General features: G+C 47.0%; 1 protein-coding gene across 1 annotated transcript; it reads right to left on the minus strand.

The window, feature by feature from the left end:
- Window positions 1-2,474: 2,474 nt before the first annotated feature.
- Window positions 2,475-52,757, minus strand: Capn13 (calpain 13). The gene is made up of 21 exons (XM_076833787.2): window positions 52,560-52,757; window positions 43,306-43,378; window positions 42,132-42,247; window positions 36,524-36,660; window positions 30,689-30,863; window positions 29,789-29,863; window positions 25,550-25,635; window positions 21,968-22,042; window positions 20,759-20,904; window positions 18,885-19,027; window positions 17,218-17,229; window positions 14,936-15,138; window positions 13,992-14,028; window positions 13,594-13,650; window positions 10,574-10,640; window positions 10,435-10,484; window positions 8,783-8,851; window positions 6,420-6,495; window positions 4,425-4,553; window positions 3,385-3,440; window positions 2,475-2,501 (listed from the first exon to the last, which is right to left on the minus strand). Exons 1-21 carry the CDS (start codon window positions 52,755-52,757, stop codon window positions 2,475-2,477), a joined length of 2,007 nt encoding a protein of 668 aa, XP_076689902.2.
- Between the last annotated feature and the right edge of the window lie 18,843 nt (window positions 52,758-71,600).

The following is a 71,600-nucleotide window of genomic DNA, read 5'->3' on the forward strand; positions in this document are numbered from 1 at the left end:
TGAGCATAGGGATTCTGTACATGGTGACAAATTTTCTCCACAATCATATTGTGGTGATGGTTGCATGACTCTGTGACTATACTAAAAACCACTGAACTTTATAATTTGAGTGAACTGTATGGTGTATGAATTAGATCTTAATAAATCTCTTTTTTAAAAAAGGAATAGGCAACAAAAAAGAAATGTGTATTGAGTGTCATGATTGAGGAGGAATAATTTGGGAGCCCAAATGAAGGATATGGAGTTTGGTGACTAACCCTGGGCAGACAGTAAAGTCAGAAACCAGGGAAAACATGGACAAGGAAAGGAAATTGTGGTATGCAGATATGGCAGGAGCAGAAGCAGGAATAAGGTGTGGCTAGGTGGGTGGGCAGGCTTTTGGGGTCCGAGTTAATGACTCTCGGTTTGTCCTGTACAGTGATGGGAAGACATTGATGGGTTTAACCTGGGGCATGCAATGAATAAATTCTGGCTGCAGGAAATGGATATGAGGGTTATGAATGGATTAGGAACCAATGCAAAAGTCAGGGAGAGGGAGGATGCCTAAGAAATTGAAATTGAAGTGGTTTGAGGGGAAAGTGGGAGGTGAAGATGTGGAAATAATTAGTTCTTCTATGACGTTCAGTTGTAATGGGAGGAGAGAGATACAGCTGTAGCTGGAAGGGGATATGAAATGGAAGAAATTTAAAAGATAGGCATGTTTGAATGGGAACTGGAAAACCCCAGAGAAAGAGACAGGTTTAGTATTCAGAAGACAGAGGAGAAAATTCGTTCAATCAGGCCCTTGCAAAGGTAGATGGTAATGAGATACAGAACACCCTCAGAGGGACATGCCCTCTAACACAACAGGAGGAAGGGAGGAAATGGTTACTGATGAAGGTGGATTTGTGGATTTGAAAAGAGAAATCCCTCATCTGCCTGCCTCCAATTCTGTAAGCAACATACGAGCCAAGAGCGAACAGGCAAGCTTTAAGTGTGGTGAGCAGGAGTGTTAGGGTATGATGTCAGAAGCTGAGATTAATGAGGACACTGGGGAGCAGCTCAGGCTTGATGACAGGTGCTGGTGAAAGAGGCTCGAGTGCATGTTACCATCCACCTTACATTAGAGTCCCTTCTCATATTATCTTCAAAACAGGAGGGGCTAGAAAAATTAATTAAGAAGGAATTAGAACCCAGATGAAGAAAAGACAGAGAATTCAGTCATTCCAAAAGTTCAGGCATTTAGGCCCTGTGGACCAAATTAGCTTAAAGATATAATTGAATTGTGTCTTTGATATTAAAAACTCATGCAGACTGGAATAGGCACAAAAAATATTGGAAATGATCTCTTTTTAAAAAGGAGGAATGGGGGAATTCAAGAAAACACAGTTGAGTCAAATCATGATCTCTGCCGTTTGTTAATTTGTGATCATTAGGAATCACCAAATGTTCATCAGGAAATATTTATGCTAAAATATTATTTCTTTATCTATCTATCTTGTGATTAAAGGTACATTATTGGTAGATAAAATTAAGAGTATTTTAAAAAATAACAGAATTTCAGAAGGCACTGATCATCGGACTACTGCATGGAGAACTGTTCATTTTACAGGGACACAGGCATGCACAAAATGGTCAGTGGGAGATCCCAGATGAGAGACAACAGAGATAACTGCAGCAGAGAGGCTTTGGGTTAGACAACAGAGGTACCCTCCATGCTTTGAGGCCTGAGATGTAAGACATATAGAAGACATCTAGTCCAGTCTTTTTTCTCTTCCATGACCCAGAGAAAAGAGCTAGGATGAGGGTAGAAAGTTACAGAGAAGAACACTGTTCCCTCTGACACCAGGAGATGTCCAAAAATGGAGAGAGCATGAGTTTCTCAGTCTTGAAGGCTTCTAGGAGAGAGATTCTGCAGGGGCTTCTCCTACAGCAAGGTGTGGGTGTGGATTATGTAACTCTAGAGTCTGTTCCATGAAAACAAATGTAGAGAAAATGTGACGTGGGTGTTAATTCTCTGGCACACTCATGCTAGATATATAAACACTGATGCCTACAGATGTCTGCGATCTGTCCAAGCTGGTAGTTAGGCAGTGGTAGAGCTGGGGCTGGATCCAATTCTCCTCTCCCCGAGGCCTGCTGTTTCTATGGCTCTGCCACCATCCCATCTCCACCATTTCTATTGCCTTTGTCTTTGTAACATCAACCAAGAATGTTAAATCCCTCATTTGTGACTTTTAGGCCACACACTTACATGAATGTCCATTGGTCTAAATGGCCTGCGTGAAATTTTCAGCATTGGCCTTACAACTAGGGGTCCTGAACAGCTGAGCCTCAGCTCACAAAGATAAGGTTTCTGTAATTGCTGGGGGGGCTGTTCCCAGGGAATCTTATGTGTGGTTCCTGGAGGAAAAGGGGAGCTGTTTATAGGAGAGGAAAGGATTCCAGAGTTACCATGTCGTACCTGGTTCACAGGGTCTTCTATACTCCTTGCTTTAGGTGTACATGACCAGGCTCATCCACTGAGGAAAAAGCATCATCATTACCAACGATCATTTTTTTTATTGGTGCATTCTAATTGTACGTAATTATGGGATTCATGATTACATATTCATACATGCACATAATTTGATCAATCTCATTCCCTAGTACCTGTCCTGCTACACCTTGATCCACTTGCTCTGCTCTACTGATCTCCCCTTTATTATTATTTTAAATTAGTTTCTTATAATTTACACACACACACACGAGGCTTCACTGTGGTATATCTGCACATGCACATAGCATAACGGGAAGGTTACAATCTCGAGCACTAGTGGCTGTCCTCCCATCCTCCCTCCCTCTTGTTGCCCTCCTCCTCCAATGCATCACAACTAATTCTTTAAGCTTTTTTATTTAACATGGAATGGAGAAAATGCCACCCTCCTCCCTTGAAAGATCTCAGTTCTGCCTCATCACCCCTTTCCAGCTAACTCCAAGTCAAGCAGGAGGTCTCAGGCCCCTGTCACAACATATCTTCTGCTCCCCCCTGAATAGCCAGGCAGTGAGAAGTATATCTGAGGTTGACCAGCTGGCCGGTTGGGAGGCTCTAAAATTCAGTGGGAGCAAATTTAATGTACGGTGAGCTCAGCGGGTTGTTCTTTAGTTCCCTCTTGGATTTATGACTCCCACATAATCCTCTGCTTTATTAAGCTATTGGAAAAAAATAAAATCTGTCTGCCAAGATCCTAAAGCAACCTGGCAGCCTGCAATATATAAAGACAGTAATTGGAGGCAGGGGGCTGGCAGCTTGGCTGGCCTTTGAGAGACTGTTCAATACTCTCAGGAGAAGAATGCCCCCAGGGAACGGGACCAGGAGAGGCAGCCTGGGACTGTGCCTGGCCCTGGCAGGGGAAAGGACCTCACCTCCATTTCTGTCAGGTAGAGTCCTTTTCCATCCTTGGAGAGGTTGCGGAATGTCTCTAGGATAAAGAAGGAAAGGTTTTGACTGACTTAAGAGGAGGGACTCAGGGCGGGCCAGGGCCCATGTGAAGGTAAAACCCAATGAGGTTCCGGGAAGGCAGCTCACTTCCACTGTGCCTATGTCCTGTCTCTTCTCTTTTGGGTCAGGCTCTATGCTGCCAGGAGCTCCGGCCACCTCCTCAGGGTGGCTCTGTGTCTCTCTGGCCTCTCCCCTGCCCAGACTCTGCGCACCCTGCATCCTTCCCCATTCAGTTGTGTGCGGGCTTGACTTTCTTTCGGGGCATGGTCTGGGAAAGTCTTGGAGACTTCTCGGTCCATGTGAGAACTCCCTGGTGGCAAGATTTAAGCTTCAGGCTTCTCGTTTCCCCTCCCAGGTTTCTATTCTCTCAGGCCTTATAAGTCGGCCCACCCAGAGCCATAGCAGGATGGTGCCAAGAGGTGGAGGTCTTTCTAGCCTCATTCTACCTCACCCTCAACAGCTCCATTCTGAGCCACACTGTGGACGGGGATCTCACCTAACATTTCATTTAAAACAAAGTTGATGCCTCTAAAAAGCATCGCACCCTCTGGCCTGCAGGGTGGGATTTCTAAAGCTTCAGGGGAGAAACCTTGCCCCCACCTATTTGCTTATGTGTGACATTTCTCCAGCAGAGACCAACACCCTTCATGGCATGACTGAAGCAAGGTCTTAGTTGTAAGTATGAGCTGGAGAGGGATTTAAGTGAACTGTTTCTGAGAGAGGAGCTGATAGGGAGTAACCCGGGGTAGAGGAATGTTAGGGAAGGAAGGGTGTGGGAGGGAGATGGGGCATGGCTGATAATGTATCTGTGGTCTCATTTAGCACTGTCCTCTTGGAGCAAGGGTGCCTGAGGCAGGAAGCCATCCCACTGACTCCCGAAATCTGGGGCAGCCATGACTTCCTAGTCCTCTCCTGTGTTTTTGGTCACTGCAAAGTCTCCAGAATGTGCCCATGAGATACTTACTTGCCATGGCTTCCAGTCGCATCAGGAGGCAGACTAAACTAGGGAAAGTGACCCGGCCCATGCTGTCACTGTACCGAAGGGTCATAAGGTCCAGTAGCTCGCTGCTTACGAAGATCCCTGTAAGGAAGACTGGGGTGGCAGGGCGAGCTGCTGAGCAGGGAGGGGCGGGTGGCCTTCTGCAAGCTGAGAAGCCTATTCAGAGGGCCTGGGGGACTCATGCCACCTTCCCTACTCAGCCTGGCTTGGCAGCCAGTCCACCTCACCCAGAGTCTGTCTCTCAGATGCTTCTGTCTTCTCTGGCTGGGTCCCAATGACAGTTCTGGAGCTTGGCCAGAGACCACTCAGGAGCCTCAAGACAATGACTTGAGACACATGGGCCTTTGAAATGGTCAGATAATCCCCATATAGCAAGGGAGGTGCTAGGACAGCTGGGGCTGGCTTCCAGCCCTGTTTCTGCCAGGCCTCTCTCTGCTGGTGACTTTATAAAATAACTGTCACCCTGATCCTGCAACTGTTAGTGCATGGATCGTGCTAATGTGGGCAGGTGTGGTCTCCCTGGAAGAGGGAGATTCAGCTCTAAGTTGGTCATCCAAGAAAAAGGCTGGTCCTTACAGGGGAGACCAAACTAAGAAGGTTGCCTACCTGGGCAGGAGGTCAGCACCCTGCCCTCTTTGGCCATGCTGTCTTTCATGTCTAGTTATAAGCTCTAGGGAGGTACCAGCCCCATAGGGAACATGTGCAGACTGGTCAACAGTTGGTCCTGCAAACTTTGATAACAAGTGGAACCTGGCAAGCCTTTCATCAAGGGACCAGCCTGGTGGCCTGTAGACCCCATGCAGCCAGAGATACATTCGGCGAGTGTAGAGTTAACAAAATGGGAATGGGGATGCTTTCAGTTAGGGTAATCACTCTCCAGTCTGCCCCCTTCTCAAATCACCCATTTTCTTAGGGTTGACTCCAAGTGGCCCCAGAGGCTTTTCAGTTGAACTTGAACTCTTTCCATTTTGTGTCCCTTTTATTATACTGGCGTCATTAGTGAAGACTCCTTTATGATTTCATTTTTACTTGGCTCTTCAAGTGATTCTCAAGTTGTGGTCCCAGACCAGGGGCAGGAACACCCACCTGGGAGCTTGTTAGAAATGCCCCTCTCTAGCTCCAAACTGGAACCCTGATGCAGAAACTAGAGGGAGGCTCAGCCTTCAGACCTGCAAGGGACTCTGAGGAGCTCAGCTGCAGCATCACAGCTGCTGTTGTGAAGAATTAAGCCGGGGATCAAGTGGGGAGTGGGATCCTGGGGCAGAGTCTCCTTCCAGAGTTAACCTGGGGACACATGACTTCATCGTTAATATTATTAAGAAAAGTAGCCATTCCTTACATAACCTTTGTGTGACCGCTTCCTCACAGGTACAATGGGGGTAATGAATCCTGCCCTTCCCAGTTCACAGAGAGCCAGGACAATCATATGAGATGAGGTGAATAAGGACTCCTGGTGAACTATGAAGCACTTAAACACCCTAAGGTACTGTTATCAGTATCCCAGGACTGAAAGTGTTTGCCTACTTGAAACCGACAGGTGCCATTTGATTTAATTTAGCTCTAAGCCCTTTGCGGAGAGAGAGACGAGAGATCATCTGCCTGTCCGTGGGTATTTAACCTCGATTGCCCAGACACCGAGCTGGAAGCGTTTGGAAGGAGAGCTCTACTCCTGGTACAAAGTCAGTCATGTGGGGCTATTTTCTCACAATTAGAGCTGTGTCGGGAAGAAAAGGCAGCCGGGAGATTGCTGGGCAAGGAGAGCTCAGGTGGGGATGATGTCTGAGTCTGGAGCCCAGGTCGCCCATCAGTGGCAGTGTAGACCAGGAAGACAGGGGACCTGTGGCTCTCTTCTCTCCCACCTACCCAGCCTCACTGCACCAGCGTGTACACAGCAACTGGAGCATGGGCGTCGTGTACTCTGGCCCCCAACCATCACTGCTCAGAGGGCCCCTGCATTACCTGTATTCTCTATGGCCTTCCCCAAGTTCGAGCTCAGGAGGACTCCAGAGCTCATCTGAAAGTGCTGAAAGACATGCTGATGTGGGAAAAGAAGGAAGAAGCCGAGTTAGAACTGGAGGGTATGACCTGAGGGCTGGGATGTGCCAAGAAATCTGTTTCCATCCCTGGAGGTTGTGGCACTACAGCGTGGGTGCAGCCAGCACAGAGGCAGGCAGAGCAGTAGGCAGAGGACTGGGGCAGGCAGGAGTGGCCACACCCCATCTAGACCACCAGCCTGGCTGCTGCTGGGACTGGTGGGTTCCCCTCTCCCAACCTGTCCCCCTCTCTTCTTCCCACCCCTTGTTGGGGCTCTGACATGTGGGGCAGCTTGCCACCTAGGAGGGAAGCATAGGGATCTCTAAGGAGTTTGCAAAGCATAGTGGTAAAAAGAGCATAAACTTGACAAACTGCCCAGGGTTTAAGTCCCAGCTGAACTAGTCACCACCAGATGTGTAACCAATACTTAGACAAGTGATTTGATCTTTCTAAGCCTCAGTTTCCTCATCTGTAGCATAAGATTAATTACAATACCTGCCTCATAGTTTGGTTGCCAGGTATAAATGGGCAGATACTCTTCTTTGGTGGGGGAGACGGTAGATACTCTAAAAGTGCTAAGGAGCATGCCTTAGGCATTAATGAGCACTCTAGAAAATACTGAAGGCAGGTTAAAACCTCCTCTGGGTCCAAGCACAGTTGCAGGAAGTACTACCTGGAATGTGCCACTATGGCACACTCTTCTCTCATTTACCCAGGACTTTTCCACCTCTGCCTAATCCTCTCTGTAATCCTGGTTGTCATTGTTCTTCCCAGATGAGGAAACTGACACTTGGGCAGGTAGAGACCTCGCCTTGCGTGAAATGTGCGGTTTGTATAGAACTGAATGCACAACTCCCAATTTTAGTTTAAACACAGCTGCCCCACAGGTACTTTTTCAAGGCAAAATAATCCCCCACATGTGTGAGGGCATCTGTGGGAAATGAGGATTGTGCAAGGGCAGCCTGAGAGCTTTTTCTTGGCCTTATTTGGCTTGGCCTGTGTAAGACAGTCTCAAGTTCTCAACTAGGTATTCTCTTGCTCCTTCACTAATCGACTATTTTGGTCACTAATTCAGCATTTTTGAACACCACTGTTCAAAAATACACTGTAGAAAGAGGACAATAGGGATCCCCCTTCTGGAGAACCCTGTAGTGTAAAGGGGAGGGGTGGCCATGGCAACCACTGTGGTCCCTGTGAGAAACCAGATGACCCCAAGTGAGGGGTTGGGCGATGCATCCTGGCCAGCCACTTGGGAGAACCGTATTCAGACTTTAAACATGTTGCTGAGATGTTTAGTAACCTGGCTACACATTTAACATATTGGTGATTTTCATTTTCTCAAAGCAGATCACTTATTAGTGTGGGTATACATACACATAGGAAAAGTTTTTGAAAAATACTCACTAGGTTTTACTAGTTTCTCTGGTTGGCAAGATCATGTTTTCTTTTTAAAATTTATTTCTGTTCATCTGCATTTTCTAGTATGAACAAGTGTTACTTTTATAATGAGGAAAGATTCTTTTAAAGTACAAAATCATAATACAGCAGCGTGGCTTGCCCGGACAGATGTAGGCTCACATGTTAGGGGCCAGAGCCGGGAGCTAACCGGCTCCGGGGCTGGCAAGGAAGGCTCAGTGTGGAAGATGTGTCTGAGGCTGGACTCTTGAATGGGGTTGGCAATGGCTATGCCCAGCATGCATGTAAGAGGGGAGGACCTCAAAGGTATAAGGCCATGGCATTTATTGGGACTAAGTCTTATAGTTGGGGCCTAAAGAAGATTGGGATGGGTCAAATGGGCTTCTCTTGGGCCTCAAAGTTGGGGTGCAAAATGAAAGGGTCTTGTGTACCACTCTAATGAGTTTAGACTTTGTCCTGAGGGCACTGGGGAGGCCACCCGAGGCCATGGACAAACCATATCTGTGTTTTTGGCAGATCCCCTGGCAGAGGCTTCAGAGGAGAACGAGATGGACTCCCTTAGGGGATGCCACAATTAATCTGGGGAGAAATGAGGAGGACATGCCGGTGGTGACTCCTGCTGTGGTCCCTGGTGACCTCTTTCCCCTCCAACCTCCTAGAGCATTTCTCATCCTGCCACTCCATCACTGCCTAGTGCCTTGGCCTTCCGGTGCAGGAAAATCTCCCGGAACAAAATGTGAGCTCTCTTTGGTGGCTGGTATCAGGTTTCCTCTCCTTTCACGCCCCTTGACCCTGGGACAGGGTTGGGCACCCAGTAAATATTTGCTAAACTTGATGAAATAAGAGTAGTAATTGCAGAGAACAAGCCATACCTGGCAGTGGACAAGGCGCCTCCACAGCCTCCCAAACTCCTCTTGGTCAAGACGCCCGTTCACTTTCAGCTGGACGAGAAGTTAAGAGCTAACTAGTCCAGGTGCCAGGAATGGGGGAGGGGGGTGCTGGTCCTGCCAATGAAGCCAGAGTCGCCCCACCCATCACCTAGGAACTCAGTGGCTCTGGTGTCACCTAGTGTGGCTCCATTCCAGCTGGCTCCCTCGGTGTCTGAAGGTAACCTGGCTTGGGCTTGTTTTACAAAGGAAAATGGACTATTGGAAAGAGAAGGGAGCCCTGTGAGAGAGAGGCCGGTATCACTTGTACCCAGGGGAAGACAGTGAGTCCAGACATGGCCTTCACCAGTTGAGGGGTGGGTTTCCTGGCAGGGGAGGGTGGGGAGGAGCATGAAGGGGTCCTGCAGCAGTGCTAGGTGAGTGTGCCAGCCCTGGGCACTTGTGTGTGGAGGGAACACTTTCCCTGTACTGACACGAGCCCTGGCCACTCCGTGTAAGGGGCTCACTGATGACTAATGAAGGGAAAGAACTGACCCCTGAGAACTGGAAGGGAACCATGGGGGAGCAAGAGGACAGCTAGAAAAGACCTGTCTGCTTTGCTGGGGTCCTTCAATCGTGACCTCCTCCGTTGGGGTATCTGCCCTGGCCTGGGGCTGCAAGGGCATTGGATTCCTCTGTCCCTGAATGATGGTGACCACAGCCAGCAGAGACAGGTCTGATTTATGATTTCATCAAGAAGCCCTCTTGTTCTACAGTGTCGGGCTCCGCATTCCCAATCGAGCCTTGTTAACAGTGTGGGCGCCGGGCGATCTGTCTCTCTCGGGAGACAGCGCAGGGCTGGAGAGGAGCTGCCAGTCAGCAGCCAGGATGGCACAGGTGCGCAGCCTCTCCAGCCTGCAGGGAAAGGAGGTGGGAGGGGAGAAACTGCTGGGTGGAGTGTAGAAGTCAGGAAGATAGCCAGGACTGGGGTGTGACCCTGGGTCCTGCCACTTGTAGCCATGGAACTAGGTGACCCATCAAACTTCCTCCACCTAATGTCCATATCTGCAAGCAACAGGTGCAGCTGCTGTGTAGACCAAGGAGGTTTCTACACATTTTGGTGGCTATCTTTATTGAATTGGAGGCTTGTTGAGTAAAGGAACATTCTTGAGTGGTAAGGGAAGTGGGGAAGGGAAAGTAGCTCCCATCAGTGTTCTAAGGAGGGGGAGCAGGATGAAGTTAGAACATAGAGTTTGAAGGCTAAAACTCCTACTTCATATCCAGGCACAAGTCTGGCTAGCTCTGTGATCTGGGGAAATCACTTGACTCCCTTGAACCCCTATTTCTTCTATTGCACAAGGGGCTAATACCTCTTGTATCCCAGGGGTTGTTAGAAGAATTATAAGGAAAAATATATATATATACACACACACACACACACACACATATATATATATTCACCCATAACAAGTCTCAGCACACAGTAGGTGTTTGATCAACAGTAACTTTTCCATTGTTATGTGGTTGATCAGAAGAGTCAGTGAGCTGGTGGAAAATCCACAGGACCCAGGCTCTATGCTGAGCCCTAAGAGACACCCAGGGAAACCCACAGAAGATGGACTCCTAGGGCTGGGAGATGGGATGACTGCAAAGGATACATCCATCAGAGCCACAATGCTGCGACACTCGTCCAGGGAGAAAGTGTCCCCTAGAGATCCAGAAGAGAGAGAACAGGAAAGACAGATGTGGCAGCAGGAGGTGTGTCAGGCTGAGGCTGGGACCAGCAGGCCCTGGGGCTGACCGTACCTGTCAGAAGCTCCTGGTTGAGAAGGTTCTGAAGCTGGGTGGCATCTATGTCCAGCCCCTGATTCGAACAAAGGAAGGACACGGGCATCATACCATTGCCAGGACTTGAAGGGAGCACCAGCCCTACCCTGTAAAAGCTCTCCAGTCTCTAAACCTTTTCTTCCCACAACATGCCTGCCTCACCTGAAGCATGTTGCTCTGGGGATTTTAACTGGGCCGTGCTCTGGGCCATGGCCATAGCCCTCCCTGAGCAACGTCTGGTCCCCACCAGGCTCCCTTGCATCCCTCCGTCCTTGTTATTGGGCTGAAGGCTGCACTGGCCTTCTCCCCAGCATGCTTGGCACTGGGGAACTTTGGGGGGATGAGGATTGTTGTGGGGCTCAGTACAGCCTTTAGGTGCATTCTCCATCTGCTTCCAAAAAGAGACTACGAGGAAATGAGACAACTGTGTGTGTACGCATGCACGTGTGTGATGGTAGGAGTTAAAAATACCAGGAATCTAGGCTCAGAGAAGGTGCTACAGTCAAGCACATTCCTTAGCATTAGTCTTCCCAGGCACTGCGGCCAGAGGGAGATGTGGTTTTCCCTTGGATTAAAAGCAGGAAGCAATGGAGGCCAAGGGGGAGAGGAACGTGCTTGGGCCTGAACTCGGAAGGCTTAATGACCTTAGGCTTCTCAGGGGGAAGTGTACAGTGTGATGGGTGGTGTCTTTGATGACCAGTTTACAGAGATGTGGAAGTGTGCTGCTTTGGGCTCACTTTTACTTGGAGAGCTGGTACAGGAGTTTGGTTTTTCAACAGGTGACTTGGCAGAGGGACAGGGGTTCAGGAGGAAGAGGGTGCCTTCTGGGCTCTTCTGAGAACCAGCACCTCATAAGGAAAACAGACACGCTGTCCCTTCCATTTCCCAGGGGTGGCCTCATCAACCAGCACTAAAAGCAAAAGCAGCCCCACAGCCTGTGTTTCCGTGGACCTTCAGCTAGAGATACGAGCCTTCAGGATGCCCCTTGAGAACACATCCTGCCAGGTTCTCAAGTTGGTCCTTGGGTCATCCATCTAGCAGCTCCCAGTTTGGGTAGGACAGGAAAGTTCCTACAACAGAACCTGATGCCTCCCTTTAGCCAGTGACACGGTAATGAGGAACTTGATTTACACAGGACCACCCACTAGACTACAAGCAACATGGGGCACAGGCCACGTCTGCTTCCTTCTCCATATTCCTCACCCAGCACAGACTCTGATCTGAACGTCACAGTCTATAACCAAACAAAAGAGTTTGTGGAGACAGTAGGGATGGAGATGATGGCTGCTGAAACAAAGAAGCCCATGTTTGCCACCACCACCACAACTGGATTTACCCACGGGCTAACATTTTGGTGTTCCCAAAGTTCAGTGTGGGACTTAAAATGCCCCAGGTGCTTGGGAAATACTTGCTAATTGACTAAAGAATAGATGGTGGATGGATCTAGCCCAACCCAGATTCAGAGGACACCCTCCCTTCCCCACAGGCAGACTCTGGTGATGTTATAACCACCACTAACCAGGGCTAATGAAAGCAACCAGTGGTAGGGTTGGTAACAAGTCACTGTATTAGTTTAAATCTGGTGAAACCAATATAAGAGATAAGGAGAGAGGACACAGTGGAGGAATGTTTTGCTTTAAAATTTCTTTGGAGGACAGAGCGTCTGAAGGTAGTTCGGAGGTATTTTGCAGTTAGGCCCTGCTCATGGATGCCCAGCTGAGGGTCACCTTAGCACAATGCAGTGTCTATGTCTTATTCTAATTTCCACCAAGGCCCAATATGAGGTGGTAATCACTCTCCATGGGGAGGAATTTGGATGTTGTTTGGAATCTGTACCATCTTATCATATGACAAATCCTATTTTTATTTTAGAGGCACAGGTGCATAGACTATGCGTTAGAATTTTCCACCCTCCCAAGGAAGTTAGGTCTCAGGCATTCTAATCAGGCCCTGCTGACCACCGCACACAGCTAAACTTGGCTTGGGCATCTGCTCTAGGGAAGCTAATCTGTCTTTATTCAATTTGACAGAAATGATTGAGCACCTACTCTGGGCCAAGGACAGTGATCAACATTGGGGACAAGGAATGCATATGATGTTATCCCTGCCTTCAGGAGCTCACATTCTGGGGACCACAGTCATCTTGGCTGGACTTGTCATGCATCAAGTGAAGGCCTATGGAATCAAGCTGGGGGTGGCCCTGAATCCTGGGTTAATTCTGACTTCAGGGAGACCGACAGTCAGCTGCTATTTGGAACATGTACCCCTCATTTCAGCCATGTTCTTGATTTCTCATTTTCTCCCTCTGGGCCCAGCCTGCCTCCAGGATGCCACCAGCCCATTAGTCTTCTGAATGTAGAGGAGGGCTCAACAACCTTCCTGTCCTTGGTCTCTGCCTGGCCCAAGCCGGTGTGGTATGCATAATCATTTGAATCACTTTCTGCTTTCCACACAAACACAATTATTAATGGTATACAGCCCATCAAGCGGAGCCCTTGGCAGCTCTTTTTTCCTGATAAGTCAAGGAGTTCTTTATAACAGTTTATTAAACTATTAGGAAAATCCTGTGTGCACATAGGTGACTTGGCAGGAAGAGGGCTGTTGGTGCTTTCTGAAGCTGGCCAGCTCCTGGGAGGAACCATCCCAGATCAGGGGAGGTGGAGGTCGAATCAGAGAAGGGATGATTTCAGAGTGTGCTGCCAATGGCTTGTTTAAAGATGCAAGAGGCGACATATCCCATACGCATACCCTGTAATTATTCCCTTCTTTTCTAAGCTCCACATTGTATCCCAATGTCACCCACCCAGATGGTGCCACCAATTCTCTCCAGAGCTTGGCGGCCAGATCAGTTCTGGAGATGGTCCAGAAACAAAGAGGATAAAATGATCCATCAAGTCACTTTTCCTCTCTGCCTCCCAGGAAGGGCCTGGAGAGGCCTCCCTCCCTCGAGTCCCTCCATCACCTGACTACACAGGTCCCCGGTACTGTACCTGCTGAGCATATCTGTAGAAAATGCTTTTTTGGGAGCCATTTTCTGGAAGACTTCCCTGGATCAAAGGGAAAATAGCCAGCATTAAACTTCTGGGGAGGAGGCCGCCAGTCTGGTACAGTGAGGGAACAACTCTCACCAAGATCTGAGATTGAGGCTTTGTCTGGCAGTTGGGGAAGAAACTTTTAGGGGAATTGGAAAACCAAAGCTTGTGGAAGGAAGAGGTTGGATCCAAGCTGGCCTCGGAGGCCACCCTTACTCCCACCTCTTTGAGCCACCTTTGGCCCATTATGGTACCTTTCTTTTACCAGTTAGTGGTGGGGCAAGGAGAGAGGCAGAAGCCCTAGGGACAGGGAGTGGCCAAGGAAGCTTGCCAGCCAGACCTTCCTACACACCTACCTTCAATTCTCTGAGGTCGAAATTGTTGCTCGAGTTCCTAAAAAACCAGGAGAACAGTGTGACAAGGATGACCAGGCCATTATTCATAGGAGGCTGACACTTCTGACAAGGAAGAGTGGAAAGACCTCAGCACCACGGGATGTGAAGTGGGCGGTCGTGGAGGTCAGCAAACAGAGGAGCACCATGGTTATGTGCCCAGCCTGTCGGATGAACACAGTCTGATCTTCTAACCGTTTCATCTCTCACAACCAGATGGGGGTGTACGGCAAGCCCCATTGCCAGGGTGGGGATGGGCTTTGTTTTAAGTTCCATCTTGAATTGTTAGTAATGGGCCTTGGGCCAGGGGGATGAAGTACCCAGTGGGGTGGGTACTTGTTGACACAAATGACTTGATATTCAAGACCTTCCAGGACCAGAACGGGTCACTCGGGCCCACCTTTCACAGTCCCCCTGTCTAGCCCCCATTCTGGATACATTTGAGACAAGTTGACACACATGCCACCAACCACCTTCCCGTACCCTTGACCGGCCTCATTCGTTATTCAGCAAACCTGTGCCTTTGCCTAGTCTTTTTTCTTTGGCTTGTGTGGCCTTCCTCTTTATGCCATTAAATTCTATTTTTTTTCTATTTTCCCCTAGGACCCACTCAAGTGCTGCCATTTTCTCAAAGAAGCCTCTTCCCATCCCTCTGGCCAGCAATGAGCCCTTCACTCTGTCCTCTCACGCAGCTTTACTTCCAGCAATGGCCCCATCACTTGGGGTCTAGTTATTGGTTCCCAGTCTCTCTTCCCCTTTATGGTGATCTTCTCGAGAGCAGGGCCAGTATTGTGTCTCCACTGACCGTCCATGTTATATTCAATGCACAGAGCACTGCACACAATGATGTGATGCATTTTTACAAAAATAAGTAGAATAAAACACTCAGAATCCCAAAGGCTCCGTACCTGTCACTGTCTGGCATTTTCAGGAAGATTCGGAGCAAGTATTCAGTCTTCTCTCTGGGTGCCGAGGGAACCACAACATAGTGCCCAGGGATCAGATGGAAGGACTTTGTGAAGTTGGAGTTGACTTCATACTCTATGCCTTGGATATCATGTCTGAATGGGGAGAAAAATGTGGGCGGCAACCTCTCCTGGAATTGTTGGAACTGGAAGAAAGGTGATTGTTGTGAGAAAGCATGGTCCCCAGCCACCAGGAGAGAGGTGAGCCACCTTCCAGATCCCTCTCTGTTCACCAGAACAGCAATTACAGGGCCTGGACAGGGAGACAGTGAACTCTCAAAAAACCCACTAGAGTTATAGTGATATTTTTATCTAGACTCCACACACTACAATTAATGACACACAAAACTATCCCTTTAAGCCTAGCAGCATCCTGGGTCTCTGGCTTCGTTTTGTTTTTTCTCCCCTCTACTTACACACAGAGAAGGCCTGTAACATCGTGCCAATGCTGAATTTCCTTGGGGGCCTTAAATCCCACTTTCTCCTAAACCTTTAGCAAATGCTGTGGCTGTCACTGCATTACAGAGTGGCATTCTTCTCCCTTCCTCTGTTCCCTCTCTCCAGAAGAGCCCAGAGATTCCTTCTCATTGGAAAATAATAGGCCTTGATCATTTTCCTTTTATTTCAATATTTTCTTAGAGATAAAACAATAAATATAATGCAGTTCCTATTACCAGATGTCACATACATATTACATAATAAAAACCCCTTACTAAACAAATTTTCCCCACTACAGTGGAGCATGGGGATTCCATTTAGAATGGTTATGCAGCATGAAATGATTATTTATGAGTTCTGCTGTGGGGGAGAAATGGGGGAAGGGGAGAATTTCTCTACAGGAAGCAGGAACAGAGTTGGGCTGCAGAGTGAGACAGGAGGTAGGTCACTGCCCCAGGTGTACAGCAGAGGGCTGGGTGGAAGCAGCCCCCGTGGGTCTGGGAGCCTGGTTTGCTTGGGCCCCTCGGGCAGAAGCCATGATAACTGTCTTCTTCAGAGCTATGTCCTGTGCTCTGGGCAGGAGTGTGTATGCAGAGGTGCGTGGGCAGCCTGGCTGCTACAGTCTAGGAGGCAAGGATGGCCTTGGTGTCCTGCTCTCCTCCCTCCGTTAGACCTCACAGCTCTGTCCAGGTTTCCTATTCTTTGGAAAGCACTTGCTCAGGGCAGCCAGCAGGTGGGGTGTGGGCAGTGATGAGAGGCCTTGGTCCAGCGCTCAGAGGAGCACACCTCAAATTAATACAGGGCTGGCTGGGCACAGAGCTGACTGTCACTCTAGGGAAGGGGCTTGTGCCTTTTCCTGGATCCAGTCCCTACCCTGTTCTCCAGCTCTGGGAACTAGAGTGCCATCCCATTCCTAGCCCTTGAGGGTTTCCTCAAGGCCCTTTCACTGTCCCACATCCACGGCTGGTGGGGCCAGGGGCCAGAGGCAGATCCTAACTCTCTGCTCTGTGGCTCGGCCACCACTGTGGGGCAGGTCTCCTGCTGCCAGCTTCCTGCCAGGACTTCTGAGTCTCCTCTGCTCTCAGACTCCCTGTCCTGGCCTCTGTCTGCCTATTGAGACTCCCCCGGAAGGCCTGGAGGGGCTGCAGTCACCCTCTGTTGGCTGTGGCCCACCTGCTTCCCTTCCACTTCCTGTGCCTTCCTCTGGCAGCCGAGGGCACTGCAGAGCTCACAGCCGTGGAGGGACTCACAGCCGTTGGAGGGACTGCGTGCCTGGAGGACGGGTTTCTGGATTTCATCCATCCTTCTCTATTATCCTCTAGAGTTCAAAGTCACCTGTCATCAATACTGAGCCAGGTCATCTGTTTAAGAGGGGCAGCGATTTGCTTGTCAGAGGAACTGGAGGGTATGCCTGAAGCTGCGTGTGGACAGCATACTTGGGTCTGTGATGGATTTGGGGCTGATTGATTTGGGAGTCTGAAGGTTCTTCTCGGGTCCCCTCAACAATACAGACAAACCAGCTGCACCCGCCTTCTGCATTAGGGGCCAAAAACCGAGGATGGCTTTGTGGTTGCAGCCCCTCTTGAATGTTAAACAAGAGAACCCTCTAGGGGTCCAAATTTCAGACCAGGACAACTAAATATTTTCCTGCTTTTTGACCTGTTTGGAGAGGTCAACAAAAATTTGCAGCCAGAGGACATGTGAAGGACACGGTGTTGGAAGAGGTTACACTTTACCAAGGGGCAGCACCAAGAAGCCTGCCCAGTGAGGATGGTGGTGATCAATACCTGGGAGTCCACCTGTGGGGAAGAGGAAGAAAGATGTTCAGGAGGCCTGCTATAGTTTGGAAATGTCCCCTAAGGCCCATGTGTTAAGGGTCCCAGCTCATGGTGCAGTTTTTCTCAGTTTCCCAGTCACAATGAAGTGAATAGGCCTCTCCACCACGATGGACTGAGCCACCACAGGTTCAAGGCAACAGGACTGAGTAACTGTGGACAGAAACCCCTGAAACCATGAGCCAAACATAAAACTTTCCTCCTTTTAAGTTGATTGTATCCTAGGCATTTTGTCACAGTAATGGAAATCCAACTAACATAAGCAAGACCACAACAGAAAGATAGGTGGGGTCCCCCAGCCTGGCTCAGGGACTTGTGCTCCTTCTTTTTGTGCAGTTGACCTGTTCCCTGGCACACTGGTGGTAAATGGATGATTACTCTAACTCCATGCAGGATTGTAAAAAAGGAAATCTACTCAATTGTGAACAGCAAGAAGGGCAAGGACAAAATGGCTTATCTACCCTTTTCCACTGTCTTCACCTCTGCCTGCCTGCTCATCCACCACTGCTCCCTGCTCCTGCAGCAGTTGGGGAGCACAGGTCTGCACCAGGGGGTACAATTTCAGTTGTGCCAGACATTGTTCCCACTGAGTCCCAAGTGCGCCAGAGAGCCCAGCAGCTGGCACACATAGAGCCTCTTTTCTCAGCGGCACAGCAAAAAAGAACTCAAATATCTTTTGAGCTGTCAAGGTCTAGACTCCTCTTTGGTTTTTTAACTCAATCAGGATCCTTATCCACTGAGATATCCAGACAGCCTGAGGAGATCTTGGGCAGCTGAGAAATAATGCATCTCTGGTAGGAAAGAGAGAAGTGGGCTCTGGTAGTATTTTTAAAAATGAGAATGATTACAGACCTGCTAGGGCTTCTGAAATGAAAAGACTCTGGGCAAAACAGTTAACACCAGGGTGTTGTATTGCCCAGCTCTGGGGCCCCAGGCTTGCAGACAATAACATAAGTAACCACCCCAGGAGCTGTGCACTGGGGCAGCCCCCAGACTGTCTTTGGGGCTTCTGTCTTCCATTCAAAATGGAAGAGTTGGCTGAGATGCTTTTAGTAGACTTATCTGGTGTTTGAGTCCTGGCTGGGCAGACCAGGTACCTCAACACAACTCCTGGATTTATAACTGCTGTTTTGTTTTGTTTTCCTTTAACTCTTTACAAAAGTTTGACCAATGATTCTCAAACATAATGTGTGTAATCAGCCCCTCGGGAGCTTATTAAAACACAGATTTCTTTGTTCTTGCACAATCTGATTAGGAGGTCTGTGGCAGGCCCAGGAATCTGCCTAATTACAACAGCTGAACTTAGATCAGACTACCTTTTAAGGTACAGGCATTAAGTTCTGCATCATACCAGGAAAAGCTGACAAGTGACCCAGGCAGGAGGTATGTCCCATTACAAACAATGTCAAGTCTAATTTCCCTTTAGTTTTAAGGTTTTTTTTTTTTTTTCATTTTGTTTCATTTCAAATTTCAAGTTGGACAGGTAAGTGCTTCAGACCCTTGGGCTTTATCTTAAAAGCTGTGGTGTACTCCAATCTCCCAGCCTGACCAGCCGCTCTCCCCAGCCCAAGGTATACAGGAATGTCCCAAAGGGCAAGCCCTGAGACAGGCTGCCTTACCTTGAACACCTGGAAGCGTATTGGAAAGTTCTCATCTTCTGCCTTCAAGCTTTGTGGCCTGACAGTGAAGGACACCACAACGTTGTGGCCCCTCATGAGCTCTGACACATCGAAGAAGTACTGAGTTTCCCTCCTGGGTGCTCCTGGGTGAGAAAGAGCCATTACTGGTGCTCAGTTCCACTGCTGGGACCCTCAATGAGGGTTATGTCCAGTTCAGAGAGTCCTGTGGGGTTGGCTTATACACTTTGCATTTGGAGACCTAAGACCTGGGACTCCACCCAGTTGTGGTACAAGTTTCTTTATTTCCTAAATTCCAGTCTCCTCGTCTTAAAAACAGGGAGGGAGTAAAGTCCCCACTTGCTAATGTTTTTTAAATGTAAAGTCAAGGGCTGTGTTTATAATAATAAGTGAAATTCCAGAGTCCTGAAGTTTGCACGACCTTATGCTCTGATGTAACCATGGAGCCTTGAAATGGTGTCAATGGTTCAAGCATCAAAGGAAATGGGAAAATAGGCAGAGAGGGCGATCCACACTGCTCTTCTACCCAAGCACGCTCGTGGAAGCCAGAGCGAGAAGAAAATCTCATGTGGAAACATTTCTTCAATGCATGAAAAAATAAAGGTAAGTCAGGATCAAGGTGAATAGACACATATCAGAAGATTTAGGTCACAACTGGGAAGCTCTGAGAGTGGGGGAGGGACCTGAAGACCATCGCAGTCATGGGCTTTCTATGGGGATTGAGCAAGAGAATGTATTAAAATGCACGAAGCAGCATACAGCAGGTGCTGCATCAATGGCTCCCTTCTCTCCCTCCCTGTAAGGTATTCCTAAAAATGGCCCCAATGCATAATTTTGTTTGTTTCATTGATATGCATCATATCCAGGGAAGAGGGCTTTGGCTGTATAGGCAGGCACAGCTCAGGAAGATGAATCAGAACATTTGCTGCCCAAGAATGACTGGGCAGTTCCTTGAGTCTGTCCATGGCCTCCTGGTGAGGAGGCTCTCTGAGTAGCAGAGTGATCACTAGCACCAGGAGGTTGAAAAGAGGGACACCCTGGGGCCTGGGGTCATTCAAACAGCACATTCTCAGCAGGCAGCTGCTCAGGAGAAGAAATGCATACGTACACATATGCACTTTCACACACAAATATATTGTACACAACCTCTTTTATCAAGGATATATTAGCACACTCTGATTCAACTCCACAGGAAGCAATTTCACTTATCAATGTCACAGGGAACGGGAGGTACAATAAGGGAAGGTGACTTAGAAGTAAGGACAAAGTCAACAAATTTTATCCCAGGGGGACCTGTCAATGGCTCAGAAGTGCCATCACAGCTGTCTTACAACCAACCTGGGGTAGGGACACTCTTCCTTGTGTCTGGGTGGTGCTTTGTAGGTTCAAGGAGCAGACAGGCTTACTCATTCCACCATTTACAGTTGGGGAGGCTGAGGACAAAGACATAAGCTATGTTCTCAGAGTCACAAAGTTAGTGTGCAGCAAAGACAATGGTTTAAGCAAGGTCTCAACTTTGGTCTGGGCTTCTTTTCACAGCCTTACCCACCGTCCTGGATATGTTCTAAAGAGCAGGGATTCTGTTCCACTCCCTAGAGGTAGATGGAGGTGAGAAGAAGGGTCTTGGTGGAACACAAAGGGCCAAGGGAGGCATGGTAGAGATTCTCCCACCACCTACCACCAGCTGCCGTGTTCCTTGAAGAAGCAGTAGCTTCTTTAGGCTGACTAATTCCTCTCCTTTCAGCATCAGGCTAATGGTCTATTTAGAACTAAGGGTCAGAGATGGTCAAAACCTGGGCAGCACTGGGGCTGAAGGTCTGCTGGTCTGGCAGAATGATCCCCAACATCCTACCTACCTGTGGTGTTTCCAAGAAGCTCTTGGTTCTTAAACATGATTAGGTGCCATCTTTCATGGGGTGTGATCCCATGGTCCAGAGTGATGGGGAATTGGTTACAGATGAACAGGCAGGAGAAGTTTTCTTGGAAATCTTGACATGACATCCTGTGGAAAACAGATACATGTCACTAAAGGACGGCCAGTGTGTCCCCTGGTGAGGGTTCCCATCACTTCTTTGTATCTTTTCAGCATCAGCTCAAGTATCCATTGACTTATCACCCAAAGACCTGGGTTGGATTCTTGCTGATTTAGCACCACACTGCTTTTTTAGGATCTCTCCCTCCAGTGTTTGGGAGGGCAAAAACAGAGTCAAATTCTGAGATTTTCATGTCATCTGGGAGGGGCTATAACATTAATTGTTCCCTGATCCAACCATGAGCCCTCCATGACCAGTGGGACACGCCAGCCTCTCTGCTGTGGGCCCCACATGCTGCCAGGAAGTTGGCTTTTCCCCGGGGCCCTTTGCCAAATCCACTGTTGAGGTTTTTATGAAAACAAAATTAAGTCCACACCCCAAATCCCACCTCCTACTGTGAAAAAGGTAGAAATATTGGGGGATATTTATACTTCTAATTTACATTTGTTCCTCTGATTCTTAATAACCCAGGCTCCTTTTCACACCTGCTAAATTTCATCTAAATATGTCACTAAGTAAACTCGACAACCCCTCCAGGAAATGTCCACTTCCTCCTCTAAGAGGTGTGCACATGGTGGGACCTGCCTTTTTAAAGCATCTGGTTGTCTAGTCTGCCTGACTTCTGGGTGATGACAGTGACATCCCTCCCAGAATTCCAGAGTCCGGTTAAGGAATGAACCTCCCGCTCCTCCTTTAGAGATTTATTCCAGAGGGACATTGTGGAATTGCATGCAGGGTCAGATGACATGGAAGATATGGGCATGACAACTAGGTTGCCTGGCTTCCAAGAAGCTGTTCATTTCAAACCCTGGATGCCCTCATTCCCTTTACCATCAAAATATCTGGGAAAGCCCAGTACCCAAGGTGACTTTCACTCCAAGACAGGGAACGCAATGATGTCCCACCCAAAGTCTTTTTGTCTTTGTAGAAAAAATAGGCTCCCTCTAAACAGGTCTCTGCAATTCTCATTTCCAACCTCATGAAAGTTTAGGGAAAGGGGTAGGAACTGAGGGTTTGGGCAATGGCTAATACCAAAACTCTCCATCTTCCTTGTTCTCATACAGTTGGCTTTTCCGTTGGTCACGGGTCTCCTGCCATTCCCGGGACCTGTGCGTGGACAAACACGGGTGAGATCTCGCAGAGCATTCTCTATCAACCATATGTTGCCCTAGCAGGGTCACTTGTCACAGGCCATTTTTACTTCCTAGGGAAAGGACTCAGTCATTCTCTCATGCTGATGGCTTCCAAACACCTGTCCCCAGCCTGTTCCTCTATGCCGAGCTCTGGACAGATCTGTATTCCACCACCATTTCCACTAGAGTCTCATGGTGATCTCAAATCATCTGCCCATACTCACCCTTTATCTCCTCTATTGCCTGAGAAAAATGAAGAGTCTCTCCTCTCTCCCTTTCTGCTTCTCTCCCTCGGTACTCTCAGCTCTAAACAGTCACCAAAGATTATTCATTTATCGATTCTGCCTCCTAGACGCCTCTCGCAGCCACTCACTCACTTCTAACCCTACTTTTGTTGTCCTTCTTCATATCACCCTCGCCCCACTTGAACATTGACCTGGTCTCCCTCTGCTGGGTCCTTCCCACGTCCCTACCTCTTCTCCACATTGCCATTCAAATCGCTGTTCTCAAATATGAACTTGATTATGTCATTTCCCTACTGAACACATGCCAGGGGTTCCCTATTACTTTCCAGGCAAAGTTCAACCTCCTTAAAGAAGACTCTGGCCTCTGCCCACATCTCGAAACTTACCTGGGAAATTCTGTACTTCCCCACCCCACCTTGTGCTTGAATTCTTTCTGTGCCCCAGCAGTCACGAATGTCTTTATTTTTTAAAAGACACTCCAACCCCACAGGCTGGCTTTCACCTTGATGTTCCCCCATCTGGAGTGCTTTTCCTCCCCTCTGTTCTATAACCTGTTAACTCTCACTGATCTCTCCTCCTAAAGGGCACCTCTTCCAGGAAGCCTCCCATGGCCCCAATGATGCACCTGCTGCACACCCAGAGTAGGTGCCCTCTTTTGAGCACCAGCATCCCTCACCACTCCTATTTTAGTCTCAGCACCCTGTATTGCTATTGTGGCCTCCCTCGCTAGATTCCAAGTGCCAGGAGCCTCCTGTACCATTATACCACCACAGGGGTCTGACACCTGCTTTGTCACATAGTCAGGCCACAAGAAGATTTGCTTGCTTCCTTGCTTAGTTAACTAATTACCACTGTCCACATCACTGGGATGATGAAGCTCGTCCAGAGTCTAGGGAGGAGGAGACCCTCCTTCAGTCTGCTGTTCAAAGCAGAGGCAAGCTCATAGGCGATGGGCCCCAGAGGCACAAAATCTAATGAGATCTTTCCCGTAGAGGAGCTCACATTGACAGCCTGGGTCACCTCTGTGCTGGAACAGCAAGGCAGGGACCACCACTCGGGCTTCTGACTGCAGGCTGAGGCAGTCAGATGTGTTATTGTAAAATGGCAATTTTATAATTAAGTGATAATTACATTTTCTGCAGTGTGTAAGGGAAAATAAATGTAGTGTAAATCAATACTCTATCGACTCATGTAAGTTTGCCTTTAAGTGTGTGCGACTGAAATTTCAATTATGGCTGAGATTAGACCATCCAGCTCCCTCCATCCATCTCCATTCCTAAAAAGTAGGAAGAAATCGACCACCTGCTTGGAGACAGTGATTATGCGGACCCCACTGCTTCCTTCCAGCCTGGGTTTTGCTGGGAGGTGGCAACCCATTCACAAGGGACATGATCCTACAGAGCCAGTGCTGCTAGATCCCCTCTCTGCAGGCACGGCTCCCCTTCATGCCTGAGCCTGTAAGGAATAAATCCAAGCTTCTAAGCTGGCATTGGGCCATCCATCCCCAGCCCCACTCTCTGCACTTCTTCTGACTCAGGCCAGCTTGTTGGCCTTGAGCAGATTACACATATTCCTGGACAGGGATGGTGGGATGCTGGCCCTCTTACCCAGTGTCCCTTCTGAAGTGTAGCATATTTCCTCCCTGCAAAGGCAACTCATTGTTCAATCCAGTCCATGACATTCTTCCCAACATGTCCATCTACGGGACACTGTCTTTCCCTGATCTCTGGTGTCCCTTACAGGTCTTTCGAGGCTTAGCACCCCGTGAAATAGCAACTCTTGGGAGAATACAGCCTGCTCCCCAGCCTACAGAATCTGTCCTTGCCACCGGCCTTTGCTCTACTCCTACCTCTAATAGCCAACCCCAAACTAGGGATTCTGGCTAAATCAAATCAACTACTATGCCATATTTGACAGCTCAGGGTAATTTCAAGTTCAAAAAGAACTTGAAAAGGGAGAGGATTCTAGAATTGATGTTGAAAGGAAAAAGGAGACCCCAGAGGAAAAAGAAAGAATAAAGGCAAGAGAAAAAGGAGGAAGGGGACGGGGTGAGGAAGACATTGCCAGGTTGGACTGGTTCATGGTTTTGCAAGTTTATTTCCCTTCTGTGGCTGGTTTTGGTGGCTCTGTTTTCCAGGGGGCATCTACAAATACATTTTGCTGTTTCCTCTTTTCTTTCCTCTCTCCCTCGCTTTTCTACTCGTCCCCTACCCCCATTAAACCTTCCTCTCAACATGTGCTGAGTTCCCACAGGTGCCAGGTACACACCAGCCACTGGGTCTCTCAGAGAATCGGAGCAGTGGTGCCACAGCCTGGCAGGGCTGCAGGCTGGGTCTGGGCAGAGGGCAGTGGGGTCTGGAGCCAGCTGACTGCACCCAGCTTTCAGAACCTGCTGTGCTCACGGCGCTGCTTTCCACTGCTCACTGGGTCCTGGCTCCTGTCTGAAGGTGTTGCATTTCCTTTCCCCTAACGCTCCCCACCCCCACCCCCACCAGCAACAAGGCTGTGGCCACTCTGTTGTGAAGCATTTCACAATCTGCCCAAGCCCTCAGAGGAGTGCCTCACGGGCTGCCAGGAGAAGCAAGCAACCTATCGCTGTCCCTCGACCTTTCCCAGGGCCACCTGCACATTCTCAGTTGGGTGGGGGGGTGGGACACCAGGGATTGTCCCCTGGCTGCTGACCATACAGCTGGACCCTACCAGGGCATGCTCATCTGGACACGGGAGATCCACTACTGCATTTACTCCTATCATGAGCAAGGTGCCCCTGCAGACTCCTGGGACACCTGGGAGTCCAGATCAGCAGGCAGGCCTGACCTGAGTAGGTTGAGTAAAAAGACCGTTCAGACCTTTGTCTTGGTTTCCCCAGTTCCCCCAGATGTGACTCCACGGTCTCTCTTTCAGGGATGAGCCTCTCTACCTCTCTCTCTTTCCAAGTAGGGGCTCAGCCCTGCCCTGCCACCTGCCCTGGGTATATGGGTTCTCAGCCCTGGACTTTCGTGTCCTGGAGGGTCTTATCATCTGTACATACCTCATAGCACCCACCCAGCAGCACAGAGCACACTGTACAGAGGGCACACTGTCGTTGCCTGATAGGACACTAGAGAATGGCATCATGGGAGTGTGAGGTGGACGGGCAGCCACACCTAGCTGTGAACTGGTCAGGCCTGCAGAAAGGTCTGCCCAGGCAGGACGCGCTGCCCTCGGGGGCAGGTGCTCTCAGTGAGAAGCCATACCTGTCTCCCCAGCGCCCTCTCCATTCCGTGTTGCCCCAGGGGTTCCACAGGCGGATGATTTCTTCCCAGCCCCTCCTGTACTGAATCTGTAAGGAAGAACAGAAAAGGAAACTGTCAGGGCTCTCTGGAAAAGTCAGCAGAAAGAGGGAATACGAATGCAGCTGCTTCTTTATCTCCGAGGACTAATTTAACTTCTGACCTCATTTGGCTGCAGCCAGGAAAAAAAAAATTGAAAGGAAAAAAAAATCAATGTCTCTCTTGCCGCCTGCATGGAGTTGGAATGAGATAGAGAAGAAAATGGCCCCTCATTCTGCTGAGCCCTTTGCAGGGCAGGTGCCACTTTATCATAGTCTCCAACTGCATCCAAGAACCTGGGTGAGCTCAGATTTAATAGCAGATAAATAGCAGAGGATGTAGCTTCCGGCTGCAGAGGACAGATCTGTATGGGTTCCCAGCCTCCTCCACCCCCTGTCACAGAAGGTATCTCTATCCCAAGAACAGAGCCCCCTTCCCTGCCAGCTCTTGTGGGGAGCTGCAGTGCAATCTCTACAGTGCCATTGTGAAGGCAGAAGGTAGAGAAGGCTGCTGTGATACTGGGACAGCCTGGGAACTGAGGGGCTGAGGCTAGACCTCTTCATCCTGCACCTCATCCTGCTGGCCAGAAGCCTCTAAGGGCAGATGGCCTGCAGTGGCCAAGCTCTCCATGTTGTCACTCATCTGATACTGAGGTCGGCACCCTGGCTCCTTCACTCCCACTAATCCAAAGGCAGGACTGTAGGAAAGCTACAAGAAACAACAGCACACCCTAGAACCTCCATTTCCAGGGACCTGGAGCCCTCAGCCTGGAGGGAGGGATTAAAATATGATCGAGTTGTAGCTGGGATATTGATCTGTGCTAAGGCTCTCTGAGCAGAGAGCAGAAGGTGGGAGCGAGTGAGTCCACTGACTGTAGGTCAGAAGGGCTGAGAAAACTGAGCAGCGCATCGGCATTCAGAGAAGACCATACGTGGAGGCGGGGCTCAGAGCTAGGGGCCGGCTAACTTGCCTTACCTCAGGTGCAGTCCTCTGGAGTAGATGGTTACATGATGGTTACATGAGCATCAGAGAGGGTAAGCGAGATTCTCAAGGCCACAAAGTAAGACAGGCGTGGGGCAGAATTCTTATCCTAGATACTTTTTGTTCATCTCCAAAGACCAGGCTCTTAATTTTGAAATTGGACATAGATAAAGACTCCTTCTGAGATGTGGCTGTGATCTTGGCCTCAAAATTAACCCTTGATCCCCCTGGCCCAGTTGCCAACAGGGCATTGCCCTGAGAAGTAACATGGCCACATGGGGGCTCTGGAACTTGGCTGTTGCTCTCTTGTCTGCCCCATCTCTGACCAGCACCACAGTGGAACATGCTCTGGCTTTTGGTGCCACCACAGGGTCTCCTGATACAGAGTTCTCACCCCTCCCTGATCTACCCCAAGGCCTTGCACACAGTTCATCATTAGCTGCCAGCACCTGCCGGAGTCCACTGAGCAGGGACATGAGAAATGGTTGCCCGGTGGCCCACAGAGCTTAATGAGCCACCCTCAGTGCCCAACAGATAGTCAGGGGCTCAGTTGGCACATGGAAGGAAAGCAGCCAGTGATTCAAAGGAGCTGGGAGCAGGGCTAAATGAGGCATGCCGACAAACACTCCCCCCCCTTGCCCAGGGGAGTCACTGCGGAGCTAGGTGCATAATAAAAAATGCCAATTTCATTTATCTTCCTGTCTGTGTCCTGCCTGGAGGGAGGATGAGCAGATTAAAAAGCATGCTACATTTATGGGCTGGTTTAATCTTAACACTGGTGGCTCAGCGTTAGGGCCTCCTCTCCTGGAGGAGGATTCTTCGACCAAGTCGAAATCTGGGCCATGTGTGATGGTGTCATTTATGAGGGTCCCCTACTGGTGACCACATGGACCTTGGCAAGGGATACAGGGGTCACATTTGAGGCAAGGTCATGGCTACAGGTAAGAGTGGGCTGACTCAGTTTCTTCACTGTCCTGGCTGCCGACCTTAACTCCTTACTTTGGCCAACTCTCTCAGAAAAGGTACCACTGGGCCAGAAGTAGCCCAGGTTACCTACCCCGGAATAGTAGCTCGGCAGACGTATTCTTTTGAATATGTTCCATTGGCCATTGATAATTATTCCCTGAAAATATGGTTTCATGGCTAACGGTAAATCAAAACCAAGTGGTACTTATCTTGTTAATACAGACCTTCTCAGAACCTTTAACCTGCTAATGTATATTGCGAGTTTCCCAGAAAGGGAAATGGTGAGCTGCATTTTTCCCAAATGTGTTTGGAAACCTGTTTTCACAGAGGATTTTTCTAGGCTAGTGCTCCTAAAGGCACCTTCTGCAAAGGGTCAGCTGCTCAGAATGGCAGGGTGGGATGGACCACAGAAGACATGGTCTTGATCATCCGTCATCCCAGGTGCGGTGCTCCATTCAGACCACTCCTTCTTCCCAAGACCAACACGGCGGATGTCACTTGATCACCGCTGTCTTTTCCACTTCTCTGCACAGGAGTCCAGACAGCATGGAAAGTGGAAAAAGCTGAAGATAAAAGCTATTTCCATCCCCAGACTTGTCCACGTCTGGGGCAGGGGAGCTTCACACTGCAGAGTGTTCGAATGTGGTCAGGGGTGATGATGGTACTGATTGTCCCACTGAGAACTCAGGCAAGGGTTTGGGGTACAGTTTGGAGGACTGGAGTCTGGAGCCACTGTGACTGAGATCTCTTCGGGCTTTCTGGGTGATCAGGGAGAGCTTTTCCTTGCTGGTGGGAAATGTTTTGTGGGCTCCTTGCTCTGTTCTGTGATGGTGGATCTGCAATGTTACGGTCACAGGCCAAAGACAAATCCATTCATACACTCATGCTAGCGCAATTACCCATTGATCCAGCGAACATTTATTAGGTGCCAGCTCTCTTCTAGTGGGCACCTAACGCAGAGGGAGCAGTTCCTTGTTGATTTACCTTAGGGAGGCAGTCAGGAGACAGGAGATACTGGCCCTGTTCTGTGAATCGAGACACTCAGTAAAACATGAAACAATGGAGCGACTGGCCTCAGTCAATGGCCAGGAGAAACGGATCGATACAGGGGTGGGGGCGGTAGTTTGGGAAAGCCACAAATTGAAGCTGACACTCAGCGATCCTGGTCTGCAAGTCCCTGTGAGACAGACAATTTGGAGTTTGGAACTCTGTCTCTTAGGGCCTAGAGGAGTAGTGGGAAATGGGAAATACAGTGGTGGGCCATTAGCAAGAAACCTCACAAGCCTGGCAAGTGGAATTGCTCCGGCTGCACGAAAGCACAGATGGGGACTGGGAAACGAGGTCCCTCAGTGGGCCATTTTTCTGGCTGCTGTTCCATGACCTTCCAAAAAGCGTTCTTTCCCATCAGGCTTCAGCTTCTCCCCACATGAATGGAAAAAGCTGGACTTCAGTGTAGACCAGTCATGCCCACACAGCAATTACACACATCTCTGTCCACCCACGTCAGTTCATGCATCTGGGGAAGGATTGCCCTCTAGTGCTGTGCACCACCCCCACCCCCCCACCCCCCCACCCCCCGCCCCCAGCTTCCACAGGAATCATGTTTCATCTGGGCACATGGAAGTCGGCTAGATGGTGTGTCTTCCCTTGGGCTTTGGTGTGGCCACGGGATTAAATTAGGCCTCTTTCTCCTCTGCTGACTGGGAGATGAGGGACTCAGAGCAGCTGTCTTGGGCTCTTAGGGGGACGGCCCCTTTTGAGGATGGAAGAGCTAACTACGAGGCCCAATTGTCTGCTTAACCAGAGAAAAGTGACATTTATCTTGGTTCAGCCCCTGTAGTTTAGAGTATCTTTGTTCTATCAGTTAAGCGTGAACATCACAGGGCACATCACCCCAGCCCTGACTTAACTGCATGATCCTTCTGCCTTCTCTTAGGACTCCTCCCTGGCCTAGCTAGAGGCTCTGACCTGAGATCATTTTAAGGAGTGCAAGGTCACTGAGCGGTTCCTGGGACAGAGGGTCCTGGGTACCAGAACTCCTGGTTGAAGACCAGGGAGCGGGGCTGCCCACGGAAGTTGTGACTGTGAGGGTAGGAGGGACACATGTCAGCTTTGCTGGGCTTGCTGGAGGCATGGGATTCTGGCTCCTGTTGAGAGGGGCAAGAACACCAGAGCAGAACCCAGGGGAAGGACGCCAGGCCAGCCGGCCAGCCTCACCTTCTCAGCCCCGGTCACAGTGTAGGCGTGCTGACTCACCAGCCCGTTCTTCATCACCTGGGCCCCAGCGGTTGGCTGCAGAGGAGAAAGGCAGACCAAGCACTGAGTTCCCTCCCCGTGTGCAGAACTCTCTTTACAGAGAGGCAGAGATGACAGCCAGAGGGTGACTGAGGGTCCAGGAGACCGCCCCGTGGCTGAAGGAACACCACAGAGTCCTGATGATCTGGGCTGCTTGCTCCACCAACCACCCAGGATGGACAAGACCCAGCATAGAAGGTGCTGGAGGCAGGGATTCTGCTGAGGCCCCTGAAATGAGCAACGGGGACTTAAAGTGCACTGTAGATCTCTGACCTACTGTAGATCTCTGGTGGCATTTTGGGTTAGAGAGGTGGGACTCCAAACCCCTACATTTAAAGAGTGCAGGAAGTGTCCCATGGATAGGGCACAGATCTTGCCTAACAGACTCAAATAACTTGGGAGGATCCCCCCAAGCTTTTCAAAATGAGACGAGCTGGCCTTATAAACCCCAAACAGAATACAAAGAAGCTACTCATGGCAGCAGGAACTGCCTTATGCAGTGCGTGATGACCCCTGGATATCAGACTCCTGGTCAGGAAGAAGTAGTAGGTCCAGGCTTTGAAGGCAGCAGCACCAGAGTCCCTGCTCAGCACTTTCTGTGTGCGGAACACCCTGCTACCCCTCAGCCTGTGTCCTCTTCTGGGAAGTAATTTCTGCACTACTCAGTTCAGAGGGAGGGCTACTGGGATTAAATGAGGTGAGCTGTGAGCTGGGTAAAGCTCACCAGCAAATGCTCCACCGTGGCCCTTTCCTTTCCCCTCCCCGACTTTGGGTCCCTGGCTGGACACCCCCGGGGAGCAAAGAGGCTCCTCATCTACTCACCCCATTTGGGGTGGCACAAGTCATCAGGGAACCTGTCTTGGCTGCCATCTTTACTGCCATCAGCAGGTCAGAAGGGGAGGAGTGCAGGTTGACAGTGGTGACCACTCCTCCTGTGAGGTCCACCAGGGCGTTTTCGATGTAGCCGTAGTGCAGTTGGGAGTAGGATCCACGCAACCTGGGAGGGGGAAGTCACATCAGCATTCGGAACCCTTTGAGGGGACACATCAGGAAGGGAGATTGCACACTGACCCTCTGCGGGGTTCCCAGGTGAGGACTGGCTTGATCCACTCTGGAGGACAACCACCCAGGAACAAAGAACATGACAAGCCCTTAGTAAACCCTGGCTGTTATTTAATGAGTATCTAATACTCCTTGTTCAGCCGGACAACGTGCTAAGTCCTGACTGTGTGCCAGGCCCACATTAGGGGCCAGGCTAGGGAGCACACCAGTTATGTGTCCAAAGACAAGCAAGACCCCTTCCCTGCCTTCCAGCAGGGACAAGCAGCAAAATGCCTGTTCCCACCCTGGGCAGACCCTGATGGAGAGCTTCCGTTTCCAGAACCAGCCTGGAATCAGCAGGGAGACAAGGTGGCTTTACTCAGGTAACACAGAAAGGGACAAATCTGACATAAGACTCCCTCAGACTGTTATCCCGAGACCTCTTCCCATCTCCCACCTCTGGGCCTTCTGTTTTTGCATCTGCACCCCCAAAAATACCCAGCCTCTATGCCCCTATCTTGCCCTACTCTGGATTCTGCCCCAAGCCTCGGTGGCTCATCACAGACCACCTGGGCCCAACCCCTGGTCTCGGAGCTCTTGAGCCCTCAATCCCTGAGAAGAGGCTGAAGGTTTTGAGGGTTCATCTGGGAAATGAGCATGAACAGCACCTGCCTTGTGGGGCTGTGGGGGTCACTGCTGGTGAGTGGATCGTGTGCACCTGGCTCTGTGACACTGGTGTCAACGTGAGACATCAGGACACACTCTCCTTACAAGGGGGTCATAATAACAATATACCAGGTTTCTTGGCCCTTCTTGGGTGTGTATTTGCTACAAGAATGGGGGATCCCTGTGGAACAGAGAGGACAGGCCGAACCTAACCTGGGGTCTAGGGAAGACTTCTGGGAGGGACCCTCTGAGTCAAGGTTCACCCAGGTAAGGAAAGAGGTACAGGTATTCCAAGGAGGAAGAATCGCAGTGGGGAGACCCCCAGCACCTGAAGAGCTGGTGACGGGGCCAGCAACAGGGAAGGGAGTGGCCTGTGGTTCCACCAGTCACAGTGGTTCCACTGAAGCAGGGACAAGACATATCGTATTTACTTTGAGGGCGGGGGCAGAGGGGGTCGTCTAGTTCCTGTCAGTGGGGTGAACTGTCTTTCTGTGGAATCCCCAAATCCATCCAGGGCAACCACACAGACAGGCAGCAGGGACGCAGAGGGCAGCAGGGCCTAGGGTTGCCTCCTGGCTTCAAAGATGCCCAGTGGCAGCTGCCCTTGCCTTTGTCATCTCTGAGACTCCAGCTTTTTTCCAGAGTCCTGTACATTCCTGTCTGTAGCAAGCAGAGGTAGGGCCTTTGACAGGTGGCAGGCAGCAGGTGTGGGCTGGGGGAACCTTGCTGTGCCATTTTTTTTTTCTAGTGCTGCAAAATCAGATGTGAATCGGGCCCTAGATCCATGCCCACTGCGGCCTTTACAGTGTCTTTGGCCTTGGACAAGTCCCTGCCCTGCCCTGTCTTTGGCCACTCAGCTGGAAAGAGCAAGGTGGATTTGATGCTCTTGGAGCCCAGACTCTTCTTTCTCAACCTGTTTCCACCTAGGTCACTTTCCCAGGAAACTACCTAAAATTCCAATAAATTCACTTCAGCAAATACGTATCGAATAGAATACAGCACAGATGCCTAGATGGCTTAGAAAGCCAGTTGCTAAAGAAAGTTAAGGACCCATAGAACAAAGGGGCAATTCTACAGGAACCACCATGTGACAGATTTACCCAACTTGTTTTAAAACTGGTTCTGATCTTATCATCCCCTCTCCCTCTCCCTGACCCTGGGTTAGGCCTGATAGGAGACTCTTATCTCAGGAGCCCTTACTCAATCAACTGCAGAGCCACCCTTTGATCAAAATAGTGCCCAACTGGGTCTCAGCATTCAGTTCTTGAGGTCACACTTGTCATTGCTGGGGCTACTGAAGGTTCCAGGCTGGGGTTCTGGAGCCTGTTTCGGAGCCTCATTGCAATAGCCCCTTCCTGCCCAAACCCTTCAGGGCAACGTCATGGCCACCGCAGGACAGCAGTGGAGGGCTCTGTCCCCTCCCTGGCTATCTCACAGACGCAGTCTCAGTGTCCCTAAGTCTCATCTGAGGTCTCCCACCCACACTGTTCTGTAGTCACCAGAAACACCCCTTTCCTGACTCCCAAGGCCAGCACCCCTCCAGGACTTCCAGAATCTTCTCTCACTGTCAGTCTGCAGTGTTCACAAAGCTGGTCCCAGCAGCAGCTGGGTGTTTTGACAAGGAGCTATCGCCCTGCTTTCCAAACATGAGCTCAAGGATCCCGCTGATGCTTAGGAACGCGGCAACTATTCTTAGTCCTCTTGGCTGATGGAAAATAGAAAGAAAAGGGGAGAGAGAAAACTGGACTTGCCACCTTGTCACTAAACCTTGTCACCAGAACCCAGGAATTCCGAGAGTTTTGTCCTTATTTCTCTACTTCAGCCTTATTTGGGGAAAATGTCTATCTGTCTGCAGTGATACGAGAGGGAAGAATCCAGATGTCTAAATCCGAACCAGACAAGATGCTGAAATACTGCAATTCTCACCTGCAGAGAATTTATGAAGGGTAGTATGCAGCCTGCCAGATTTTGTACCTAATCTGCTCTCTATTTTATAACCTCTGGGGAAAAGAATCCCCAAACATGGATTTCTTCCCCCCACATTTGACTGACTTGACCAATTCATTTCCAGAATCCTCAGGCACAAGGATAGTTGAAAGTTTGGAGTTCCCATGCTTATTCGGCAGCTGCCTACACCCCTGGAGCAAAAGAGGGGCTCTGTACACGGACAGATTTGTTTTCCACACCTGTGCTACAGTCTCCATGTGCCAGGCACAAAGTTATCCAAAGCAAGAAGACAAATCTCTTTCTGTAGGACTAACATTATTGAGGACTGGTGGGAAAGTATGTGACAGAGAGAACAGTTATTGCACCACCTTGGCCTCAAACGCTGTGTGACCTTGGACAAGCCTTTTCACCTCTCTAAGCCTCAGTTTCCTCACCTTTCACAGAAGAAGGGATGGTTCAGTACTCACAGAAGTCCCCTCCCGCTCTGCTCTCGAGTGCTATAATTCTATTTGACTCACTCCTGCATTCTCCAGCTTCCTTCTTTGGTTGGGTGGGGGCAAAGCTTTTAAATGGCGTTAATAGTTTGAAACATTTTACCTTCAGCTAGATTTCTTTGGGCAGCGGAATTTGGATTCCAGGTCTACTTTCCCATTTCTTTTCAAGCTGAATGATTGCTTTAGGTCAGCTGTTAACAAAATGGGGTCAAAGTCATCATTTCATTCCGCAGCTTTCTAATTCTCCCAGTGAACCTCCACGCTACCCCCTTTCACATAAGAGAAAAAGGAGGCCCTGGACTGATGGGGGCGGGATCCATGCTGCAAAGATAATGGCAGTATTTTTGTAAGTAGCTTAGAAGTGAATTAACCTCCCCAAACATGTGTGCCAGTTCAACAACCGCTGCTGTTATCTGGGCTTCATTTCCTGTGCTAACAAACAGCTCTTCCTAACACTGGAAATGAGCAACAACCTCGGTTTTTCACAAGCTGCCTGAGAAAAAAGAATGTACCCCAAGAGGACTCGGGTACCTTGCTCCTTAGGTTGTAGGTTCCAGAAGTCAGGAATTTGGGAGGACTATGGTATTATGACCACCCCAGAGGGCCTAGGACTGGATGCAGCCAGGGCTGCAGTCCTGATAAATGGGGTCCCCTGGTCAGGTGCAGGAGGCCTCGGCTGATTCAGGTTACCTACACCTGCCACCTCCATCTGCTGGGAGGCTGGGCTTCCCCACTTGTGAGATGAGGGTCTGGTTGTGGTGATTCTGGAACCCCCGCCTGCTCATTTTCTTCTCCAGGGTGTGGTTCTCTGTGTGGCCTTTGCCCTGGGAGGGATAACTGCTCACTCTCATGTGTCCTTGACAAGTATATACTTTCTGAGACATAGTTTCTTTCCATAAATAACTTTGTGTTTTATTGCTTAGTGTCTCTTGCCCCACTCTCTCAGTACCTGGCCTCTGTAGACATTCCTATGTGTCTTGTCTATTGGATCTGAGGCTTCCAACTACTGTGTGGCTTTCCACATGAGCACATCTGCCCCATGGTACCTATGCACCTGGTGATAGGTGCCACCATAGTTCCAATCTGCACCCCCACAGCACTGTCAGGAACAGCCTTAGACTTGTCTCCTTAGTGTCCCTCTAGGAGTGTCTTACAGGGTGTGAGATGTGCATGTCACTAATCTGTTGTCGAGTGGCTATTCAGAAGGCTGTTTTGTGGCACTTCCTCCAGGTCTCTTCGAGGATTCCTGGCAAACACTCGGCATTATCCAGAATTCTAACCTCTGCAGTCTCCTAGGAGTGAAGAGGTGTTTTATTATTCTTTTTATTTGCATTTTTCTGATTCTGGAAAGTCTGAGCATCTGTTCACCTGTAAGGGGCTTTATGACAGTGCCCTCTTCCTCACACACAGCCTGAGAGTCTGTCCCAGTGCCAACCCCAGTGCCTGGCATCTGGGGAGATGCTCAGGAGACATCCGTTGAATAAAAGCCAGCCCCAAAGCCCAGGTGAAACGTGAGTCAGATGCTGTAAGTCCTCAGCCTGTCAGCGCCAGAAGGTAGTCCCCGAGCATAGTGTGCAGAGCACAGGAGAATGGGCAAAAGCTGCCCCACACCCACATCCACCGCCATGCCAGGCCTCCAGCTGCCTTGTCCTCAGCTTGAAGTGCCCCGTTGATATCTTTGCCTGACGCACTCTCTGCTGGGGCTGCTTCTGCCCCTAAGTCCCCTATTGCGCAGGATCCCCCATCCTTCCTGCCTCACTCGGATGCTGCCTCCTCCTACAGACTCAGCCTGACTCTCTGTGGGTCGGACAGTCAGGCTCAGTTTCTCCTCTGCCCTCTCACTGGACTTTGACCAAGGTATCACTCCGTCAGGCCCCTGTATCTGCAGGCTCCACATTCACGACTCAACTAACCACAGATCAAGATTATTGGGAGGAAAACTGGGTCTGTACTGAGCATGCACAATCTTTCCTTGTCATTATTCCCTAAACAATACAGTTTAACAACAATTTGCAGAGCATTTACATTGCATTAGGTATTGCATGTAATGCAGAGATGATTCAAAGCATACAGGAGGATGTGATAGGTTATATACAAACACTACACCATTTTATATAAGAACCTTGAGCACCTGTGGGTTTTAGAATCCATGTGGGGTCTTAGAACCACTTTCCTTCAGATTCCAAGGAGGGCTATATTTCATATGGACTCACACCAGCCTAGCAATAATATTATCTGTGCATATCTCTGTCTTCTGCCCTGCCCACACTTCACTATGTGTCCCTGGGTCCCTCTTGATGGCCCCAGCACTGATTCTTGCACATGATGATTATTTACAGAGGATGCCCAGCCAGGTGGCAATGGCTCTGATATTCCAAGGGGCATTGCCCACATTCAGGAGAGCTGCTGAGGGCTACAGGGCCAGCTGGTGGGGAACATCTGCAAGGGCAAGGCATAGGCATGCAGGGCCAGCATGGAACTCTGGGGAGAGAAGCAGGCCCATACTTACTTGGCATAAGCTTTCTCCAGCAGGCAGGGCCAGAATTCTTGGTTGCCTTTGCGAGGATGTACAAAAAGGCAGTCTCTGCCTATGGCAGGCAGGCGATCATCAACAACCACTTCCACCCACTGGCCATACTGCCAGAACTGGAAGAGAGACACATGTATGTGGTGAGGCAGGAAGGAGTCTCTGCAGCCCTTCAACCTAAGTCAAAAGACAGCCACAGTTGCAACAAGACTTCCATAATGCAAAAACAAACTAGACCCAGAGCAAATCCCAGCTCAGGTTGCTAAACAGGACAAGGGCGTGTCACCCATATTGGTAGATGGAGAAAATTAGGCACAGACCAAGTTAGCCCAGGGAGGAAGGAGACTTGGGTTCAGTTTGGCTTTTCTTCTAACTATGACCTCACATCGGCAAGTTCTTTGTGAATTGCAAGGACATGGAGACTCTCTAGGTTCTAGTGCACAAAGGACAGTAGAGGGAGAATGTGCTAAGTAACCAAGAAGAGTGGTAGATGCAGGACTGTAAGGGGGGCGGGGAAAACCCACCAGAAGCTCAGAAGCTGAGAACCTGAGGGAGGAGGTAAGATTCAGGCAGTTGATGAGGAGACAGGGAAGGAATCTCAGGAGGTGAGACCACATGGGCAAAGGCTTGGAGGCAGATGATGCTCATGGCTCAGGAGGACCTAGGTGGTGACAGTCTCCCTCTGGCCCTTCTGTCCTCACGTCACACTGGCATTGCCATTACAAAGAAATGTAACTGGCTGGTACTGCTGCTGCTAAGAGCTCCAATGAGCCAGATGTTCCTCTCCAAAACAGACTGTTTTCATCTTTAGCATTCAACTCTGAACGGTTCACCCGGGGACATGGCCAAATGAGGAGAATCCATTACAAAGCCAGACTTCTGAGTTTCTTTGCTGGCCTCCCCTGTGCCGGATGAGCAGCAGGGCTTCCAGTTTCAGCCCTGAGCCTTGATGAAAGCAAGTCGAAGCTGCAGGGGCTCCGCTAAAGCTGGGTGGATGTGATCTCTCATCCACATGGCCTTTTCCACAGCTGGATACCCCAGATGTCAGGCTGACACATCCAGCTGAGGACGCACTTTCAGAGCAGAGATGGAGATGAAGAGATGTCAGCAGAGACAGCAAAGAACATGTCCTCATGGACATGAATGCATCCGTGCACTGCAGCTGACTCACGCATACTGTGGACTTGCAGTCTTCTCGCATCGAGCAGCAAGATGTGTAGGTGGCGAGGCTGAGGGAATAGGCATGTTATCAGGAGCTGATCCCAGCTCCCAGAAGAGTCAGGGACTGGAAGTACCATTTAGGTTTTGGGCTTAACTGAGTAGCAACACAGAGCAGAGATTGTCCAGTTGGTAGAACTGTGTGTGAATTCTGGTTTTGACCCTTAATGCCCAAGCAACAAATGTTGGGTGAGACACTTCACTGTGACTCAGTTTCCTCATCTGTCAAATGATGGTAAGATTAAGAACTAGCTTCCTTATAGGCAGTGACTGGGATCAGATGACTGTGAAAGTGAGAGTGTTGTTTTAAGGGACTGTTTGTCAACAGTCATTTTGTTTGGCACCCAGAGTAGAGCCTGGTGCCTAGAAGGCCTGCACAAGTGAGTGCATCCTGGCTCCAGTAAGCTGCTCTGGTTACAATGACTAGAAATCACCCTTGCCTCCATCTTCTTTTACCAGAAATGCTGATGGAACTTTCTCTCCCTAGACAAAGAGAGCATCAGATAAGTTTGCTGTTGCAGGAGAGGTTGTAAGTGGCCTGACTGGTGGTCAGGAATGGGACCATGAACCTATATTTCTTGGTGTGCATTTCTGGATGAGGAAGGAGGACTGGTGTCTGGACAGAGTTTCTACCCTCTAAGAACCATGCAGGCACCATTTTGCCTGCACCCAAATGCCTGACAAGAAAACCAGAAGTGTTTTGGGCAAAGCATCCAAGGGGCCATGGGCACTGGGTGCTATCCAGAAGAATTGCTTGAGCACACAACCATGAGAAGAGGTCTTCAGAGCTCAGCACTGCAGATGCCTTTGGGGAATTGTGCAACTGTCTTTGTCACCCAGAAGGGCAAAGCGTGTCCTGCCTGGGTCTATAACCACCTAAGTAACTCCTCCAACCCCCGCCACCACAGCCATGTTGGCAGCTCCAGGGTGAGCCCAGGCGTAGCTCAATCCTGAATCTTCCAGTGCACTCCTCATTGTGTCCCTGGACCAGCAATGGCAGCAGTATCACCAAGGTGCTATCGAAAGAACCAGGATGCACACAGTGGGACCTCAGGAGGTGAGAACAGCGCTGATAAATCCAGCTGAGGATGCACTGCAAGAGGCCCAGCAATGATGGAGAGAGATTGAGCAGGAGGAGGCTGGTCTTCAGATAGAGAGTATACTGAATTCAAGGCAGGACTATTTCTTAAAGGCACACATCTGAATATTTTCTAGAAAGATTTTTGAATTCCGGGGAAAGAAAGAGAACCTCTTAGAGATGTGCAGTTTGAAAGTACATTCTGCATACAAAAGCTGGAAAATAGATTAGCATTGGATTTTCTTCTGTAATATTAGAAGCCACAAGACAATGGGACAACGGAAATTTTGAGAAAAGGAACGTGTTCCAAGAATCCTAAATCTAACCAAAATGTCGTTTCTTAAATAAGAGCACATGAAAACCCCTCATGTAGACTGAGGAAATTATGCAAAGAGCTACTTCTATCCAATGAAAGTTAAATTAGAACAAAAATCTCAAGCAATAAAGGTAGAAGAAACAGTGGTAATCAATGAGTTCTTAACATGCTTTTTATAAGAAACAGGCCTAAAATAGTGAAAATGAAATTGGTAATTAAGGGACAAGCAAAGATGTAAGAGGGAAATGTAAATAATAGGAAGTTGGTGTGGCAATGTGATTGTCAGATAAAGAGAAATTCAAGGCCAAAGGCTTTAAGTATAACAAATAGAGATGCTACACAAGTTTATCCTAACAAAAAGATAAAGATCATAAACCTCTGGCCACCAAAGGATACAAGGAGAATATGTGCAAAGCCAGAATACTTGTAAGCATGAGAAGTCTCAAAACAATGACTTTGAGGTGGAACTTCAATTGTCCATTTAGTATTTGATAAATTAAACAGAAAAATTAAGTCCAGATAAAATAGAAAATTGTAGATAGTACAATCTGCAAATCAGAAAGATTGATTCAATGAATACCCTCATGACCCCTGGATAACCTAAATTCTCCTGTGTCCGTGAATCAGCAACAAAAACTGTCACAGACTTAACCATAACTAAAACTAGTTTAATAATTTCCCAGAATGTTGATATTTTAGGATTTATATTCTTTGGCTATAATCTAACAAAACTAAAACTCAGCAGCCAGATGATTTATTTAATTTATAAATGTCATCATTTATAAATTAAATAAACTTTAAAGGAATAACCCCCATATGTATATGAATGAACAAACCAAAACTTAAAAACCAAAAATAATCATCTTAAAATTAATAAAAGTAAATCTGTGTGTGTGGACGGGGACTGGAGATTGTACCAGAGTCTTGTGTCAGCTACTCTTCAACTGAGCTACATTCCCAGGCCAAAAGTAAAATATTTTATAATAAAACTTATAGATTCAGATAAGATCTCAGAGGAAAATTTATAGTTTTAAAAGCTTTTGTCATTAAAAAAGAATTCAAATACTAAACTGTGCAATTTCAGTAAACAAAAAAGAACAATACAATTAACCACGATAAAGAAAAAAGGAATTAATAAAGATAAAATTAAAATTAATAGCATAGAAATCAAACCTTAAAAGGAAAAAAATAGCATGAATAGTGAAAATCAAAGTTGATTTGTTTTAAAATATCAATACAAACAGATTAGTTGGATTAAGAAAAACTGGATTATGGAAAAATAAAAATATAGCACTGTTGTTGAGAAAGTAGATTTAGCCACAGATTATAAGAAATTCAATGGATTCTCAGAGAATCACATGAGCAAATCTAAGGCAATGCATTTGGAAATACAGAAGAAATAGTTGATTTTTCTGGTAAAGAATAAATTTCAAGAATTAAGTTCAGTAGAAATAAGGTATCTGAGCAGGTTAATAGTTACTGAATATATAGAAGGAGTTAAAGAAATTATATTTTAAAATGTGATTAGGCAGGGTCAGCTAATTTAACCATTGTCTATTTTTTTCTTTCTTTTGTTTTTATTTATTTTACTTTCAAAGGACAGATAATGATTAGCAAATATTATTCAAATTATCTCAAATTAAAAAGTAGTCTCAACCAATTCATTTTTAAAAGCTAGCATAATGCAAATGTGACAAAATAACATAAACTAGAAGCTAATTTTACACATGATACAGGGACAAAAATTCTAACAAAGTATTTAGCCCATTGAATCTGACAGCGTATCAGGAAAATATATTAACCAAATCAAAGGGAGACAGGAATTTGACTCTTTTCACTTTAATTCAAAATTGTGAGTTGCTTACTAATGTGACGGAGCAAAGAAGAGCAAAATAAGTTCTACAAAAATTAAAATGAAAAACAAAATTATCTTTTAAAAAGTTGGATTGCTTTGTTTTCTATTTTTTTATTTGTAGATGAACACAATACCTTTATTTTTGTATTTATTTTTATGTGGGGTTGAGGTTCAAACCCAGTGCCTCATATGTGTGAGGCAAGCACTCTACCACTGAGCCACAACTCCAGTCTCGAAAAAAATTATCTTTATTTCAATTATTAGGTAACTAAAATGATCCAGATTTTGCTAAAGAACAAAATAAGAAATTATTAAAGAGTCTGGTAAGGTATTTAGATCCAGTTTAACATATAATAAATAGTAGCTTTTCTTTTTTCCAGTGATGCCTAGTTGGAAATGAGCAGAACAAAAACAAACAAATAAACAAAAAACCCAACTTCATTCACATTAGCTATAAAATTATAAAATATTTGAGCATAAATTTACCAAGAAAGGTAGAGCACCAATAAGAAAACATAACTATAACATTTTACCGAAGGGCATAAAACTAGTTCTGAATAAATAGAAAGGCAACGTTTCTGGAAGAGAATAATTAAAATAATAAAAATGTAATTTTTCCAAATTAATACATAAATTTGATGCTAATACATTGTACATCACAGTGGCTTTTATTTTTAATTAGACTAATGATTTAAAAATTCCCACGGAAGAATAAATGTGCAAGAAGTACCAAGACATTTTTGAGAAAATAATAATGAATAATGAAGGGGGGGGACTTTGCCCCAGGGGTTACAACTTGCTATGATACTCCTGTAATCAAAATAACAGGACATGGTGCAGGAATAGATACAGAGACAAGACCCCACCATCATTACAAGGTTCTGAATCAATAACTCTTTTATTTTGCTAATTATTACTGTCATTTCTTCTTATTTCCATGAAAACACTTTAATTCTCATATGTGTAATCAAGTCATAAGCCCCATGAGATAGGCTGTGTAACTAACACAGGAATGTCACTCTCAGGCTCCCAGGCCACAAGAATACCCGGGACTCTGGCTTCCTCTGTGCCTCTGTGCTCAAGGGGTGCTCTATCGTCTAAGGAGCGACAGTAGCATACATACCCGGAAACGGAAAATCCCTGCATACTGGTGTGAAAAGCTTTGGTCCAGCAGGATCTTCTGCAGACACTGAGGGTTCTGGGTCAAGGAGCCCAGCGCTGCCAGGAACCAGCAGTCTCCTGGGAAGGGATAAAGTCAGAGAGGCCATGTGGACACACCTGGAAGACCCAACCCATGACTTTACAGGTCCTTGGCCCCCAGAATTGGCACACTTCCTTATGAAAACAGGTTGAGCATACTTTATTTGGAACGCTTGGGATCAGACAAGTTATAGATTTGGGATTTTTTCAAATTTTGGAATATTTGCATATACACAATGAGTTATCTTAGGGAGGGACTCAAGCTTAAATACAAAATTCATATATGTTTCATATGCACCTTATACACAGTGCCTGAAGGCAAATTTTAAGCAGAGTAGGATTTTTAGTGCACCTGTATTTGACTTCAACCCATAACGTGAAGTCAGATGTGAAATTTTCTACTTGTGGCAATAAGCTGGCTCTCAAAAAGTTTAGAATTTTGGAGCATTTCAGATTTTGAATGAAGACGGCTTAATGTATAACCCATATTTGCCTCTGAGAGAAGAAAACTGGGGAAAGGATTCACTGGGGCCAGTTCCAAGCAAGTAGAAGGGACAGCTGATGGCTGTTGTAGTGGTGGCGGTGGGGGTGATGGTGTGGTGAGGGAGCACGGGGGAACCCCAGCCAGGCTTTGACAGAGCCGGGTCCAACTTACTCCTTGATTCTCTTATTGCCAAAGTGCTCAGAGCTAAAGTCATAGAAAATTCTGCTGCTAGCAAAGGTGGCAGTGGTGCTTTGGACCACATGGGAAACAGACCTTTGCTGATACTTGCTCAGCTCCTACCCACACAGGGCCTTTGTAGGCTGCACAGGATTCTCTCTTCTTGCCTTGAGGGATGTGGGCCTTGTGTTTCTCCTTGGGTAGCATTGTGGGCCCGTTTGAACATGCTTATCCCCTCCCCTGAGTCTCTCCTTTACCTTCAACAGGGTCAACTGTTTGAATCCTATTTCAGTGCCGAAGCCATAGAGACACACTTAGAGAGCTCCTTTCTCCAGTCAGCAAAACCCTGTGAGTGGACTATGGGGTGGTGGCCAGGTAGAAATTTTTTTAGCATGTGAAGTCCAATTCCAAGTGCTGGGAGGAAAGATGTTCTCACCTGCTATTCCTTGTTCGATGTCAAATCTGCTTGCATCTTCCAGGATGAAGTGAGGGGGAACCTCTGATAATTCCTTAGGAAAGAGGAAGAAAAGCTGTGAGCATCTTTCACCGCTTTATGCCCTGAGATGGGACCTAAGACCTCATACACTTTGTCTTTGAGGGATAGAGTTTAATTTTTAAACAGGTGCTTAAAATCTTCATTAGGTGGGAGGCTGAGACAGGAGGATCATAAGGTCAAGGCCAATCTCAGCGAATTATGGAGAACCTATCTCAAAAAAAAAAAAAAATTAAGGAAGAACTGGGGATGTAGCTCAGTAGTAAAGCACCTGGGATGCAATCACCAGTACCAGAAAACAAAACAAAGAAATTTTAAAAAACTAAATTAGGAAAGTTCTTTTCATCTTCAGGCTCTTCTGTTCTTAGGAAAGCAGGTGTCAAAAGCAGTAAACATAGAAGCATGAGGGGACAACATAAATAAAGGCTCAGGATCCTTACAGCAAATATCCTTTCTGGTCCTCAAAAGCCAATGTTTTATAAAGAGGCTACAAACACACACACACACACAAAAAAAAAAAAAAAAAAAAAAAAAAAAAATTGAAAGAAAGATTAAGGCTTGCTGTGGAAGAAAATGCCTGTTTATTGAGGCAGCTCTGCATATGTATATAGCTGGGGGTGGTCTGATGGTTGAAACAATTTAACAGTTTAAGGGTTTTGGCAGCTGGCATGGGGTGCTTTCTGATTGGTGGGTAAGGATCATGTGAGCCAGCAGGGCTCACCATTGGCCAGCTCTTCTGGGGGGGGGGATAGGGAAGTTAGTCTTTGAAGCTGGGTCGACTCCCAACACAAATGAATAAGATACATGTGTTAGATGAGTGAGACTTTTATAAATGTAACAGGTGCTCTAGCTTTTCATAATAAAACTTGTGAAGTGGCAATTCTCAGACATCAGCTTGGGTGTGTTCTGGATTCTGGGTCCCAGATCAGCCACTTGTTGCACAGGATAAAAGGTAGGCATGATCTTATCTTTGCCCACCCTGGCTCACCCATAAACTGAATTTGGAAGACCCTGTCCTTCTCCAACCTCCAACCCACACACACCCGCCCACCAGAAAAAAAGGGATACTAGAGGTTTCCATGGTACAGCAACATCTGGGGGAAACTAGGAGGAACTCAGCAGGGTTGTGAGAGTTCCTAAGAGAGTCCCCAGGCACTTTGGGGGCACACTGGGCTGAAGGTCCAGCTCCTGCCCCAGAACTGGCCCACCTTCTAGTTTGTCTCTACTAAGGGCCCACAGGATTATCCTATTGAGGAGTCAGTGCAGCTCTTCCTGATCTCCATGGCATAGTATGCATAATTTTGCATAATTTCTTTTATTTGTCACATTGACAAATAAATAAGTCCCCAGAGAGGAGGGTCGCACCATAGAAATAGATTAACAAATTGCCTAACAGCCATGAAAGTACAGAGTGTTGCACCTTGTAGAAACTGCTAGACTTGTGCAAGTGGCCAGTTTCCTGGAGGGGACCCAGATGGGACAAACAAAGGTGTGCCCCTCTGCAAACACATTGCATCGGGTAAGGGCATCCTCTTACCCAGCCTCCCCTGCTTTCTTAACAATGAACTGACCATCAAATGCCAGGAGAGGCATCCCAGGCCCTGCCTGGAGAGGGGGCTCCTCTGCCAGAGCCATGGTCTGGCTGGACTTGGGGGTCCCTAAGCCAAGCAGTCAGGGAAGAATGCCCTGGGTGCTTCAGCTGTGTGCATAGGGCAGCCAGCCAGTTTGAAAACAACTTGGGACACTTTAGTTACCACTAATTCTCCCATTCTACTGTGAAAAGGAACTACAGGTCTCAAAAAAGTCCTGTAATTTCACTCTCAAGCGCTCACGTGTGCGCTCTCTCTCTCTCTCTCTCTCTCTCTCTCTCTCTCTCTCTCTCTCTCTGTCACCGGAGAGTGAACCCAAGGGGGTTCTACCACTCAGCTACATCTCTAGTCCTTCTAATTTTATTTCCAGACAGAGCCTTGCTAAATTTCCTGGGCTGTCCTTGAACTTGCAATCCTCCTGCCTCAGCCGTCTGAGTAACTGGGATTATAGGCGTGTGCCAACACAGCCCAGATTTTGCTCTGTTCTCTTGACCTACCACCAGCTCTTCTGCTGCTGTCCTGCTGCTTTCCCTCCATCAACCTGCATATGAGGGCGGGCAGGTGTATTCAGAGGGGTCCTTCAGAGAGACCTGCTGTGGAGTCCTGCCCTGACATTTCTCTCCAGATGACCTGAAGACCTTGAGCCATTTTTTCTCTTTTGCCGAGGCTTAGTTTCCTCATGTGTAAAATGGGAACAGAATGTAAAGACAGTTAGGAGACTCAAATGATGAAATAAGGCAATGGCTGCTGTTTTTGAAACCCTGGCTGAGGGCTGGCTGTTTATTCCTGGATTATTGCCTGCAGGCTCCAGACAGCCTTGCAGAGCAGTGTGAATCCTTCCATTCTGCAAAATGAGTAAGGAAGTGAAATACTTAGCACAGCATCCTACAGGGTATATATTCAATAAATATTGACCCCCTTCTCCTAAAATACCTGCAAGGTTAAAAAGGCTTCGCTCATAGATAAACCCATAGCCTCAGATGCATTTGTTGCCAGACAGAATAAAAACATGAATTAAAAGCCATCAATACATAGACATTAGAAAGAAAAAGACAAAAGGGGCTCCCCAAAATAGCAAATGCAAGTGATGAAGAGAACAATTGTGAATTGTGAGAAGAATCAGAACAGCAAAATTAATCAAGTAAAAAAAAAAAAAGTTGTACTCAGGATAGGCAATTTACACAGACCCAACCTTTGGCACATGTGGTAGAGAAACCCAAACAAGATTAGATAAAAATGGGCTTTGGAAATATAAAAATACAATGTAACATTCTATGATAGCCAATTAAGAAGTATTAGTAATTTTCTTAATAACTTTATACTAATAATTTAAAAAAATCAACATGGCTGAAATGACTCAAGTATTTACTAACTAGAAATACCAATACCTTTGGGATAATATTTTTACGATAAGGAGTAGCTCCCTAATATGTCTGTAAAGGCTTTCAGGTACATGAAATCTTCCTGCTGAGTCTCTCAGACTTATAGGGAATAGACAATTCTTGTGTCATTTACCAGTTCAGTGTTAAGAAGAAAAAAGTATCTTGTTACCAATTAAGAAGCCAGTATAGCCTTGATGGTCAACCTGAGAGAAACACACACACACACACACACACACACTATATATATATATAGTGTGTGTGTGTGTGTGTGTGTATATATATATATATATATATATATATATATATATATATATACACCAGACTGATTTTGCCTAATATATTACCATTAAATAGGATTTGCTGTAGAAATGCAGAATGCAAAAATGACTTCAGAACATCTAATAACATGAACTAGCATTTCTAGGGGTAAAGTGTTGACATTTCATGTCACTAATTGTATGATGGCATTTAATACACAAGTTTTTATATTTTGCCAAAACAATAAAAGTTATAATTAAAAAACAAAAAAAATTATTGAATTAGGAACAGAGGCTATTTTAGTGCAATGAAAATTAAATGGAGATTATTTCAAACATGAAATCAATAGTCAACCTCAAGTTTACACAGAAACCCTGCAATCACCTGTGTCCAGATGGGCAGGCACCTGTGTCTCCTGTCCTCCAGGCACATGTCCCTTCCCTACTGTGGGCTTTAGAGGAATAGATATGCTCAGAAGCATTTTTATCTTTCATCTGACTTCCTGAGACAAGGCCCATAATGAAACTAAGTACCTGAGACAAGGCTCATAAGGAAAATAAGCCCTGGCCTGGGCAGGTCCCGGGTGACCAGGTGAGCAGGGCACTAGAGCAGTGGTGAAGTCAGCGTGATCAGATGCTAGATCAGATCAGGCCCAACTACCGCCTAAGGGTGACTCAGGATCCCTGGGCAGCCCCGCCTTCGCAGTCCTGATTTCCCAGGTCAGCCAGAGGTACGGTGCAGGATGGACACAGTTCCTCAGGCCAGTTGAGGCCCAGCGAGGGTGAGGGAGAGCTGAGTGATTTGTTCCAGTTCCTAGGGGAGCAGGCTAGGAACTGGGCACTCTGCCCACAGGGAGCCGTGCTCTTCCCTCTAACCCCGCAGCAGTCACAGTCTTCTGAGCTTAGGGTCTCTGACTCCGTGAGATGGCCTGGGCCCTGGAGGGCTTGGAAACGCCCAGGTGTACACAAGGAAGCTGTGGAGGTGAATTTGATGTGTCATCCTCACCGGAACAGAGGCAGCCCAGGTAGCTGGGGAATATGATTTCTGGCTTTGTCTGTGCAGGTGTTTGTGGGTGAGGTTAGCATTTGAATTGTGGGGCTCCTAAAGCAGTTGACCCTCCCCAGTGTGTGGGGGCACCTTCCAATCCACTGAAGCCCTGAATAGAACAAAAGGCTGAGAAAGAGAATTAGCCCCTTCTCATCTTGAGCTTTATCCTGTCCTCAGACTGAAATGACTCTAATGGCTCCCCTGGTTCTCCAGCCCCTAATGTAGATATAAGTCTGTCTCTGGCCCTCTTCCGGCTGCAGCTTGCAGATGGAATATCATGGGGCTTCTCAGCCTCCAGAGTCACATGAGCCAACGGCTCCTAAAAAAAATATCTTTCTAATAAATGTATCAATAGGACATATATATTAGGATGTATATATAACTCTATCAATAGGGTGTGTGTGTGTGTGTGTATAATAGGGTATATATGTTAGGCTATGTAATAGGACATACAGTCAATACTTATCAGAATAATAAATATTTAATATTTATAACTTACACATGTGTCTCAATGAGATACATATCATTGGTTTTGTGTCTTGGAGAACCCTGAGTAATACAGTGAAAACTAAGTAATTCCAGAAATTGAGTTCTGGAGGGGGGCATTTTTCGAGCAAAGTTTGGGGGATCTCTGTTCTATTAGGTATGTCAGAAGCTCCTATAACGCAAGAGCTCCTGGGATCTTAGCAAATAGCCCCTCTGAAGTGGTTCATCAGCCGCTGTCCCCCCATTGCCTCTGGAGTGTCTCTCCCAATGTGACAGCACTGGCATCACTCTGCATTCCCTTCAAAGGCTGCTCAGGACTTCCCCACACTGCATGCTGCTCTGGATGAGGAGACACTATGCATCTTGACATGTGGCCCTTTCAGACAGTGTCCAGAGGTAAGGCTTGGACAGGTGGCAACTTCACTCCCTTTAGTTTTCCTAGAGGGCTTTGATATATTGGCATCAAAGTTCTCTGACTCAGTGAAAATTGGCTATTGGCATAGTCACTTCTGTCACCTTCTGTTACCTGTTGCCTGATGGGACATCAACGCAATCCTCCCTACACTCATCTCTCCGCTCTTTAACCTCTTCCTTTTCTGAAGAACACATTTTAGTACCAAGCTGAATCATTTCTAGTGAATTATCCCAACAGAAACTGCTCTGGCTGTGTGAAGATGAGCACTGTCTTGGACAGGCAGGACTTGACCCTGCGACGGCCATGGGCTGACCCACAATGGGGCTGCTGCTGAGCTCTGAGTGCCCAGTAGACAACATGCTTTGGGCACCCAGCCCATTTGTCATTGAAAACTGAAATGTTTTTTCACTATAAAATGGGGACAAAGATGACCTTCCTGTCCCTTGGTCTGACACACATTGTTGACCATTGTGAAGTTCCACCATCTACAATGCTGGGCCGTCCTATACAGTAGGCACAAGCCACATGTGGCTATTCAGATTTAAATTTAATAAAATTAAAACTTCACCTTGGTCTATACCCAAAGGACTTAAAAACAGCATATTACAGGGACACAGTAACATTAATGTTTATCACAGCATAATTCACAATAGCTAAACCATGGAACCAACCTAGACGCCCTTCAATAGATGAATGGATAAAAAAAATGTGGTATATATACACAATGGAATATTACTCAGCAATAAAAGAGAATAAAATCATGGCATTTGCAGGTAAATGGATGGAGTTGGAGAAGATAATGCTAAGTGAAGTTAGCCAATCCCAAAAAACCAAATGCCAAATGTTTTCTCTGATATAAGGAGACTGATTCATAGGGGGTAGGGAAGGGGAGCATGGGAAGAATAGACGAACTCTAGATAGGGCAGAGAGGTGGGAGGGGAAGAGAGGGGCATGGTGTTAGAAATGATGGTGGAATGTGATGGACTTCATTATCCAAAGTACATGTATGAAGACATGAATTGGTGTGATTATACTTTGTATACAACCAGAGATATGAAAAACTGTGCTCTATATGTGTAATAAGAATTGTAATGCATTCTGCAGTCGTATATGAATTTTTAAAAATTAAAAATAAACAAATAATAATGCTTCAGACTAAAAAATAAAATAAAATAAAATAAACTTCAGTCCCTCAGTTGCATCAGCCACATTTTAAGCGCTCAAAAGCCACGTGTGACTAATGGCTATAGCATTGGATAGCACAGAAAGAACGTCTCCAGCATCATGGAAGGATCCCTGGGACAATGCTGATGGATTTAGTGAGGGTGATATCATCTACTTCACAGAACTGTGAGGAGAATTAAATGAAAACTGCACAAAAAGTGCAAATAAAGCTAACACATGCATGCTCTCACTAAACGGATTTATTATTGCTATCCATGATATAAAATTTCTCCTAAAAGGGAGCTACTCTAAGTATTCCATTTAATTCAGGGGAATGTGGCACAGACACCCCAGATGTAAGTATGATTCTTAGTATTATCTTTCGCTGAGAGTGGGGGTTACAGGAAGCACTGAGACCGATGAGTTGTTGAGTCCCTTCACCACAAGGTCACAGGCTGTTTAAGAAGCTGAGTGGGGCTGTGGGAGAGGTTGGAAATTCTTTAAAGGAAAACAAAACAAAATAGGTGGAGAAGGAGCTTCTTCTTAAAACAAAATTTGATCAGCAAAGTGGATTCGGCAGACGAAGGAAAATGTAGGAAAAGGGAAAGAGGGAGAGAGGGGCATTAAGGGCAGCATCTGGGTCAGGAGTCTTTGTTTAAATCCTGGGTCCTTCCCTCCCTAACCGTGTCACCTTGGTGAGTCACATCACCTCTCTGAACCTCAGTTTCCCTTTCTATAAAATTAGAAAACAAAGGACACAAAGATGTATGGAAAGTCCTGTACAATGTTAAGTATTGTCGATTCTGAAAAGGGACACATAGAAATGTGATATTTAAAAAGAAACATTGAAGTGAAGAATGACCGCCAGTAGAATTCAGGAAAGCTTTTGGACAAGGAGAGTAAGGGGAAAAACACAATGGCCCCTAGCTGCCTCTATTTTAGGCTCCTGGTACGATTCTGTATGAATGGTTTCACATCTATTTGCCTCAGTTTCTCCTTGCTTCTAAAGTACATCACAAATTGAGGCATTGCTGGAATTAGATAGTAAGAAAAAGTCAACCCTTTCTAAATAGAAATGTTATAAATTCCTCAACACTATAAATATGCCTCATATCTATTGCTCAACACCTGTAAGGGTGAGAAAAAAAAAAAAAAACCTACTGCTTCTAAAACAATCTTAGTGTTTGAAATAAAATAACAAAGAATGACCCTTCAAAATTTCTTCTTCTTCTTCCTTCACTTCAGTATGGGGCACTGAATCCAAGTGTCCTTTACATTGAGCTACATCCCCAGCCCTTTATCTATTTATTTATCTATTATTTACTTACTATTTATTTAGAGACAGAGTCTCACAAGTTACCCAAGCTGGCCTTGATCTTCCTGCCTCAGCCTCCCAAGTAACTGGGACTACAGGTGTGCACCGCCGGGTTTTGCTCAGAATTAAAAAATATATACAGTTCACTTGCCTCAGTTCTGCATAGGAGGTGAAGGCCAGAAGAAGTCATTGGTGTGGACTTAATGCCCATGGTTGCTGCGATGGACCCTGGAAGGCTGAAACACCTTCATCTTCCTTTGAGCGCCATCCCATGATTCACCTGATCTCCACAAACCCTTGTCCCCCAACCCCATACAAATCTGTCCTGATGTAAGCAAGAGGTGTCATCTCCAGAGCTGGAGGATTTGACTTGTCCTTCTCATGGGCAGAAATGAGTTAGCTATCTACACACCTGACATTTACTTTTGGGGTCGCACAGCCTCTCAGTGGGCATCATCCGGAAAATGCCCTTGTTGGGCATCATCAAAACTCTCACTGGGCATCTCATTGGGCATCATCAGAAAATACCTAAACCAACTTTATTAGACGTGCTCAGTAAGAGAGCTTGGCATTTTATCTGTGCTCAGTGTGTCTTTATAGTCTCTTCTGCTTCCCTATTAGAATTGACTCAATTATGTCTTGTCAGTCATTTATACTGACCATCATTCACCTACTAGATTTTATACTATTTTTTTTCTTATTAAAGGTTCTACTGGAGCTTTTGGAAGCATGAACAGGAGATTGGAGTCTCAGGATCCTCAAAGGGTTTCTTACCTGTCCCCTTCTCATCACTAGTAGTCCTCATGAGATTATGAGAAGTTTGAATCTGCTGAGAAATTTCCTGTGGAGCTTCATGCTCTAAAACTATGATTGTTCTAGAAAAACCAGTGGGGCTCACCATGCTGCAAGGTGGAGTTAGAGGCCATCTGCTGAGGTGGGGGAGTCAGGGTAGCTCGAATGCTGCCTTGAAATATCTCCCTAATTTTACAGTGGAAGTCTGAAATTCTTTTATAGGCAATCAACCCTTTACAAGATTGAGAATGTGAATGTAAAAGAGGCCAGGCAATTATTCAAATTCATCCCATAGTATAAATGACCAGCATGATATATCCCCTTTGAGTGCATCCTAATAGGGACAGAAAAAAAGAATATAAAGACACCGACATCCAAAGAGAATAAAGAGTGACAGACTGATAGATGGACTCAATTATGGAGGAGGGAGAGACCCTAAAGACCAACTACCACAGTCCTCATACCAATGGCTTTTCATTTTTCCATGACAGAGCTGAGATGTTTTAATCCAGTGGTATACTCAGGGTTAAACTGGGTTAGAACCAAAGATCTGGGCTCTGGCTCCTGGCACAGGGTCTTCCCTTCCCACTGAGAGGACACAACACTGTAGCAGAGGGTCCCAGTGTATTTCATTCTCCTTCCAGTTTGGTTTGGACCACCTATGACAATGGCTCCTTTCACTGGGAGGTGCCATGGCAGGCAGCTCCGAGGGCCACAGAGCTGGGTGTGTTCTCGGGGTACGGACTCACCCATGGCCGCTTCCACTCCAGGAAGGAAAGATTTTTTCCCTGGAGCAGCTTCTGTCCTATGGAAGAAGCCTCAGCTGGAAACGTCTCATCCTCAAATGGCAGGCGGCTGCATAGGCAACGATCCCGCAAGGAGTGGAAGTCCTGATCATTGAACTTGATGACAGAGGTCTCTGACAGAGGCTCTGGGTTATATGCCATGACTCTCCTTAGAAGACTTCTGGCTCCCTTTCTTTCTGGTAAGAAAAAGGAAGGTTTTTAGGGGTGAGATGCCCAGGCCTTGCATCATCAGATGTGAGTCCCAGAAAGGCACTCCCATCTCCCCACTTTTATGCTGTGCCTGGTGGCATAACCAGTGGATGGGTGAGCCTCAATTGAAATTCAGCATCCTTATTTCCAGTTCAGCATTCAACCCGCTGTACCAAGCAGCCTCTCAGTGTGCTGACACGTGGATGAAAGACTATGGGGGTTATTTGAACATTTAATGAGCATTTATTGAGCACTGACCTTGGGCCAGGCACTCTTCTGAATGCTGGAAATCCAGAGAGAACCACATCATGATCTTTATAATTTCAGGGCTCATTATCAAGTGGAAAAGATGGATTAGACATTTTAGCAGCCAGCTATCATTCAATAGAAGCTGTCAATTAAAAATGTGTACAAGAACTTGTGGACATAAAGAGGAGGAGCCAACAGCTGTCATGAACAGTCTGGAATTATCCTCCCATAGGAAGTGGGAGGAGGATATTCCCACATGACTCTCCTACAGAGAGTGAATTGTGCCTTTAAGGAAGAAGGATCTACCAAGTGGAGAATGGATAGGTAGACTATTTTCTTAGAAAGTGTCTGCAGGTGCCGTGGGTAGCAAGGGCTTGAAGGCCCAGGAGCTGTGTTGGCAGGCCATGGGTGTGGAGGGCTCAGGGAGCCACTGGGGGATTGGGGGGTGGCGGGTGGGTTCAGGGAGCATTGGAAGAGATGGCCAGAAAGGCAGGTTGGAAAGCTGGATTGAGATGTTTTTATACCCTTCAAGTACTGCAGGCCCACTGAAGACTGGGTTCCTGATCAGATCTGTAGATAGGACGGTGCTGCAGGGAACAAGTTGGAGGATGGGTGGAGCCTGGAAGCAGGGATGAGGCTAGGAGGCTGCTGCCTCTGTCCCTGTGAGACCGTGATGGAGCATTAGTGGTGAAGAAGGTGAAGGCAAGCCAGATTCCAGTGTCATTTCATAGGTAGAGCCAATAGGATTTGAGATTGAATCAAATATGGGAGGTAAACGGGAGAAGAAAAGGCAGTGCACTATGGGTTTTGAAGTTTGCTCTCTGCTCTCACCACTTACTGTTTCTATAATCCTGAGCTGGTGTTCAAGCTGGTGGACCCGTTTCTCTATCTGTATGAATGACGGTACCAACTGCATTGGGTTCATTGTGGAATTAACTCAGATTTGACCTAAGAGATCAACCTGAGTGACTGTCATACTATAGGCATTCAATAAATGCTGGTGTCCAGTTTCCCTAAAGAGATTTCAAGGAAGGGTGAGGTTTCTCATTCAGATAGCCATAGGGAGACAATTGATGCTGTTTTCCAAAATATGCATCATATCCTAAATTGTGAGATTAGCCTAGATTTGAATTCCAAATCTACCTTATTAATTATGGCTTCTCAGGCCTCAGAGGAGTGCTTTGGAAGCTTGTTTGGGTGGCACAAAAAACCCTGAGGTCCAAGTGTCCCACTGATTACTGAATCTCAGTGGGAAAAAAAAAGTCAAATGATAAAGAAGAAAGAACATAAATAACTTACAAAGAAAGAGCATGAGTTTGCAATCAAGATTTTGAATCTTAGAAAAACACATGCAAACTTGAAATAACTTCACAATTATCTTGCAGATCTCTTGTGGCAAATTCTGTAGATAGCAGATTCATAGGCAGAATATCACCGATTAAGTGTCATTATACAAGTGTATTTGGAGGGAGTAGTACATACAATTGTCTTCCAAAAAGGATGTGAATGATTTTCATTTTAACTGTGCAAAACTGGCATTTTTATTGATCCAAAATAGTTGAATAGAGTCGTATTCGTGTGATATAGGCTAAGGTAAATGGTGGTTAAATACAGGCAGTTTCATTTGATTTTACTTAATGTGATAGATGAATTTCTTCAATCTTATCTTTGGAAAATAACAGACCAAAATATTCAATATGTCCCACCACTCGCAATGGGGTTACATGGAGAGCCCACAACAAATTAAATAAATAGTGATGAAGCTAAAATAATGGCAAGCTATCATTCAAGAGCAAAAAAAAATAGTGATAGAAATTGCTTGTCAATTCGAGACAAAGGCAATGGTACCTGGTAATAAAGAGCTGAGAGATTGTGGGTTTTCCACTCTCTGTGCGTGCTCAGGGATGGGGGCACCAGCGCAGCATTGCCAAGCTCCCACCTCTCTGTCAAATTGGAGTGTGATAGACTCCAGCAATGAGCTATTTTTGGTTCATGAAAACCAAATTGTAGTTACCCTTAATAACACAATTACAGGATTGCTGGTAAGCAGCCCTAATACTAGGTGAAAATAAAAGTCTAAAGAATTTTGCTTCATTTTTCCATCAGAACTATACAAAGGCCTTTCATGTGAGAATCCATTCCCAGCCCATCTGGGGGACCTCACTGCCCACTATGGGTTGGAGGGTGGGCTGGTCAGACTTAAGGAATCCCTGTTCTAAGATTCACCTTCCTCATTTGTGAAATGGAGATCACAATCATATTACACACATAATAGGGTTGTTGTGAGGCTCGGATGAAATCATGCTTATAGAATGCTTAGCACAGTGACTAGTAAATAGAAAGCCATCAATACATAATGGCTATTAGTTCCATGATCATTATCACTTGAAGTTTGGAAGGATTGTGTAGAAGCCAGACATCCTCTAAGGACTGACTTATGGCCAAGGACAGGCGAGGCTCAGAGGGGCTTGCAGGGGTGAGGGCAGCCTGGGTGATTCACTATGCCTTGCTGTGCCTAGAGCCAAGAGGGAAGGGTAGGACTCTGAGGACAGGCATCCGGCCGGAGTTGGCTGTTGGAGGAGATGGCTGCTCTGGGGGAGAACCTTCCTGGGGAACAGAGAAGGCAGACAGGGAAGCTAGCTCAGCCTTCACACCCACATTCCATGGCTACCAAGGGTCTGCTTTCTCTTGAATTGCTCATGGCTTGACCAAGGAATAGTTTCTGGACTCACTTTCTCAGGAAGGGTCTACAGAACTTAATATTTACTTGTTGTTACCCAGTAAAGACCAACCAAATTTCCCGTGGTCAACTTGGAGAGGGCTGGTGGTTTCTTTTCCCACCTCTCTCCTGCTTGCCCCATCGTGTAAGATATACAAAGGCCGGAGGAGACTCCGCTGCCTTGGTTTAAGAAAGAGGAAGTAAAAGACAAAAGGCCTACCTAAAGACCTACCAAGGTCAAAGTCTGTCTTATTTCAGGAGGGATCTCTTGGGTTGGCAAGAAAAATGGTACAGGAGGAGCTCGCAAATTGGCAAAGAGAGTTGACACAAAGGTCTTCCTACCGAGAACTTTTGTGAGCTGATGTGTGGAGCTTCAGAAGCAGCCTGAAGCAGGCTGGAGGAACAGTGGACTATAAGGCCTCTTCTGCCGGCCTCAGGGTCTGAAAGAAGCTGATTCTAGGCTTCCATGATTCCTCTGCTGGGTGAGGAGACAGGCACAATCAGCTGGGGCTGCATAAAAATATACTGCAAACTGGGGCCTTCACCAACAGAATTTATTTTCTCACAATTCTTTCTGGAAGCTGGAAATCTGAGACCAGCGTGTTAGCATGTCAGCTTCTGTGTCCTCACATGTTAAGAAAAAGGGGGGACGGGGGGAGACACAGTCTTAGCCTATTAGGTCTCACTTTCATGACCTCTTTTAGCCTCTTTTAACCTTAATCGTCTTTGTCTCTAGACATAGTCATACTGGGGGCCAGGGCTTCATATGAATTCTGGGTAAACACGGTTCAGGCCACAGCAGTGACTAACCCCTGGCTGACTCGACTCTTCAGGCTCTGGCTGTGTATTCCAGGAAGAATGCAGACCATGGGGGAACTGGAGCATATTAACTAGGACCTCGGGGTATAGGTAAAGGATGACAGCAGACACAAAAATGGCAGAGCAGCACCTAATGTGCAGAGTATGCAAACATCATTTGGATTAAAGATAATGAGGGCTCCTTAATGGTGGAAGGGCCTTAGACACTGATACATCCAACAACATGAACAAATCTCAAAAATCATTGTTCTGAGTGCAAGAAGCCAGGCAAAGTGGAGAACATCTGTTATGATTTCGTTTATATAAAATCCTAGAAATGCAAACTAATGAACCATGACAGAAAGAAGCTCAGTGGTTATTCAGAAATGAGGTGGAGGGAGGAATGGATTAAAGGGATTCTTAGAAAATTTGGGGGGGCATGTAAATATTTACCATTTTGTGGTGATGATTTCACACGTAAACACACATATCAAACTTACTGAAGTTTATACTTTAAATATGTGCAGTTTTTGTACATTCATTGCACCTAAATGAGGTTGTTATAAAGACATGAATGGTGTGACTCTAGGTTGTGTGCAACCAGAGATATGAAAAATTGTACTATATATGTGTAATATGAATCAAAATGCATTCTGATGTCATATATACTTTAATTTTAAAAATAAATCTTAAATAATCAAATGCTGTACATAGCTTAATCTTCAGCAACTTCCTTTTTTTATAAGCCCATAAATTTAAAAAGTAGTTGTATTTCTTTCCTTTTCATTGCTGTATATATAAAAAGTAATCATTCTACAATTTACGTAGACCTCTCCTCTCTGGAGCAGATCTCCCAATAAACACATGCAAGAATGTCTCCAGGTGTACTCCAGGGTGGAATTACTGGGGTTAGGGTATGCACATACTGAACCTAGTATGGCAAATTATTTTCAAGGTTGTACCAATTTATAATCCCACCAACATTGCAAACAGCTCCCATTGCTATAGATCCTCAGTAACTCTTGGTATTGGCAAGCTTCTTATTTGTATCTGTCTAGTGGGAGTAAATGGCAACTCCTTATGGTCTTAATTTGTTTCCCTGATTACTGGTAAGATTGAGCATCTTTCAATATGTTTCTTCTCCATTCATGTTCCCTCCCTGGAGAAATGAATATTCATATCTTATGCCCATTTGTTTATTGGGTTGTCTTTTTCTTATTGATTTGTAGGAATTCTTTACTCACTCTGGATATTCATCTTTTGTTGGTTATATATGCTGCAAATATCTTCTCCCAGTTTGCAGCTAATCTTCTTAATCTCTAAACAGTGTCTCTTGAAGAGCACAGTTATTCTTTACCTTATGCAAATACAGAGGTATTACAAACATCTGCTGATAAGTTTAATTATTATAAATTGAGCCAAATGTTAATTATTATAGAAATTTAACCTAAGATAAATTGTGAGAGATTCTTTTCCTAACAGAAAGTTTATCTGCAATTAAGGCCATCATTTTCCAAATACTGATTTAAAATTTTTTGTAGCTCCATAATTATATTTTTAAGAAGTCTAATATTCATAGCAAAAACCTGAAATGGACTTACAAAGGAGTATTTTGAGTACTTAGTTGATACGCTGAAGGAAGAGGATGTGTGTGTGTGTGTGTGTATGTGTGTGTAATTTCTTAATCTTTAAAAATCATTTGATGAAATCACCTATTTCTTACATATAAAATAGTGAAAACAGATTGTACAGGCTAAGTTGTACATCATGTCATATGGTAGAGCTGTGAAATGTATCGCAGGAAGGTAGAGTAGAGCTTAGTAAATAGAATTCACAGTTGCTGCAGAGATTATGGATGAGACTCTGGATTATCTTGGAATCATTGTATTAAAATAGTCACAGAGCTCTTTCCCTTGTTTTTTCCTGTTCAAAAAAAATTTTTTTTTAAATCTTGGTCCTGGAAAAAAGTGTTGAAATGAAAATTTAAAAATCCTTTTCATCTCTTTCAGGCTTAATAATAGAAATAAAGGAAGAACCACTAACCAAGCAGAGGGAAGAACTAAAACCCTAAATGACCTCAGAACCCAGGAGATGAAACTTACTCCATGCGAATGCAAACCTGTCTTCACATTTCAAAGTTAACTGTGCAAGTACACAGTGAGCAGGGTCTGTCTCGCTACATTTCATTTAAAAAATATTTTGCATGCTTTCCTTGCCTTCCTCTTTATAATGAGGTGAAACTATGAGAGATTTGACAGCCTTTAGGGCAGTACAGCATTGCTGTGACTGGGATCCAGGCTCCAGTCCCAGGTATGAAGCCTCTCTTGAGCCGCGTTAATGTCTGGGTTGTGAGTTCTAGAAGTTGCATTCCAAGAGGTTCATCAGCATTCTCAGTTGTATCCAAAAAAAGAGTATTTGAGTGGCATGGAGTCACCCGGTCAGGGAGGCAAGCACTGTGCTGGCAGGAAGCTTTCCTGGCAGGCACTATACCAACTAGGAACAGGTGATGGCCATCTAATTGGCACAAGTGTGCCATCCAGACTTCAGCCAAGTAGACCAGGAGCCTAGAAGTCACTTCCTGGGAAGAACAGCTAGAGTTCCAGAGTTTACTGGGAGAAATGAAGATTGAGGAGAAGTCTACAGACTCATCATTTTGTCCCTGCAGCCCCCTTCCCTGGCCCTCCAGTTGAATGTCACCAAGACAACAGAGGCTCAACCACCACTGGACCCACAACAGGACTCCCTACTCCTGTCTCCCTGGCAGTTCTCTGGTCCCAATGTTAAGATCCAGTGTGAAAGCAAGACTCTGCCTTGCCCTTTTAGAAAGAGGAAAGAAAAGAGCAAAAGAGGCAGAATGAGGTGGTGAGCACAGCAGGTGAAATCAGGTGGGGACTTTGGTTTGGATCCAGCTGTGTCTTACTGACTACATGACCCTGGGCACTGGTACTTCCGAGCCTCCTTTCCTTACATATAAAATAGACTGGAGGTGAAAGTAGTAAAACCAGCCTCATAGTGCCACGTGGGTATTAAGGGAGAAGACTCTTGGTGTGGCATGTAGAAAATCTTGTGACCACTATCCTATCAGCAATTTCTCAGGTATCTTGCTTGGTCTACTGAACTTGAGTCCAGTGACTGGGGCTCCATACCATGTGATGGGTACCCCAAGCCCTGGCCTGACTTCCTCTGGACTTCCAACATCAGGTTTCCAGAGTCATGTTCCTCCCAAATGTCTGGACGCTCACCACTCTGCCTGGTAGCCACTCTGAGTGCCCACCTACATGGGCACGCAGCTGAGCTGTACACTGCATTATTGCTCAGCACCTGTAGCTGGACTGGGATCCCACAGCCTCCATCCTGTCCTGGGGCATTTGCATCTCCCTGCCCACCCTCTCCTGCCATGATGGCCTGAAGCCAATCACATTCCCAGTGGAAAGAACTGGAAGGCAAAGGAGGCACACATCATCGGTGTGGCTTAGAGGGTGCAACTAGTCCTCAGATATTTGGGGGCAGGGATTAAAGATCTTTAAAATAGAATTTTCTGCAGCAAGGAAGATGTTGTAAACCCAATACAGTAGCCAGTAGCCGAGTGTGGCTATCAAACCCTTGAAATATGGCTAATATGATTAAGGGACTGAATTTTAATTTTATTCCATTTTATTTCATTTACATTTAAATGTAAATATCTACATGCAACTAGTGGCTGCCTTATTGGACAGCACCAAGAAAAGAGCTATGAGTGATATGAACAAGGGTGTGAGGACACTTTAGTGGAACTGGTCAAGCAGAGGTGGTGCAGAAGCATCCCTGAACGGGGCAGTTCCCTTTCACCTTTGACTCACTGGACTCTCGTCTCTCTGGTGCTTTCCTCCAGCATCCAGTTTTCACATGCAGGACAGCAGCTGCCCCAGCCTCACAGTGAGGGTGCAGGAGTTGGCCTGGTCACTGTGCCATTAGACTTGTTTAACATCTCCCAGCCACAAAGGGTGACTTTGTTTGCATTTTTTTTTTTCAATCAACTAAGAAACAGGAAGCAGCGGTTCAATCGTCCTCTGCCCAGGAGTGATGCGCACAGCCCTCTCCTGTGGCTGGTGTTTTTCAGAACAATGGAAATAAATCTGATGTAATGTAGCAGAACACGACAAGGGACGGTTTTCCCCTTAACAAATACTCATTTGAAATGGTGCCCAAGCCCTGCACGAGGAGCGATCTATTTCCCACAACAGTGTTCCAGCAAAACCCATTACTAATTCCACAACTCAAATTAAAACTAACAGAGCTTGAAGGCTGGGGCTGACACTCTCTCTGCTGACAAGGAACAAGGAAGGGTGGGGGAAGGGGCCCGCGCACTCTCGTGTGTATGTTTTTAATTACACTGTTTAACACATGGAGAATAATCTAGCCACCCAAGTGGAGAAAATAAGGCACTTAACTGCTCTCTGGCGGAAAAAAACCCAGTGCAAATCACTTCCAGCTATGTGCCACCTCGGCACACCTCAGGGCTTCGGGGACAGAGAGGGAAGGAGTGAGGGAGAAGCTAGAAAAGGGAGGCAGGGAGAATGTGGGGGAGAGGAATAGAGAGAGAGAGTGTCAGACAAAGCAAGGAAGAGGGGGGAGAGGGAGGGAAGAAAAGGGGAAGAGAAAACAGAGGAGAAATGGCAAGGAAAAGGGGAAAGCAGAGAGAGAGAGAAGCAAGAGAGAGAGGAAGAGACGGAGAGAGGGGACACATGACTATTCTCGAGAGAACTGTGGGAGATGGTGCTAAGTGAGGATGAGCACTAATTCTGGATTTTGAATATGGTACTTAACCCCAGAAGGGTACTGTACCAGGCTGCTCCCACGCATCTGAGTCATCTCAGAGCCTTTTCATGCCTTGGTGGCCTAAAAATTATAGGTGGAGGTTGTGACCCCCCGAAAGGCAGGTCTCAGAGGAAGACTCTGCTGGGCTCAATTTGCAGAAGGGGAAATTGAGGCTCAAGATCAATCAGGAGAATTGGACAGCACTTGTAGGAGACTCCTGCTCTGCCCCAGCTTGCAGGCTGGAGATCTGGCCTGTAAGCAGGGCCTGGCCCTGTGCATTCTACTCTCTGCTCAATCGGGGCTGAGATGGGTGCAGGTAAGCAAGTGTTTTTCATCTTCTAAGATAATCTCTAATCCACCAGGGGCCACGGGAGTGGGAGACATGAAAGAGGCAGATTTAGAATGCTACAAGCATCCCAAATCTGGAGCAGGTGCCAGAGAAGTGAGTGCTCAGAATGGAACTATCCATTGCCTGCCAGTGACTGGGTTCAGCCTCAGGGCTGGCTGCCAAGCAGATCAACAGCCTGGCACGAGAGAGCAGAACACAGAAGCTACCTCCCATGGTGCCAGCACTGGAGCAGCCACATCCTCTCTTTCCCCACTGCCCTTGCATGGGGACCCAGCCTGCGGGCCCATGGGAGCTCAGAGACCTCAGCGAATGGCTCCTTCCCAGAAGACCCTGTGAGGCAGCAAAGAGATCATTTGCCTGGCAGAAAGATCTGTGCAGCTCCACTAAAGTCTCTGAGCCTTGGGCTCTGTCCTCTGGCCCAGCTTCCCACATTGGGAACACTAAGAAGGTTGGATTTCCTTTTCTAGGTGTTTTTCAACCCTGATGTTCTGTGCTTCTGGAGTTGAGAATATGGGTTCTTCTAAGCCCTAAGTGATATTGTTCGGCAGATGATAAAACAAGAACCCACAGAATGTTTTTATTCTTCGCCATTAAGTTTAGGCTCATTGTGTGGCAACATGATGCATTTTGCATAAAACTATTCTCCTCTTTCCCCTCTAGACATCTTTGATATGTGTCATTTAACTGAGAAAGAGACCTAGAACATTCTTGAGTAGACCGTCAACTGTGTTCTACAAACAAGGTAGATAGAGCATTCTCCCTGGGTTCCACAATTATATGCCTATCAAAGAGTGGGAATGGGAGCCTGGCTCTGCCAATATTTGATATTTTCCTAGATTTCTAGGCATGGATGAAGGAATGTTCTGTTCACTTACTGAGTCAATTGGGACACTTAGGAGGATGGGGCCCATTTGTCAACCTAAAATGCTGGGTCTTAAGAGCTTCTGTTTTGGACCAATGCTCCCCAGGCTCCCCACCTGATCTACTCCAAAAGGCATGAACCAGAGAGGACTGGGTTAGGCGTCTTTTCCCTCCCTGCCCCCTCCAAAGGCTTTTTGGAAGTTGAGGCTACAATTAGATTGTATATTTATTCTTAAAGAATTTCCTCTTGGCTTATCTTCTTAGTCTTTCATTGAGGTGAGACAGAGAAAGGAAATAGATGAGACAGATAAAGGCAGAGGGAGCAGGAAGGTGGGGCAGGGAGACCCAGAGAGGAGCCAAGAGAGAAAGGAAGGGCCAGTCAGTGGGGAGAGGGACCGTAAGGAAGACAGTGGCCCAGGAGAGGCCAAGATGAAATGAAGGGCAAAGACACAACAAGGCAGCCGTTCTCATGTAGCAGCCTGGGTGTCCCTGGCTCACTGTCATTGTGCCTCATCCATCCCAAGGGAATACTGAAGGACAGCAGGAAAAGAGACTTGCACCTGCTTGCTCTACCCCTGGGAGGAGCCCTTGAGAGACTCCACCCCTCCACCCGGAGCGCTGCCTACAACAGAGCAGGGAGGAAAGGCGGCTGAGCTGGCAGGTGGACCTCTGGCCTGGTTACCTCAGGCACACCAGCCTGGGCCTGGTCATTCTGGGCATCTCAGGCTGTTGGCAGCCACAGAGGTACATGGGCAGAGCTGGGAGTGGGAACCTGGCTCTGCCAATGTCCCTCCCACCCTGGAGTGGAGGTGGGAGAAACACCAATCAGCATCAGCAACCAGGCACCTTGGCCAGGGGAGCCATTCTCTGTCCCAACCAGGAGCTCAAGGTCACCCTGTGATGGTTCTCAGGAGGGCCCAGGCCGAGCTTCTTCTCAGATTTTTTCTGAGAATCCTGGGCTTCAGGTGCCTTTGTTTTGTTTTGCTTTTGTTTTTCTGTGGCGCTGGGCATGGAACCAAGGGTCTCAATGTTCTGAGATGTTCTGAGATGGGTGGGGGCGCGGGGTGTGTGTGTGTTTGAATAAAAAAGCTTCCATCCAAGCACGTGGAGTCACACCTCTGGGGTCAGGGACAGGGGTGTGTGGACCCGTGGGAGAGAAAGTCTTCCAAAAGTGAAAGCTTTCTGATTAAACATGACAAGGAGCAGTGTGGAAGAAACAAGTGTTTGTGGGTGCGAGAGAGGAGCAAAGAAAAGCTGCTGGCAGGGCAGAAGCCTCTGAGGGGCCCTGTGTTCCTCCTTCATCTGTTCCCACCCCTTAGAACTCCGAGGTGGGGGTGAAGGTGGGGGCCGGAGCGTTTCCAGGAGGGGCTTCAGGCGAGAAGGAAAGAGAGAGGAACAGAAAGAACCATCTTGTGGGGAGGTCGAAGGGGAGGTGAGGGAAGGACAGGTCCACGAGGGTGGACAGGCCTGGGAGCCTCTAGCTGAGAAGGGCCCTCTTACTGCCTGGACAACCTTCCTGACAGGGAGCCATGGGCGAGGCCTGTGTCCACTTGGAGAAAGCAACCTGGCGGAGGGAATAGACACGGTTCACAGACAGGTGAGACGGAGAGAGCAGAGCTGGGTCAAGATGGACCGAGTTGATGGAATGGGCCAGCCTGCCCACCAGAGTCCTGGGAACCAGAAAGTCTCTGCCCTGAACTTCTCCCCCAGGTAATGCCACAAAAGTCCTAGTGGAGCTCAACACTGGCAGCAAGCTGGTGAAGGCTTGGGCTGGGGAAAGCCAGTGTTTGAATAGAGATCTGGGGCACACATTCCTATGGCTTGGGACCTCATTGCCTCTCCCACCCCAGGCCCTTCATAGTCCACTGGATCCAGGTGTGGTCACTGAAGGCAGGTGAGGTCACTCTGAGGGAGAGGATGCCCCTCCATGTTTCTGGTCTTCAGGTTTGCAGGGGTCAGCTTGTTCTCTGTGTGTAAGGAGAGGTCCTGGTCAGGCTGATCCTCAGGACTGGCAGGTGGGCCTAGCAGGGCTGACCTAGTATGATCAGAGGGCAGACTGCTGCCCAAGGGACCATTCTTTCAGAGGAAAAGCAAACAAGGGTCCTGGTCACTCATGGTTTTAAAGGCCTCTTGGGCTTATTTGGTGGAGTAAGGATGGTAGCTCCAGAACTCTAGCTCTCTCCCAGGCCAAGTATCCAAAGCATAGGTTATATGCAAATACTATGCTTGTACAGTCCTTGAACATCCTCAGATTTTGGTATCCACAGGAGGTCTTGGAACCTGCTCCCCAATGGATACTGAGAAGACTACACTATGTAGTGTAGTATCCTGTGGATACCAAAATCTAAGGATGTTCAAGGACTGTCAAGCATAGTATTTGCATATAACCTATGCTCATTCTTCTGTATGCTTTCAAACATCTCCAGATTATTTATAACACCTAACACAATATGAATTCAGTGCAGATAGTTGTTATATTGTATTGTTTAGGGAATAATGACAAGAAAAAGCTTGTTCTGTTCAGCACAAATTTTTTTCCCCAATCTTTTTGAGCTGCAGTTAGTCAAATGCACAGATGCAGAAACCACAGATAAGGAGACCTTATTGTCTGGAGGGAGGTAGAAAATCAACACTCCCCTCTTGATTCTACTCTGGAGTTTTTTGTGGTCTTGGGCTTCCTTACCACCTATCAGTGACAGGCTCCACCATGAAGTTTGATAGCATTAGAATGTACTCTGTCGGACTTCCAAACATTGAGGAGAAACGGGATGGAGCAGCTGACTTCAGATGACCCTTCACAGTTCTCTTTATGGGAGAAAGAGGTGACCCCAGGAAACACTAGCTCTTGGCACAGTGTTCAGAAAATAATAACCACGGTAATTTGATCTTCATTGAGCATATCTCCAGTGCTATCTCAGGTTCTTCTAGCCTCAACTGTCTCCAGGACTCTAAGTTTCCTTTTCTACTCCAGCCAAGGACATGGCTCTGCTGGTCATTTCTGCCTCAGCCTCAAGGACTAAGATCTGAGTTTTCTAGAGGCTGCCAAGGGAGCAAAATGACACAAGCCAGGAAAGCAAGAGAGCAAACTCCTCTGAACCAGAAGAGGGAGGAGACAAGGAGCCAGTGTATCATCATCTCCTCTCCACCTTCTCTCTATTCTAAGCCAAAATGTTTATGAAAAGCTAGCCCAGAGATGGCCTGCTTTGCCAAGTGATCTCCATGCCTCTTTGTGAAGACAGGTTGGGTGGGTGGCCTTCATTGCTTCCCATGATTCTCTGCTTATTTTCCATTTCCCTCACTCCCATTGCCCAGGTATCACACCTCCAGGGAAGTGAGTGCATGTTGCTGATACTTCACCTCGGGCTTTGCTTCACAGAGAACCAGTCTAAAGAAATATCATTAGTAATAACTAACATTTCCTGGGCACTTACCATGAGCCAGATACAGCTAAGTACTTTTCATATGCAGCCCCATCTAACTTTTTCAATGGTATGAGGTGGATACTGTGGCTACCACAGTTTAGTGATGAGAAAACTGAGACCCAGAGTCCCTCAGCTTACATGTAGGAGGGTAGCAGGCACAATACCTGACACAGATATGCCCTCAGTCCCGGGAGGTGGGTCATTAGTGAATGCCTTTCTTGATAGCACCTCTTCTTCTAAGGTGTTCTTCCAAATGGGTCATTGAACACTATCAGCTAATGGGACAAATTGAGGTATGAGAGAACTTTAGTTCTGTCATTTGTGTCTGTAGATGCTTTGTCCAACTATAATTTGAGAACCATGAGCTCATGCTACATGTAACTCATGCCTATGAGAAATTGTTAGGTTATTATATTTTCATCAGTGAAAGTACAAACAAGTAAACCTTCCTACATCTACCATGCACCCCTCCACCACCAAAAAAAAAAAAAAAAAAAAAATTGCCCCTTGTGGTGGAGCAATTCAAGAAAATGTGCAGGTCAGAGATCCACTTAATCTCTCTTAGGGATGAACAAAGTTTTTCTTGTGACCCAGGACAAACAGGGCAGTCAGTGATTAGGGTGACTGAAGTTGGAAAACATTTGCATTTGAGCTCAAGTTAAGCAGCTGGACTATCTCCCTGAGAACAGCATCACATTTCAAAAATGATTCGACTCTAGCAGCCACAGGGACAAATCTATGACTGACACAGCTGTAGGGGGAAGGGAAGCATCTGACTCTCTGAAACTGCAGTGGTCTGTCTTTTGTGATTATTCCAGACTTTGCCACTTTGTTCATGTTAACTATTCTGCTACATCTTTAGAAAACAGAAGGCCTGGGCCCCCTTTCTCCTTTTAGCAAATTTTCATTAAGCACATACATGTTTCAGAAATGATACATTGGGGAACACAAAGGCACAATTCTCTCATGGTCCATGATGCACTCAAGGCTTTGACTTTGAGCAGAAGGCAAAGATGGCTCAGTGACTATGAGGTCCTCTCTCTGCAGCAGCAACTGGGCACAGTCTCTATAAGCTTCTCCTAGAAAGTGAACTCGTCCTTTGCCCTCATTCTTAAAGCATCTTCTAGGACCACTTTGATCACACATAGCTGGTTTTCCAAGTTACTGAATCACACTTCTGGGGGACTCAGAATGTGCCTTGTGAATTAGTCTTCTAATTCTAGAAGACTCTTCGTGGTTCAGAGCCCCAAAAGATCACCATTCATACCTTACCTGTGTCCTTCACAGGTACGTCTGATGGACGCATCCACGGCAGTATTCCTGCAGGAAACCCAGCTGGGACCCAGTCCCACAGCCTCAGCAGGAGCAGTTTTGTGTGATGTAAGGTGGCAGTGGTGACTGCGGAGAAGTCATCAGAGAAGCTGTGGGCCAACTGGCAGCCCTGGCATCTGCTTGCTTCTTTCCCTGGGCTCTTCCTTATATGGGCACACCAGGTGCTGCCGCTCCACCTTAGTTAAACAGTGACTTCTGTGTCCAGGCCCTGGCACTGGAGAGAGAGACAGCCAATAATGGGTTCTAACAGCAAGTTCTCCCATGTCCTCTACCCAGCCCTCTCCCCACCTGACCCCACCTCACTTCTGGATGCTTCCAGATACTGACTTCTTGACTGCCTTGATTGTGGTTTCCAGATATTTCTTCAGCTTCATTTTTATTCTGCTTCAGGACATTGGTGTTTTCATAAAGCCCTTCTAGGAGAGGGGAGAAAGTGCCAGGAAAAGACTCCAGGAAGTAACTCTCCTTCATGCCCCATTCTAGTGTGGGAAGCACATGTGCCATGTCCTCCTGTCAAGAGTGGTCACTCAAGGAGGATCATGGCACACATCCTTTCAACTGGACAGAGCATCTTCCTTCTGCAAATAAATTGCAGAACTCCTTACCTCTGGAGTAAGACCCGGGGATGGTTTCTGTGTCATCTGTTGGTGGGTCAGGGAGCAACAGATGAGGCATTAACAGCCCACGCTTCCTGATTCCAGAACCCTGATGGCGTAGTTCACCTGTGGTTATCAGAGATACTGATAAAATCAGTAAGGCAGGAAGAAAAAAAAGTGAAAATCACCAGAAACTAACACCGGACCTTCTCCAAACTGGGATGGCTGAGACGAGATGGAACTTGAAACACGGAAGATTCAGAGGGCTCAAACCACCCTGGGAGACAGCACAGTGGGTGAGTAGGGGTCACTGGCTTGAGCAGAGGTGGCTTTCAATCTCATTCCATAAATTCTAGCTTTATAGCCTGGGTAAGTCCCTTCCCTGCTGAATTTTAGTTCACTAATCTGTGAAGTGAGGTTTATGGCGCTTGCCCTGTCTGCCTCACATTTGTTTAGTGCGACACTTGGGGACGTATGCTATTAGAACATTCACTATAAATACAATACACACTCTATTATATAAAGACGGTTAATGAATAAACATGCCTATATTTGTGGTACCTGCTTGAAATAATTTTACTAATAGGGTATGCAATCAAAAACATTTGGAAGCCAGCATATTGGGAAAAAAAGGTGAGAAAATGTGTTCGCAAGCCCCACCCACACAAGCCTATATTGAGATGGTGCCTCAAGGAAAATAATTGGGTGTTTTCCAACTGACTGATGATGGTATTTATCTTTTCTCAACTCATGAAATATTTTTCCCCCCAAGAGCAGGAGCCTTTGTCCCTAGAGTGGTCTTTGGGAGTATTGAGTTCAAAGGGAAATATCTCGCGAGGGAGATTTGGGTGCCAGGAGACAAGTCTCTTTGGGTGATAATTGTATGGTAAGGGTGGCAAAGGCGAGGGGTCCAGAGAGGAAGACCTGTTCACAAATCCAAGTGGCTGTTTGCTTTTTGGGTTTCTTGGATTCTTTGGCGCTCTCCTCCAGACCTGTCTGTGCTCTTTAGAGACCAACTCTCAGTGATTTGTGTTTCCCAGAGAATTCCAGCCTGGGGCCATAAACCAGGTAACACCTAACAGTAAATTCCTAATGGGACTTCCTGCTCTGAAGGAATGCCCTTCACTTCACATCCTGCTCTGAGATGCAGCCCCTTGGTCCCCCAGTGGCACCTGCCATGGCCGCCCCTTCTCCTGAGGCAGATCTCTTTCCTTGCATGTGACAGCAGCTATGTCACCGAGACTCAGAGGCCTCCATTGTCTAACAAATGCAGAGATCCTGCTGTGGCCACCCAAGTCGGGCTTCTGGGGCTGTTCCTGAGTACTGTAGTAAGATGCTTCATTGCCACAGTGTTGCGACCACACCCCACCCCACTCTATAATGTAAGGGTTGTCCTTGGTGCTGCCTCTCCCCGCACCCACACTGCTGACATCTCATGCTCTGTGTCCTATAGAAATGATAGAGAAATAGCTCTTTTTTGTACTGTCCTCTGAGCCTTAAGAAAATCAGAAAGAGGTGAGGGTCAGGGTCTTCAACCTTACCTTAGGAACCTAGGCTGTAGTCCTTGAACCAACCTCCCTTCCCTTGGAAAGACTTCTGTCTCGGGACCCTCTTTGCTCACTCATGATAAACTCTGCTCACTCACTCCTGGGGGCTCTCCCTCCCCAGCCTGTAGCCATGATTCCAGGTACCCAGATCTTGGGACACACAGCTCTTCTTCCTCCCCTTCCTTCCCTCCTCCTCCTCTTCTCCAAGTCCTCTATTCTGCTTGACTCCCTCTCTGTTCCTTCATCGTTCCTTTACAATGCCCTGTGCCACCCTTGTATCAGGCCTTGTGCTGGGCTCAGCACACACCTGTAGACCAGGTGGACACAGCGAGCATTGTTGCTTAGGAGTCTAATGTGAGAGGCTCCCTCAACCGGTAACCGCAGAACAGCTAGGTGATTTCACTTGGGATCAGTGCTGTGAGGCAGGCAGGGGTGGCAGGTTTGATGAAATTCCAAAGCAGGGAAACCGCCCCCCCCCACCCCCAGTGGAGGGGTCACTGGAGGCCTCCCTGAGGAGTGAAGGACGAGAGGAACCAGCCGGGAGGAGGGTGGTGAGAAAGTCCAAATCCCTGTGCAGCTTGACGAGTTTTTCCAAAGTACCCATGTCAAGAAACACCATTACTGGGTTCCCAGAAGCTCTCTGGACACCTTCTCCCCACAGTATCCTGCAGGCAGCCCCAAGTAAAGCGTCCTCAGTCTGGTTAATTTTGATAAGCCTCATTCCCTTTTTCTTTATAAGAAAATAAACCAGTGTTGATTTACGGGATTAAGTCAAATGTCCATGTAAAACATAACAAAGGGCACTGTGTGGCCGGGTGAACGGGTATACAGGGTGCTTGAACAGATCAGCTGGGAGATTTCATGTGCTGTTACATTCCTCAGGGAGCGGAAATGGCAAAGTCAACAAAGTGAGATGATTTTGTTATTCCTAAGAAGGATGAGACCCCGAACTCACCCAGCCTGAGTTTGCTAAGCTGTGGACTGTGGTCTGGATGAATATGAACCATCCAAGTCAGGCACAGGTCCCTTCCTCCCCTATTTGTGCCCTGGGGGACAGGGTCCCAACAAAAGCTGGAGTTTCCATTCCTAGGCATGGATAAGAACATGGAGTGTATGTGAAGGTGGAGAGGCAGGAAGGGTACAGGCACGAGGGACAGAAGGAACCCAGGGTGGTGGTTACTTAACAATTACTATTTTTCTAAACCCATCCATTAAAAAAAAAAAAAAAAAAAAAAACTTAACCACTTCAGTCACTGGAGCTTACAGCTGCATGTGAGAGAGGCTGACTCATAGTTTGTGACCTACCCTACTGACTTTGAGCCTCTTCCCTACAAAATCTCACCACCCCCAATATTTCTGGGCAGCCTGGGGGTGTCTTCTGGGTGTCCACAGAGCATCTGTCCCACTAGGGCACCCTGATCTGCCTTGCACAATGCACTGGGCTCGTGCTGCACCTAGTTATATTGTCCCCAGCCCCAGTTCTTGTTCCCAAGTCCTTGCTGGGGCCCTCTTCCTGAGCAAACCACTCGTGCAATTGTATGCCTCTGAAGGGAGGTGTTTCTAACTTAAACTTACTCTCCATAGGATTGCCCTGTTTCTGTCTCTCTTCTCATACCCTCTTTCCTTTCCCTTTCTTCCTCCCCAACACTGATCTCTCAGGCATTGGTTTTTCTGCAGGGTGAGCTTCCAAACCTGAGTTTGGGAAGTTTAACCTATATTGCATCTTTGGACATCGTATCATTTCTAACTTTTGGCCTTGCCAAAGTTACAAATCCTTGCATGCGAATCTTTTCAAAAAGTGATGATTCATTTCCTAAATTCCTAAAAGTGAAATTATCAGATGAAGAGCTACGAACCCTGGAAAGGTCTTCAATTTTTATTGCTAAAATACTTTTCCAAAGGACTGTATCCGCCGTCCCTTCCAGCAGTGTAGAAAGGCCTTTTTCTCTCTCCTTTATAGTATTTTTACTTTACAAAATGGTGCCACTTCCCTAGGGTGGAAAGATGGAGTACTAGAGAGCAAAGAAGTGAACTCCAAACCCTCAAAGGACCTCTGTGATCTCATTCATCTAGCCAGCACCTCTCCTTCAGGTGGCATTTTCCCCCATGCCATGTGCCCAGCCCC

The sequence above is a fragment of the Callospermophilus lateralis genome, chromosome 14 (genome assembly GCF_048772815.1).
Source record: "Callospermophilus lateralis isolate mCalLat2 chromosome 14, mCalLat2.hap1, whole genome shotgun sequence".
NCBI lineage: Eukaryota > Metazoa > Chordata > Mammalia > Rodentia > Sciuridae > Callospermophilus > Callospermophilus lateralis.

Coding starts and splice junctions, on each gene's coding strand:
- Capn13 (XM_076833787.2), bottom strand. CDS start 52,757: ATGGCATATAACCCAGAGCCTCTGTCAGAGACCTCTGTCATCAAGTTC. Junction 13,651..13,991: donor TCGACCTCAGAGAATTGAAG/GTAGGTGTGTAG, acceptor CCTTTGATCCAG/GGAAGTCTTCCAGAAAATGG. Junction 4,554..6,419: donor GAAGGCCATAGAGAATACAG/GTAATGCAGGGG, acceptor CTGCCACCCCAG/TCTTCCTTACAGGGATCTTC.